This window comes from Natator depressus, chromosome 2 (genome assembly GCF_965152275.1).
Source record: "Natator depressus isolate rNatDep1 chromosome 2, rNatDep2.hap1, whole genome shotgun sequence".
In the NCBI taxonomy this organism is placed as follows: Eukaryota; Metazoa; Chordata; order Testudines; family Cheloniidae; genus Natator; species Natator depressus.
In genome coordinates, this window is record NC_134235.1 from 52989004 (window position 1) to 53061092 (window position 72089).

The 72089-nt window shown below is 42.5% G+C and overlaps 2 protein-coding genes across 2 annotated transcripts in view; one reads left to right on the forward strand and one right to left on the reverse strand.

Moving 5' to 3' along the window:
• Positions 1-2368, reverse strand: part of LOC141981362 (uncharacterized) — a 110067-nt gene extending 107699 nt beyond the window's left edge. The window contains exons 1-2 of the mRNA XM_074943044.1: positions 2318-2368; positions 2090-2164 (exon numbers count right to left, since the gene is read on the reverse strand). Of these exons, the coding sequence (XP_074799145.1) occupies positions 2090-2149 (60 nt within the window). The 5' untranslated portion in view covers positions 2150-2164; positions 2318-2368. The remainder of the gene's footprint in view (positions 1-2089; positions 2165-2317) is intronic.
• Positions 2369-26454: 24086 nt separating this feature from the next.
• Positions 26455-54753, forward strand: LOC141981845 (uncharacterized). The gene is made up of 6 exons (XM_074943480.1): positions 26455-26504; positions 46402-46454; positions 48355-48421; positions 49194-50488; positions 51850-52034; positions 54674-54753. The coding sequence occupies exons 4-6, from the start codon at positions 49242-49244 to the stop codon at positions 54751-54753; spliced, it is 1512 nt and encodes a 503-aa protein (XP_074799581.1). The 5' UTR covers positions 26455-26504; positions 46402-46454; positions 48355-48421; positions 49194-49241.
• Positions 54754-72089: the final 17336 nt, after the last annotated feature.

Here is a 72089-nt window from a genome sequence, read left to right on the forward strand (position 1 = left end):
AACATTTTAATTCTGTTTGTTTTAATGTTATTTTAAGATGCCATGTAGAAAATTTTGTCTTTAAATTAAGACAAAAAGGTACTCTCATTTTAAACTGCGTGCACACAATTTTTAAAACACATACTGCAATTTTATCGGTTTAAGTTTCATATCAATCATTATTGGGTATTCATGAATGACTGTGCTTTATTGGCTTTATGCCACACCTTGATTCTCTATCATGTTCCATCTTGCTTCTTTTAATCTGAATATTTAGTACTCTTTCATGTCTTAATTACAGCAAATTGCACACAGTTGGCACCATTTCTTGAAATTAATCCCAGAGTACTTTGTTTCTGTCAAGCACAGTCAAAGCCTTAGAGAATAATAGTAAATGTTATTGCAGATCTAAATTTAAATGACTGTCTATGTATTTAACTTAAGCCTTTAATTATTCGTGCTGTACTGTTTTTGGTTCAAAATGTTAAACATTCTTCATTGAGAATGTAAAATTGGTTCAGACAGCTTGAAACCTGCAATGTTAGCATGACAACAATTATTTGTATTAACATATTTTTCAGGTGTGTAAAACTTCATACACAGTAGATAATATCCTGTCATAAGTAAAGATTCTTATTTCATTCTATTGCTCCAGTCAATAATAAATAATAAAATCTAAATATAGGGAAGATACTGTTCTCTTTTTTTTTAAACTCATTTCCTTGTTTTTGTATTTTTTGTTTTTTTTCCTGCTGATTGTTAAATGGAATCAACATTGTTTCACTGCTAGTGAATCTTCAAAATGTTTGCCTATAAAACCAGTAAATTAAAAACATCTTCTATAGACTCTCTCAGAAAATTATAAGCCTTTTTTAAAAAAAAATGATTCTTATAAGAGTCAATTTAACAGCTATAAAAGTACAAAAACAGTATCAGGAAGTATCAAGGAAACAATAATGAGTTCAGCTTATTTTATGTTTCAACAGTATGGATATTATGTCACTAATTAAAAAATAAACATTTTTCACTGCATGTATGTTTTCACATAGGAAGCATTCACAGACTAATGTAAAAAGTGTTGGCCTATGTACTTTTGCTTCTATAGGAAAAGTACCATTTGGTAGGTCTGTGACACTGAAAATAACTATGAATGGGATGTGCAGTTAAAAATGGCAAATATATTTCCTAAAATCTCTACAGACATATCAGATGAAATCATACTACTGTATTCTTTTTATTTTTTATCAACATGCATTTTGAAAGAATTGTTTTCCCAAATGCAAACATATCTTCAATTTAGGGACAATCAGAGAAGTATGTACTTACAAAATTTGTGATAAACTATTTTTTCCTCTAGAATTCATAACAAATATATATATGAAGTAATGTATACCCAGCTCCCTCGTATCCTCTTTTGCAATGTGATTTTTCAAGAGAGAGCTGTTTTGCTCATTCTCATAGCAAGAGCATACCTGATCTTTTTGACTACAAAGTTCCCTGGCACCTGTAAGGTCCCTTTCAAGCTGTGTTATCTGCTGTTCTAGCTGAGCAAGTTCCACTTTGTGTTTCTGCTGGGAAGCTATTACATCCAGATGCAATGACTGCAAGGTCTTCCCTAGCTTTTCAGTTTCAAGAACAGATTTTTTTCTGTTGGTCAAGTGCATTAGCAGCTTCAGCTTTTTGTTGCCATATGATCTGCTCACATTCTTCAACTTTGGAAGATTTTTCATTGTATTGATATTTCATTAACTCAAGCTTCTGTTTAAAATTAGAAATTAATGTGCATTATACCAGATGTCCTGATTCAATTAGCTATTACTTAAGAAACATAAATTATAGCCCAGTTTCCACATTTCAAAAGTTTAACATGTTGCCACTTGTGTTTTGTGCACAGTTTTAATTGAATATGAATATTTGAAAAGATTTGTTGGATTTATATATGAGTAAATTCCCATTTGTAATCATAAAAAGCAGCCCAATACTATTCATCGCCTATAGAAAGTTAGATAAAATATTGCTATGCTTTAAATTCAAAGTTAAATTGCTCATAGCATATCAAGTTAAAAACTAACCACTAAGTTTCTAAGCTCGCTACAAGGTATTTATTTACCTTTTGTAAAGACTCAGTATGTGCAGCTACTGCACCAAACTCTTCATTGAGCTGGTCCATGACTAGAGTGGTATTCTGTCAAAACAGATTATAGTAGAAATATGGCATTCTCTTTTTCAGAAACCTTTAAACAGGACAGAACATATTTTCATGCACATATTTGATAAAATGAAGATCAACCATTAATAAAAATAAATAAAAATCACAGTGCAGCATTAAAAAACCCACCTCATTTTGATGACAGTCAACTTTATCCTTGGACTTTTGAATTATTTGTTCATGCTGTTGACTGTATTTCTTGCTGCTTCTTTTTTTTTTTTTAAGATCCTCTTGAGTGGAATGTAGTGCCTTTGTTTGCTGGTCAATCCTGTCTTTGAATGTCTCAGTGTGGTTGTATTTTTCTTTATACCAATGCTGGTAATTCAACATTTCAACTGCAAGGGAGTGAATGGCTTTCCTTTTTCTAATCAACCTGTCTGGCCAACATCACAAGTAATGACATAACCAAATAAAATATTATTGTGTTAAAGAGATTAAAAGCACCCAGGTAACTGTACATAAGAATATCTGTAATTCTTTCAATTATGATATTTTCTTAGTTCCCAACCAAACTATTCAGTTCTAATACATAAATGATACATCTGAGTTAGAGGCTCCTTATGTAAGATATCATTTTTGTTTCTTTAAATATTCAGTGATTTAATATTTCGGTATGGACTTTTTTCGTGTATTGTGTTTGCTTTTTAGAATACATATTAAAGATGTGTTCCTTAGTTTCTCACAGTACTCAATAATTTTTCTGTTTCAGAAATGATGTATTTCAGGACTAAAACAATACATTCTCTAAATATGTAGGTGAGTAAGATAAATACTTTATCTAAACCTTATAGATGTATTACAGAGGTGCTCATTGTAGTTCACACTTAAGGTTGAGTTCCATTTATTATGTATTTTAAAATAATACAGTATCTTCCTGAAACTTACAACACTTGAGTACAGAACAAATTTTCTGATAAATTTGTACATAATTACATTAATTTATGAGTTAAAAATAAGTTAAAACTGGGTCTTTTAAGAAATTTAGCATTGATGTCAGTCGCTTTGTCCTGAATTGATCTTCATAATGGAATAATACAAACTCTTCAAACTTTCCGTATAGTTAGAATTAATTGAAATACTGGGCAAAGGCTATAGTAGAAGAAATGAGGTTGTAATTAAGATAAATAATTAATGTTGTATCTAACAGTTAGGATTACATAGACTACACACGAGGCCACGTCAACAGCTCATTAATTCTAAAGTGGAGCCATTGTGACATCAAAGGTAACTGAACCAATCACCAACTTTCTTCTAATTTTGCATACAATAACTCTCTTGGTTGTAATGAATCAGTGGTATGAGGGAGACTAAACATATATCAAGATTACTTGGACGCACTCTCTAACAGTTCTGTGGTTCCATGCTACCTTAGGCATCAGTGATTGAAAGCTGCAAAGAGTCCTGTGGCACCTTATAGACTAACAGACGTATTGGAGCATAAGCTTTCGTGGGTGAATACCCACTTCGTCGGATACATGTAGTGGAAATTTCCAGAAGCAGGTATAAATATGCAAGCAAGAATCAGGCTAGGGATAACGAGATTAGTTCAATCAGGGAGGATGAGGCCCTCTTCTAGAAGTTGAGGTATGAACACCAAGGGAGGAGAAACTGCTTTTGTAGTTGGCTAGCCATTCACAGTCTTTGTTTAATCCTGAGCTGGTGGTGTCAAATTTGCAAATGAACTGAAGCTCAGCAGTTTCTCTTTGAAGTATGGTCCTGAAGTTTTTTTGCTGCAGGATGGCTACCTTTAAATCTGCTATTGTGTGTCCAGGGATATTGAAGTGTTCTCCTACAGGTTTTTGTATATTGCCATTCCAAATATCTGATTTGTGTCCATTTATCCTTTTTCGTAGGGACTATCCAGTCTGGCCAATGTACATAGCAGAGGGGCATTGCTGGCACATGATGACGTAGATTACATTGGTGGACGTGCAGGTGAATGAACCGGTGATGGTGTGGCTGATCTGGTTAGGTCCTGTGATGGTGTCGCTGGTGTAGATATGTGGGCAGAGTTGGCACTGAGGTTTGTTGCATGGATTGGTTCTTGAGTTAGAGTTACTATGGAGCGGTGTGTAGTTGCCGGTGAGAATATGCTTCAGGCTGGCGGGTTGTCTGTGGGCGAGGACTGGCCTGCCTCCCAAGGCCTGTGAAAGTGAGGGATCGTTGTCCAGGATGGGTTGTAGATCACTGAGATGCGTTGGAGAGGTTTTAGCTGAGGACTGTATGTGAAGGCCAGTGGAGTTCTGTTGGTTTCTTTCTTGGGCTTATCTTGCAGCAGGAGGCTTCTGGGTACACATCTGGCTCTGTTGATCTGTTTCCTTATTTCCTCGTGCGGGTATCGTAGTTTTGAGAATGCTCGGTGAAGATCTTGTAGGTATTGGTCTCTGTCTGAGGGGTTGGAGCAAATGCGGTTGTACCTCAGCGCTTGGCTGTAGACAATGGATCATGTGGTGTGTCCGGAATGGAAACTGGAGGCATGAAGGAAGGCATAGCGGTCGGTGGTTTTTCGTAACCATCATTTATTTGCACCAAGGTGTCTAGGAAGTGGACCTCCCTTGTGGATTGTTCCAGGCTGAGGTTGATGGTGGGGTGGAAGCTGTTGAAATCATGGTGGAATTCTTCCAGGGTTTCCTTCCCATGGGTCCAGATGATGAAGATGTCATCAGTGTAGCATAGGTAGAGAAGGGGAATGAGTGGACGAGAGCTGAGGAAGCCTTGTTCCAGGTCAGGGATAAAAATGTTGGCATATTGTGGGGCCATCCCAGTGCCCATAGCAGTGCCACTGGTCTGGAGATGTATATTGTCACCAAAGTTGAAATAAATTGTGCGTGAGGATAAAGTCACAGAGTTCAGCAACCAGTTGTGCTGTGGCATCATGAGGGATACTGTTCCTGACAGCTTGTATTCCATCTGTGTGTGGGATGTTTGTGTGGAGAGCCTCTACATCCATGGTGGCTAGGATGGTGTTTTCTGGAAGATCACCAATGCATTGTTGTTTTAGCAGGAAATCAGTGGTGTCACGGAGATAGCTGGGAGTGCTGGTGGCATAGGGTCTGAGTAGAGAGTCCACATATCCGGACAGTCCTTCAGTGAGAGTGCAATGCCTGAGATGATGGGGTGTCCAGGGTTTCTGGGTTTGTGGATCTTGGGTAGTAGATAGAATAACCCCGGTCGGGGCTCTAAGGGTATGTTGATTTGTTCCTGTGTTAGTGTCGGGAGTGTCCTGAGTAGATGGTGCAGTTTCTTAGTGTGTTCCTCAGTGGGATCTGAGGAAAGTGGCCTGTACAATTTGGTATTGGAGAGTTGTCTGGCAGCCTCCTTTTGCTGGTCAGACCTGTTCATGATGACAGCAGCAGTGCTCCCAGTGACGAAGCTACCACCCCTTGTTGGACGTGGTTTTATTTTGTCAGCGGGAGAGCTCTCTCACAGGAATAAAGTGCAGCTACGCAACACACCTTACAAGCCACGCCATTGTAAGGTGTGCAGTGTAGACATAGCCTTAGAAATACAGCTAATCTTGATTTACAGACTTCACGTGTATGGGGAATGCACCATATTCCTCAGTATGTGTTTCAATGGTTAATTATTCTCCCTGCTAAAAATGTGGACTTTTCTGCTGAGCTGAGTTGATCTAGCTTCAACTTAACATAAGAATGGCCATACTGGGTCAGACCAATGACCCATCTAGCCCAGTAACCCATCTTCCAACAGTGACCAATGCCAGGTGCTTCAGAGGGAATGAAAAGAACAGGCAATCATCAAATGACCCATCCCCTGTTGTCCACTTTCAGCTTCTGGCAGTCAGAGGCTAGGAACCCCCAGAGCACGAGGTTGCATCCCTGCCCATACTGGCTAATAGCCATTGATGGACCTATCCTCCATGAATTTATCTAGCTCTTTTTTTAACCCTGTTATAGTCTTGGCCTTCACATCATCCTCTGGCAAAGAGTTCCACTGATTGACTATGCATTGCATGAAAAAATACTTCCTTTTGTTTGTTTTAAACCTGCTGCCTATTAATTTCATTTGGTGGCCCCTAGTTCTTGTGTTATGAGAAGGAATAAATAACACTTACTTATTTACTTTCTCCAAACCAGTCATGATTTTATAGACCGCCATCATACCCCCCCTTAGTTGTCTCTTTTCCAAGCTGAAAAGTCCCAGACTTATTCATCTCTCCTCGTATGGAAGCTTATTATCTATCCCTTTCCTAATGATTCCCGACATTCTTTTAGCTGTTTTGACTGCCGCTGCACATTGAGTGGATGTTTTCAGAGAACTATCTACAATGACTCCAAGATCTCTCTCTTGAGTGATAACAGCAAATTTAGATCCCATCATCTTATATGGGATCATAACTGGGATTATGTTTTCCAATGCACGTTACTTTGCATTTCTCACCATTGAATTTCATCTGCTATTTTGTTGCCGAGTCACCCAGTTTTGTGAGGTTCCTTTGTAACTCTTCACAGTTTGCTTTGTCCACTTGTTGGTTGACCCTCCTCAAATAATTTTAATAAATTGGTGTGGCATGATTTCCTTTTACAAAAGCCATGTTGACTCTTCCCCAATAAATCATGTTCATCAATGTGTCTGATAATTCTGTTTTTTGTTATAGTTTCAACCAATTTGCCTGGAAAAAAGTTAGACTTATCAGCCTGTAATTTCCAGGATCACCTCTGGAGAAGCTGATTTAAGTGATAGGTTGCATACCACACTTAGTAGTTCTGCAATCCTTCAGAACTCTTGGGTGAATACCATGTAGGCCTGGTGATTTATTTAATTTATCAGTTTGTTCCAAAACCTCCTCTATTGGCACCAATCATGAACTTCCAATCATTGTACCTCATTATACCTTTTTCTGCTAGATTAAAGAGCCCTCTACTAACAGAAGTCTTTTCCCTATCTAGGTACCTTAGATCAGATCAAGTCACTTCTTAATCTTCTCTTAATTAAGCTATATACATTCAGTTTCTTATGTGTCTCATGGTATGACAGGTTTTCCAGACTTCAGATCATTCAGATAGCTCTTTACTGAACCCTTCCCAATTTGTCAGGTATAGACACCAGAAATTAAATACCATATTCCAGTAAGAGTCTCATCTCTGCTATATACAGAGGTAATAACATCCCTGTACTTCTGTTCAATATTCCCCATGCTTATTTATCCAAGGATCACATTAATCCTCCTGAGTACAGCATCACATTGGGAGCTCACATTCAACTGCTTATCCAACAAGACACAAAAGTCCTTTTCTAAGTAATTTATTTTGAAAATCAGTCCCCTATCCTATAAGTGTGACCTACACCTTGGATAAGATAAAGAATGTATTTAGAGCCATTAAATGCATGTTGTTCAAGTCAGCCCACTTTACTATATGATCTAGATTACACTCTAGAACTAACCTGTCCTTATCATTATTACCACTCCACCAATTTGTGTGTCATCTGCAAACTTTAATAGCACTGAGTTTATATTTTCATCCAGATCGTTGATAGATTGAATAGCATTTGACCAAAATAGATCCATGTGAGATATATTAATGTGAGACCTCACTAGAAATGCCCCCATTATATAATGCTTCCCTTTTAACGCTTACTTTGAGATATATCAGATAGCCAGTTTTTAATCCAGTTAATATGTACTGCACAAATTTTGTATCGTGCTTTTTTTTAAACCAAAATGTGTGTGATACTAAGTCAAATACCTTACTGAAGTCTAAAAATTGTATGTCAAAAGTTAACTTTATCAACAAAACTTGTAATCTCATCTAAAAATAATATCACGTTTGTTCGTTAAGACCCATTTTCCATAAAGCCATATTGACCGGCATTAATTATGCTGTCACCATTTAATTTTGTTATTAGTTGCACCCCGTATCGTTCTTTCCATGATTTTGCCTAGAGGATGGATGTCAAACTAACTGACCTCTAGTTGCCCAGGTCATACTGACACAACATTAACTTTCTTTTAGCCCTCTGGAACTTCCCCACTATACCAAATTTTGTTAAATGTCAGCATCAGTGACTCAGAGAGCTCCTCAGCTGATTCTTTTAAATCTCTTGGGTACAAATTTTCTGAACGTACAGATTTAAACACGTATCTTAGGCTGTTGCCCTGTTTAACATCCTCCTTATTACTACCGTAAATTGTGAATACCTTGGTCACAACTTCAGCTAGTACCCTGCTGTGAGGTCACCAGACTGTTGCTAGCAAACCCAACTACTGGGCTCCATGTACTTTCAAGACAACTAGGTCTGGATGGAGTCTTGTCACTGTTTTTAGCTCTGGGGTCATAGGACACACTCCCAGACTAAGATTTTTTGCCTGCTCGGATGTGGAAAATCTTCATCCAACTGCCCTAAATCCTGGAACTCAGTACCTGAGATCTCCCATCCCCAGTTGCTTACACATGGCTCCCTCAAAGTCCCAGTTGTTTACACATGCTTCTTCAGAGTTTCACCTAGGCTCTGGGCACTCCACACTTCTTATTTAATCCTTCTGGGACAATGTGGCAGGATAGCAAGAAATACAAGCTTAAAGTGATCTTATAAACACAGTCTTTTCTTGTAGAAAAAAGATCTGTTGAGAGGTTCAGATCTTTGGAAACAACTAAAGTCCTAAGATACTCCTTCTTCTAGTCTGAGTTCAACCCTTCTATAACTCTGGAATTCATTTACATGTCAGGCTGGGCAGAGTCTATTTTCCCTCTCTCTCCTGCAAGTCCCTCTTTACATGGTGTGATGATCGGCTTCATGCACAGAGCAGCACCCTGTTCTTAACTAGAGTCTCTGCTTCCTTGCCATGTGCTTCCCTTATTGTATTTGCCCCACCTGTGAGCCTCTATATAGAAAACATATTGTTCTACGGAGATGAGCCAACAGTCCAAACACAATCAACGTCAGTGGCTCCTAATTGCAGTCCTCATGGCTTCTCAGTGATAGTCCATCAATAAGGTGTCAGGCAACTTTCATTGGCAGGGCTGCTGTATGGAATGCCATTCACCAGGCTCTCTTGGGCAAGTTTAGACATATGTTCACTACATAATACAAGATGGAGTTCATAATTTGATATAGATATGTCCCATTCTGTCACAACTTCATTCAGCTTCTTTCCAAATACACAGAAGTGAAATATTTACTGAACATATCTGACTTTTCTGCATTATTATTGACAATATTACTATCCCTATCTGTTAACACTCTCATACCTTTGTTCGGATTTACTTTGTTCCTGATATATTTTAAAAATTTCTTCTTATCATTCTTATATCATGGATATAATTTTTTCACTTATATGTTCAGCTTCCCTTATCAACTGTCTGTGTTTCGTGACTGATAATTTATAGTCACTGCTATCAACTTCCCCCATTTTCTCTTCCTTTCTTAACCAGGATTTTGTTTTAACTGATAAATGCTCCTTTCATGATTGCAGAATTGTAGGATTTGGGCATGTAATAAAGTTTTCTTAAACAACTCCCAAATATCATTCACACTGGTTTGGTTAAGCTTTTCCTCCTAATCAATTTTGTTCATAACTATTTTTAGTGTTCCTCATGTGTAATCACTGCACTAGATTTCAGGGAGTTATAACCATATGTTATGTTTGAAGAGTCTGCATTATTCTTTTATTAAGCTCACTTTGGACAAAAAAAACCCTTTGAGACCCATTTTTAAATTGATTTTAACTAACTTATTTATTCAGAAAATTCATTCTGCACTTAAAGAGTAAGTGCTATGATATTTGGGACGATATACTATATTTTTTCATACATAAAGTGGTGGAGTCCCACTTAAGTTCAAAACTCACCTTAACCTTAACTACAGAATCACAATCAGTGTTTTCCACTGCATGTATCTGATGAAGTGAGCTGTAGCTCACAAAAGCTGATGCTCAAATAAATTTGTGAGTCTCTAAGGTGCCACAAGTACTCCTTTTCTTTTTGCGGATACAGACTAACACGGCTGCTACTCTGAAACCAGTGTTTACATAGTATTTCAAGTCACCATCACATGCTCCACCTTTTTGGTGGGACACAATAAAGCAACATTTTGCCTACAGCTTGAGAACAGAACCAGTCAACTAGGAATCACAGAAGAATGCAGTTTTTGGTATTACAAAAAGCTAGCAAAACAAAACATAAAAAACAGTTAATGTATCTTTAAACTGTAAACACAAACAAATCTAAAGCTACAAAGGATTTAATTATAATTAATCAGGTTTCAATGTATGACAACACCAGAATAAAAATATATGGGAAATTAAACTTTGTGAATGCTATTAGATAAGGAACGGATGATCATTTTCCTGATTTTATTTGTAGGAATTATCTTGGTCATTGTTATCTTCTCTTGTGTAATAGAATCTATGCCTATCAGCCAAGGTGAAAGTCCAGCAAAGCCTGAGTTTTATATAAGGGCAAAATTGTATAAAAAATGAAGAAAAGCAACTAACTGGCTTTTTCAAGCTCAATTCCTGAACTTGGAAGACAAAAAAAAAAAAATCTTCACCTCACAATTTAACTAATAGAATCAAGACCAGCTACAGCTGTGGATTCTATTTCACTGAGGTTTAATATATATGCAATTTCCTTCATTACCTCTTTTGATCTGTTTTGGAGGCCATCTCTCTACAGATTCTGAGGCCATAGCCCTATTGAGACTTCATTTAAAATTGAAATAAATCTTCATATTTGGAGAAGGTTAACACTTTCATACTATCACACCAAGACATTGTAGCCCTAAAAATGTTTCAATAAACAAAACTGTTCATTTTTATTGATAAACTTAAAAAAAATAAGGGAAGTTCTTAAAAAGAAGGTTCTAGTTTAAGAATAAGAACTATACACAGAGCTGAATTTATTACACTGCAACTTTTGTAAGAAATACTAGAGTAGCATGACTACATGTTTCTGTGGCATTCTGGCATTCTCACTCCCCACTCTGAAGAATGTAACAGACTGAAATGTAAATAAATTAGGAAAAAGATATTATGTTTTGAAATTTTGCCTTTATTAAAAGTTTTCAAAAAGCTATTTCAAGGGGCTAGTGTGATACATTGCACCAAAACCTGTTTAAAGATTAAAGTTTATAGAAATTAAAGATAAAAGAGACCTATTAGGTGATATTTTCTCTCTCTACCAGTAAAGGATTATTCCCTACAGAACATATAAATAGGGTGAGAAGATAAAAGGAACTGTGATCCAAGTCAAAAATACAGTAGGTCATAAAAATAGCTTAGAGAAAGACAGTCTGAGGATGGTGAAAGTGTTACCCAGGGTTTTTGGAACCCAAAGCAGTGGTAACTTAATTTTTTCTCTCCAGGGCATGTCAGGAATAAATCAGTGGGGGCATAGCTCCTCTATCTAATAAATGATTGATACAAACAAGAGTGCTTTCACCTAAAACTACTTTTTAATAGGTCTCAAACACACACACACACACACACACACACACACACACACATATGCTGTAGGAGTGGGTTCAGAGCATTCCAAACATCTATATTTACCGCAAAAGTCTGAAATGGTTTTGAGGAATCAACAGCCAGGCTTCCAGGGCACCCCTCCTTCCATCTAGCTACTGGGGAACTTGTGTGTCAGATCCTTGCCCAAAGCTCAGACTGCTCCAAAGCACTCTAACTGAACTTTTTATAACTTTTCTCCAAACAAAGCACATTACTCATAATAGCCCCTAACAGGGCTCAACAATTTCCCTAGCAACAGCCAACAACAGTTCATTATTCTCCTTATCAGCAAAGCATTTCTAATTATAACAACAATGAAACTTACATATCAAAGACACCAAAAACCAAGGTTGGCTGTCCAAAGGTTCCATAAAAATAAAAGGAATTTTAACTCCCGGTCCCCACCTCCGATTCAGATAGCAGAGCCGCAAACATGTGACTGCATGGCCTTGCCTCTCAGGGCGTAAGATTATCCCTACTTATGTGATGTTTGGGCTTCAGCTGTTAGTGGTTGAACATACAAAATGGTTGACTGCAGTACTATCACATTTGGGGGTACATGCTGGAATATCAAATTTGGGGGCTACAAAAGTGTAAAAAGCCAGAATAAAGGGTCACAGAGACTGGGCTAGTAAATGTGATCAAAGGGGTAAAAAAATACCACTTCCTTTTTCAAGATCTAACTCTACAATCCTGTGCATGCCCTTGGAACCATCTAGAACAGTAATGCTCACTGAGGCTGTACAAAGCGTCCTTTGGGGATGCAAATTGAAAAGGTCTCTTCTACCTCTAATTTCTATAATTTCACTTCTTTACTGTGGATATTGATACTATTGATCACAAGGTCCCATACCTTCTTCTGTAAAGTTAAAAAAATTGATCATCTCTGAACTTATTTATAGTTCAGCCAGATATTCAGTTTTTCACACAACAGAAGCAGCGAGATTACCAGAAAACCATAGAAACAGTTATTCTGTCAGGGGACAGGGTTCTCAGTCATACCAGCAAAACAGGGCCTCCAACACCCATCCCCCCATCCCAGAAAAAGCTTTAGGATTCCTCCAGGAACAAAATGGACAGATACTGGCTGGAGCCAAGTGGAGGAGATTCACAAAGGCATCCCTCAACCTGCTCTGGAGAGGAGTCTTTCAACAGCCTCTAGCCCCACACACTGTTGAAAGGAGTCCCTCTGAAGAGCCTCAAATGTGGTTTTGCCTCTTTAAATATAGAGATAACCATCTTTCCAGCTGCCCATTCTCTCAGAATGAGTTACAAGAATGTTTGGGTTAAAAACCCAGCCACTTTATGTCAGATCTTGTTTCACACAATAGAGGGAAAGGAGGGATTACCAACAGTCAACATTTCTTCTGTTGAATAGGTTCAATAGACTCATTCCTTATGCCACAAAATTTCCTGGGTCCCATCAATAAACAAAACAATCCTAGGAGCATCACAAAAAGGAAACAAAAAGTTTAAGGGTCATCATAGATCTCCCTTCCCTGATACCAGTTCTAGCTTCTTTTCTGAAGCTGGGAAAACTTCAGAATCTACCCCACAAAGAATCACCTCAAGAGAATCAAGGAAAGAGTTTCCTTCATGACAAATTTATGGGAAAACTGCCAGCCTTATGAATACCTTTACTTCTCTCCTCACATCCAGATTATTACCAATATCATACCTTTACAGTTAACATTTCTAAAATCCTCTCTGTGCCTGCTCCTAAAATCCTGGTTCACACCACAGTTCTCTCATCTAGATTACTGTAGCCTCCTTGTCTGCCCTCTCTAATCCATCTAAAATAATCTTTTGTTCCTGCCTCTCCAACTGCTTCACATCACTTGAGTCCCTTTATGGGAACTCTGCTTCTTCCGCCATCAATTTAAAACTTTGACTTCACTTTCAAGGCACTGCACAACTGTGCTCCTGCCTACATCTCTGACCCTGTGAAAATATTACCCATACAGTATGGCATTTTCAAAATTGCTCAGAATTTTCCTAAATCTACTCCCATTAATTTCAATGATTACAGAGTTAAACCAACACTCGGTGCTTTTGAAAATCTTACTTATAGTGTCAAGAGTCTAGATGCACAATGGGACTTAGGCAGCCCAACATTCAGCATTACAACACCTAACTTGTAGGTGTGTTGCCCCCCCAGTGCAATTCACAGCCATTTCCTCTGAATTGTATGGGGAGAATCAGATACATAAAAAAGGGATTAACATAAGCCAGCAAGATGAATATGGAGCCAGCTAAACAAGCCAGTAGGAAATGTTGAAGTAGTTGGCTGCCTAACTCCAGGCCAGACAGATGCATCTCCTGACACTTGGGATTCACAGCTGTAAACCCTTTCCTGGAGTTAGGGCTCTAAGCTAGGTCAGCTATTTGTCAAAAATATATTGAGAGTTCCCTGTCCTTTATTACCCGTAGCTCATATAAATAATTATATATTTGGGGGCCAGAGAAAGAAGGAGAGAAAAAGTGAAACCATAACCCTCTTGTTGCTTGTCTGCATCCCAATGGTTAAGGAACTCACCTGGGCTGTGGGAGAGTCAGATTCAAGTCCCTGTGCCAAGGAATATTTAATGATGTATATGGAGTGGAATAGTTTCAGCAGGACAGATTGAGAGAATTCCCCCACAGAATATCCAATAGCCTGTTGGTTAGTGCACTCACCTGGGACGTAAGAAACCTGGGTTCAAGTCCCAAATCCATAGCAAGCTGCATGGACATTCAAACCTGGGTCTGCCACATCACAGGTGAGTGATCTAATGATTGGGCTATTGGGTATAATTGCACGCACACTAGCCAGCCTGCTGCAACAATTCCCAACCAGTTTTCTCTGGCTGTCTTTTGTGGGGAACCCAGTATTGAGCATGCCTACCACAATGGCCTCTGCAAGTGACTTAGGCAGGGATCGCCTAGTTTGAGAATCCCTCCAGGGCCTATGCATGAGCTAAGGCCCTGAGAAGCTCAGTGGCATCAGCACTTAAGGCAGTTTCACACATATCCACCAGCAGTAACTTAGGCAACAGCTTCACAAGGGGGTTGAGGATCTCAGTGGTGCCCAAATGTTGGACTTAGATGGGACATGTGGCTGGTGAGATGAAAGCAACTAGGAATTAGCAATGAAGGGAATTAGCCAGTGGAAAAAGGCAGGGAGGTTTGGTTTGGGGTTTTTTCCACTTTCCTTAACTTGCAGGTAATCTACAATGAAGAACCTGCAAAGGGAGGAAAACAATGTGTTGCCAACACTATGCTAGCTCTTCCTCTGCCTAGACCTATGACTCATTAGGGTCTGACAGCCTGGCATCCTGGTGCTGGAGACTTCCACCCAGGCCTTCACCAGGAATGCAGCCTGCATATCTCCACCGATGAAAGCCAAGCCAGTGAAACCATCTGGTGTGTGAGGTATCTGTTGGTGGAATCCCTCAAGATGCAGGGAAGAGAGCTGAAGAAGGAGATGGCTTGTCTGCATAGCATCCAGTAGCTCAAGGACTTAATTGGCAGGATGCATATGGAAACATCTGGGACAGAGGATACTTGCTGCCTACAGATGACTATAGCAGCACCAGAGGTAGGAGAACCAACTGTCCTATGGAAAGAACATTGACTGCTGTTGGCTTCCTCAAGTAATAGGCAGACCTCCAATTCCCGCCCAGGTCGCCTATTAATCAAAGGGAAGAACCACTATGCTGTATTGGCATCAAAAAGTGAGCAACAGACCCCAATAGCTGAGGAAGAGGAGCCACCTACCGCCCCCAAGCTGAGAGGCTCATGACCACTGCACCCAAGAAGAGGAGTCATAGGATGCTGGTGGTTGGGGATGTCATCTACTGACCTGATAACAGTCTTCCCATATGTTAAGGTTCTTACAAAGAGGATGGTAATCAGTTGTTCTCTGAGTCCACTGAAGGTAGGACAAAAGTAATGGGCTTAATCTGCAGCAAGGGAGATCTAAGTCCGATATTAGGAAAAACTTTCTAATTATAACTGTAGCTAAGCTCTGGAATAGGCTTCTAAAGGAAGTTGTGGAATCCCAGTCTTTGGAGGTTTTTAAGAACAGGTTAAACAAACATCAGTCAGGGATGATCTAGATTTACTTGATCCTGCCTCAGCACAGGGGGCCTTGACGACTTCTCTAGGTCCTTTCTAACCCTACATTTTCATGATTCTATGATTCTGTAAGTGGAATTTAGACACCTATATCCCTTTGTCTATTTAGCCCCAGGTCAATGGGAATCTGATCCAGATACTAGTTCAGCATTAGCTATATAAACCAGTTATTGGGAAATTTTTCTTAATGTGATATTCACAAATGATTATCACTTTTTTACAGATTCCTAAGCCTTTTGCCCAGCCTGTTGTGTACTGATCTCATATACCATTATATAGCAAGTAAACCATATTAAAATACAGGCATAACAGTATACAAAACTATATCAACACTGGTATTTTTCTTCTTTATAATGACAAGATATGATGATATCAAGCTTTCACTTCAGAGCTTAAGGGGAAAAGTTCTTGGGTAACAATGCAAATGACAAGGAAAAATCCACCCAGTATTTCAGCAATTAAATATGAGATGGACCCAGTGTTTAGTCTTCTGTTTTCTTATGTGTGCCTTTTAACTCTGGCATAAATTGATGATAAATTTCTTTAACAGAGACTTTTACCTAGAGCTGTCATTGCTGAGAACTTATTTTCCAATGTATTTGAAGATATGTGTAGTTTCATGGTTAATTTCATATTACAGTATAGTACCTCACTTCTTGATTCCTTCCTCAAGTTTGTATTTGTTTTTCCAGTCCCTGAACTGCATCTAGGCTAGCTTGATATTTCTGTGTGAATATATCAATAGCAGTGGCAGAAGCTTTTGCTTGACTGTCATTTTCCTTCATCTTTTCTTCAAGAGCTCCAATATGCTGTTGTAAACATTCCACTTCCAAGTTCTGCTTTCTGACAGTTTCCTCATATTGCTCAATCTACAGGAAAATAACAACATTAGTAGAGCTTAATTAGCGGAACTGGAAGGTAAGGGAGCGTGCACTAACCAATAAATGTTTCCTGTGGTGCTAATAAGCTTGTTGTTTAAAAAAAAAACCACTTCTCCCAATTAAACAATTTACTACTATGTAGATTTTGCTATTATGTTAGAAGAGACTGTTTATTTGAGACATATTTTAATAATAAATAAATAAGTATATAAATACACAAATGAACTAGATATATGAATTAGATACAAATTTTAAGATTATGGTGATACTATACAGTGAGTGGATATTACATTAAATAAACTGGTAAATCTAGTCATCTGCTAGACACTAGAGATGTCTTAATCGGTTGTTTCTACAACAGATTTATACTGTTAATGATATAACCATGTGGCCTCAGTACTATTATAGTAAAACAGAACTTTCAAGAAGATACACCACTCTTTGGTTACATAGGCATGGAGTGCTATCTGTCTTCGCCCCCTACATTGATTATCCTTAAATTGGGGGGGAGGGGACACGGAGGGGTTGCCTTCAGAAAAGTTAAGAAGTTGCAGTGTTCCCTACACTTTGCACTGGAAGATTAAAAATAATGCAGAAACATCATTAAAGGCAAATACACTTTTTTAAACCATATATCAAATATGTATTATTACCTAAAATGAGAGAGACAAGGTGGGTGAGGTAATATCTTTTATTGGACCATCTTCAGTTGGTGAGGGAGACAAGCTTTTGAGCTTACACAGAGCTCTTCTTCAGGTCTGGGAAACATACTCTCAGTGCTCTGTGTAAGCTTGATAGCTTGTCTTTCTCATCAACAGAAGCGAGTCCAATAAAAGATATGATCTCACCCACTTTGTCTCTCTAATATCCTAGGACCAAGACAGCTACAACAGCACTGCATATGTTATTATCTAAAAATGTCACACTTAGAAAGAGATGGAATGGAAGCAGTATATTTGTGAATGCTAATTACTTGTCCATTACTGAAATTTCTCTATGAGATGCTATAATAAAAAAATAGTGACTTTTTAAACTTAAAAAAATGGTAAAGTGGACTTGAAGATGAAATATAGAAGAAAAGACTATACAGCATTAGTGGAGTTTTAAACTAGCGTCTTTGCAAACATTATTGCTAAGGCTGCGAGTCTGTCATGGAGGTCAGGTAAGTCACAAATTCCGTGACTTTCTGTGACCTCTGTGACTTCTGCAGCAGCCAGTGCAGGCTCAGGGGTTTCCTGAGCTGGGCAGCCTCTGGGCCAGCAGCAGCAATTTGGGTGTGTGGGAGGGGGCTCAGGGCTAGGGGCAGGGAGTTCGAAACTGCAGGGGGGGCACTTACCTTGGGGTGGGAGTCTCCCTGGCTCCCACTGGCATGGTCCTGCAGCTCCTAGGTGGAGTGCCGGGGGCTCTGTGCACTGCCTGTGCCTGCAGGCCCCACCCCCACAGCTCCCATTGGCTGTAGTTCATGGCCAATAGACGCTGCGCAGCCGGCACTTGTGGCAGGAGCAGCATGCAGAGCCTCCTGGCCGCTCTGCTGCCTAGGAGCTGCAGAGACATGCGGTGCCAGGTAGGGAGCCTGCCAGCCTCCCCAGCCTCCACTGCCAGCACCAGCAGGGGGCCCAGTATGTGAGCTGCTACCACCCCGCCTCCAGCACCAGTGGGGGTCCCAGGCCACACATCACTGCCTCCCTCCACCCATCAACACCCATGGGGTCCCATGACACCTCCCCCAGCACCCGCAGTACCCCTAGACCACCCCCCGCCCAAGCACCTATGGCCCCCTGCTCAAGTTTTAGTTAGGGGTATATAGTAAAAGTCATGGACAGGTCACAGGACCTGTCCATGACTTTTACTAAAAATACCTGTGATTAAAACATAGCCTTAATTATTGCTTACAAGTAAATGGAGAATCCCATCAGCATAGCATCTTTCATTAGTGGAAATATAATTAGCACAACTGGGGGCAACTACATGGCCATGTGTATAATCAGTTTAGGGGCCTTCAGAAACCTATTTGGTGCAAGCACACAAGAGAAAAGTTATATCACAATCCATATTTATAGTCTTTTTAGAGTCTTGAACCATAAAATACAAACAACTTAAAACAGAACTAAGAAAAGTATATTTATGAAAGACTGTAAGGGAAAGACCAGAGTGCTTATAACTCATATCTGTGGAAAGTCAGCTATGTAACTTGTGTATTGTAAAGATTCAAAAATTCTAAAGCAACTTTAGATTAGAATCATATCCCAAGAAGGAAAGGAAAGAAAGAGGTTAATACAAGTTTGAGTTTACCCCAGAATTAATTAATCTGTAAATCATTGTTTTGGGTCAATCAGCTCCACAACCACATAAAGGGACTTTAACTGTAGAGCTGACAGTAAGTTAGCAGAACATTTATAGTGACATGGATATATTGAGTGTAAGTGCTGAATTAAGAGCACCTGCAGAGAGAGAGAGATCCTCAGCTGATGTAAACTGTCATAACTCCATGGATTTCAGTTAAGCTATGAAAATCTGAGGATCTGGTCTGATGTCTTCAAATATTACAGTTTTGCTTCCAATTTTTCATATTCATAAGCACCAAACTTTAGGGGAGGAAATTAATTGAAATACTTGACCTAATACTTTTTGTCTGAAAAACATATGTGGTATGAATACAATTAAAAACCCACTTTTAGGATTAAAGACAGGACATTGAATTTGTGTGAAGTGCTTTTAATTTTTAAGGCTTAATCCAAAAGCTATTGAAGTCAATGGAAAAATTCCCACTGATTCCAATGGGTTTTGGATTAAGCCCATAGTGTACATCAAAAATAATTGATTACATTGTTATTCCACAAGATCGCTTCTAATTAACACCCTGAAGTAATGCAGCATTCTATTTGCACATATTCACATTTACTATAAATCCCATGTTCTACTTCTGTTCTACAAATCTTTAATTCAATAATGTGCACATATGATGTTTATAAAAGCTTAATATTGTTCCTTAGATTTAGTCATGCATGTCATACATCCTTTGATTGTGCATTTAAACTAACACGACTTTTTTCAGGTACTGTAACACATACAATTTCTTATTGGAATGTTAAAAAGTTATTACAGATATCTTTTGTTGTTTCTACTGAAAACATGGTTATCTAGAAGAATACTGTACTTTTGTGATATCTTACATAGTGCTTCTTGATTAAATAGTTCATCTTTTTACAACTCATTTCTCAGGCCGTGGGTATTCTTTTTGTGGTCTTGTAGTCTGAGGATATTTTCTTGAGTTCTTCATTCACAGAGTTTATCTCCTGCTATAGAACTTGTTTTGTGATTCCACCGTTCTAAATCAGTATTGTGAAACAGTTTTGCAAAGTCCAGGTCCGACTGTAGCTGCTCTATTGCTCTCACCTGGTTCTGAATTTTTTTTAAAAAGGATAAGGCCATAATATACATTTTTATTGATTTTATAAATTATGACAATTGTGTAGCCCCTTAGAGCATATACTAAACTCTTACAAATACATAAATAATTCAATGACCAATGTCAACATAAATAGAATCCCATCCCACAAATTGAACTATTATGCATACCTTATAGTTAACTCCACATTCCTCAGGCAAACTATGAGAAAATAGATGGGGTTTACACTGTGTTCTGCTGGGACAATTGAGGTAATGAATTTCAGGGCTAGGGGCTCTCCCACTAAAATTCCAAGACATTAAAACCTAGAGCGTGTTATCAAGATCCCCCCCCCCATAAAATGTCAGTTGTCAGGATGGCATGTAGGGAGTGCAAAAGTCTCTCAGGGACCATATAAGGTGTTAGATATCAATCTCAGCAGCTTTAATTGCACCTGCAAGAAACTAGTGAGCTACAGCAGTCTGAGCTCTGACAGTCAAGCTGAGTTATTTCTTTGAAATGCACTGTTAATAGTGAGAAAGAACATGTAGACCAAATTATGTTCTTAGTACACTTCTGCATGCTCCATTGTCCATAGAGTATGTCCTCAGAGTCCATGGGAATGCACAAGTGTAATTTAGGATAGGAACAGGCTCCAGTATTACTCCCATGCATGTTTAGAACTGGGCAAAAAATGGGGGGAAATCCACCGATTTCTGCATTTTCAGTTCTTATATTTTGTAACAGTCCTAATTTTATTTTCCAAATTTTATGAATTATTTTCAAAAATAGAATTTTCCTATTTTAAAACTGGAACATTTTGAAAGTGTAATGTTCAAATTTAGAAAAACACCTACCTTCTAATTAAGCTGAGTTATCAAATGGTGGAAAGTGACAATACCAACAATGGAAAATGTACACTGAAAAAAAAAGCCAACTAGCTAAATTTTTCATTCAGAGATTTGACTGAGATCCTTTCAAGACAGGGTAACTTTTCTTTTAAAAAAAATCAGACAAAAGAAAAGAATAAAACAAAAATACAAAAAACACACCACCTTTGAAATGCTTTCAAAATAAAAAAAAAATTAGAAAAATGGGCAAATAAATTAGTTTGAAAAATTCCAAACACCTCTCCACTGGTGATGATGTATGATAAGGAAAGAAGATTTAGATTTCAGCTTAAATTGGCAGGACTACCAATTTGGGGAAAATAGTCTGCTTACTAATAAATAAGCTAATCAGATGCAGAGCCTTTGAGAAACAAACTATGTGAAATCCCACAATGTAATTTTTACAAGTAGAACTAGAACTGAATTTTAAATCTAAATGCTTAAAGCACAACAGATTTTTAAAGTAACATTCGATGACATTAGTGGGTCCAAAGGAATTTCCCTCCACTATAGCATCTATGATATTCTAACTAGCAAAACTTTTACTCCTCTTGAAAGCAAAGTGGAATGGTTCTTGCTATGAGGAATTTTCAGTCTTTTTCGCTATTACTGATAATTGTAGGCAACTGGCCCTTTATGTGGTGGCAAATGTGTTCAGAGAAGACAAATACAGTATCTTTCAACTAGTTTTTCTTACTGAGGTTCTGGAAATGCTTTGCATAGAAGAGTTCTGGGCTGCAGCCTATGAATGTAAACGTTTACTCCTCATGACTGGTAAAATCAAGTCAGAGGCTACTGAGACCAGTGATAGTTGAGATTAATTCCTCCCTAGGAGATTTCAGAGTTTAACTTCCTTCAAACAAAGTAATTATTTAAAATCTACACAGGAAGCCATCTTTTGTAAAGGAAAAATGCAAATCTGTTCTTAATCATTTTACTCCTTGTCTAGTCCAAGTAATATAAATGCCTGCTTAATAGGATGCATAATGCAGGAAAACAAATTCGTTTTGATGTTAAAAATCTTTCTGTTGAAATTAAAATGTACCTGTTTCTATAAATTTTGTACAGAAAAGTTTGGTCATGTGATGGGCAATTCTATTAAATTACCATTTTCTTATGTAAGAAATCTTCTTGTTCATCCAGCAGTAGCCTAAGCATGCAGTCTTTGGAAGCTATCAGAGTAAGTGTTCTATGTGAAGTTTGTTTTGGAAACATCACATTGCAAAAATCAACTGAGTCCAATTATTGGTGCAATTTCCCTCTTCCCCTGCCGCCAACCCTCCCCCCCCCCCCACCACCACTATTTAATTTACAACAGATAACATCATACAAAAATGTGTACAGTACTCAAAGGAAAATGTAAACATAACACATCTCATTGCAAATGGCAATGTGTTACAGATAATACTGAGGACACTATTAGGGGAATAGAATGCAGGCAGAGATTGAAAAAAAAACACAAGTTGAAGCCAGTCAATTGACGCTATTAGCCTTCCGCTGCCAACAGAGGTAGGGATCACATTTCTGTTCCTTGACAAGAAGTCACTGCTCCCTTTCTAAGCTTACAAGAACCATCCTTGTGTGGCCAGGGCTATGCTTGTTGGAATGTGATTAGGCCCCACACTAGACCAAATGGTACTGATCCAGACAGCACAGTTGGCTGTCTGAACTGCAGATTTCATCTGTGCCTGCACACAGTTGTCATTGTTTTCACCTCTTCCGAACTAGGAACCACTGAGAAGAGTTAATCCTTCTTTCACTGAAAATATGACAGGTTCCACAGTCTTTCTTACAGTGTTTCCTCTGTATAGGTCCTTTGGTGGATCACAGACTTCAGTGGAATGTTTTACTCCCCTATTCCCAAATCACAAGTGATGATCCAAACTCAATTTCTGAAGCATTAAGCTTCACAGACTCCCTCTCCCCCAGGTTCCTTGGCTGCTGACATTACTTCCAAAGGGGTGTTACAGTTTCTGGTCTTTGCTTATCCCTCTTTGGAACATTTGCACCAACTTTTCCAAAGGTTCCCTTTTCCAAGCACTCGTGGTTGTCTTATTTGGCGCTTTCTGGGTCAATGAATTCATGCCTGAATTTTCCTCCCTGGATAGTTTGGGTCAGGATTTCACCAGTAAAATATCTCAAGTGGGCCGGTACGACCATCACTTTCATGTTTTTTTGTTTGTTTGTTTTTAAGACCACTCAGGAGAGTAGGTTGTCCTGTAAATTAATTCATGATTGTGTTCACATGAAAGTCTGTCTGATTAGAGCCTCTAGCTGTTATGTTCCAATCAGTCAGATGTACCTGACCCACTTCTCTTGCATGAGGAAAGGAGTTTTCTGACCGGCTATCAATTTAGTACAGAGTTTATTGGGTGGAACTTGGAATAGATTCACGTAGGATCAGAGCAACCACATCTTAGGCCTTGCTAGGTTTGGGCTGACACAACATCTTATCCCATGACTCTTAACTTTCTAAAAGCTTCCAATTATTCTGCAGGGCCTTTAGTATAGACAAGTGTCTAAAGAGTAGTAATGAGTCTAGGTTACTGTTATTCTGATGTTCTATTTTATATTTTCTCTTTGTCTAAGTCCATAAATTGCAGAGCTGGGTTCCTCCCTCAGAGTGAGTGGGTCTCTGCTAGTGCAGGGGTGGCCAACTTGAGCCTGAGAAAGATCCAGAATTTACAAATGTACATGCCAAAGAGCGATAGTAATACTTCAGCAGCTTCCCATCAGTTCCCCCACCCCGCTCCCAGAGCTTCCCGCCCACTGGCAGCCCCGCTGATCAGCGCCTCCCACTCTCTCCCCACACCTCCTGGTCAGCTGTTTCATGGTGTGCAGGAGGCTCTGGTGGGAGAGGGGAGAAGCGAGGGCATGGCAGGTTCAGGGGTGGGGGCAGGAAGAGCTGGAGTGGGGGCAGGGCCTGTGGCAGAACCAGAGGTTGAGCAGTGAGCACCTTCTGGCACACTGGAAAGTTGGCGCCTGTAGGTCCAGCCCCGGAGTCAGTGCCTATACAAGGAGCCGCATATTAACTTCTGAAGAGCCGCATTTGGCTCCAGAGCCACAGGTTGGCCACCCCTGGGCTAGTGAATTGTTCACAGGTAAGTAGCCAGTAAAAGGACTGGGTCACAGCTGTGTTCCACCAGCATTGTAGGTTTTGTAGCGTGCAGTTGTCAAGCACTACACAGGCACCAAGTCCTATAGCAGCTCAAGCTGTTCCCCTCTAAACTGCTGAGGAAAATTGTAGCAGAAAAACACCAGTACTCAACATGACAACGGGCCAGAATAGACTAGCGAGGCCCTCAGCCTCTACTGCTGCTGATGATGCAGCAACCCTTTTGTACTCATTGAACTGTGACTCCTTTCCTCAGCTTTGGAGAACTAAACTACAACGAACTCAAGCTCTGATCCTCAGGGCACCTCACTGTTTATCTTGGTTCTCCAGATCTTCTAAGGCCTCAGGCTCTCATAACTCAGTGAGCGAGCCTAACTGCCCTCTGAAACAGAGTGGCAAATGCTTTCACAGTCTAGGGGCAAGGAGCTCCTAGATCAGAGGAGTATATCAGCTTGAAAAAAATCATAGAAAACATAGAAAATCATAGATAAGACCCAATGGTGATTTTCTTGCCTGTAAAGAAATTCTAGTTCTTTCTAGGGTAACAGTAATAAATTACTACTCATAATAATTTGTACTTAGACCTAATATTTTATGAGGAACAAAATGTCTTCTGCAAAGACCAGTGTGAACTAGTGCTTTGACCTTTTTAACTGCTGAAAACACTGTTTGGCTATTGAAATTTTACTCAGATATTCCTGATATAAGAATGTCCACCACTATGTTTTTCAATGATAAAAAACAGTGTAAAAAGTACTAAAATAATATCTGTAATGCCCCACTGAATTATATAATACCTGTTCTGTATGAATCTGCTGTTCATGCTCTAGTTGCTGGTTCACTTTCTCAGCTTGATTTAGTCCATCTTCCTGTTCATTGCATTTATCCCACTGCTCACATAGCTCACTCTGAAGACTTTTTACTTTCTTTTTAACTCTACTGACCTCAGCCTCTTGAATGCTCTGCTGTTAAAAATTATTATGTTTAATGAGTAACACATACAGCAATAGGTGTATGTTTTAGTACTCATTCATAGAAACAATGTTCTGAGACTCCTAATTTAACTGATTTTAAAAGAAATTGAAATAAAAAACAGTTACTAACCTGTTCTGCAACTATTGTTCTTTGAGATGTGTTGCATGTGTCCATTCCACTCTTGGTATCAGTGTGCCCAGCACACAGCTGTCAGGAACTTTTCCCCTGAGTGATACCCATTGGATGGCTCAAGCTGCCCCTGCTGCCATGCGCCACTGTGTGCAGGTATAAAGGGAAGAGCTGCTCCAGCCCCCTTCAGTTCCTTCTTGCAGAAACTCTGATGTAAAGGGGTAGGAGTGTGGGTCGTGGAATGGACCTGTGCAACACATCTCAAAGAACTACAGTTACAGAACAGGTTAGTAACCTTTTTTTCCCCCTTCAAGTGATTGGACATGTGCATTCCAGTCTTGGAGACTCACAAGCCATAAGAACAGGAGATGGAATCAGAGTCAATTTCAATAAAGACTGGAAAAAAACTCATCCCACTCTAGCATTGTTTCAGGAGTCTTGAGCTGCAGCATACCGGGAGGCAAATGTATGGACCTAGGACCAGGTTGCTGCTCTACAAATGCCAGCAGTTGGAACTTATGTCAGCAAGGTTTCTGAGGCCAATTGCAACATCATCAAATGAGATGTGACACTGTCAGGCAGGGCAACATTAGCCATATCATAGCACATGCATAACATGGGATACAATCCAGGAAGAAATTCTATGTGTGGAAACTGATTGACCTCTTATTCTGTCTTCCACTGCTATAAACAGCTGGGAGGATTTACAAAAATGCCTGGTTCTGTCCAGGTAAAACTCTAAGACTCTCCTGACATTCAAGGTATGAAAATATACTCCCTCCCTGTTTGTATGTGGCTTTGGGTAAAATACAGGCAAATACATTTTCTGATTTCATGTGCAAATGCAAAATCAACTTTGGGATGAACTTTGGATGAGGACACTGGTAAACCTTGCCCTTAAAAAAGATTGTATATGGAGGCCCCAAGATTAATGCCCGCAACTCCCCTATTCCTCTGACTGAGGTAATAGCCACCAAAAATGCCACCTTTATTGATAGATGCAGTAGATAGCACGTAGCCAATGGCTCAAACAAGGAACTGATAAGCCATAAGTCTTGACAATACTAAGTTTAGATCCCATGGGGGAATTTGGTCTTGCGCCTGAGGGTATCATTTGATTTAGCCTTTTAAAAAGCTTTAAATGACCTTATGGACATATTGCTAGAGGAAAATAGAACAATTGTCCACTTTAGGGTGGAATGCTGAAATAGCTGTTAGATGTACCTTGATGGAATTAGGCGTCAAACCTTGTTTTTTCAGGTATAGTGACTAGTCCAGAATATGTGGAACTGAAGAACTGGTCAGAGATTCTCCATACTGGCAAGGCAAAACAGAAAAACGCTTCCAGTTAGAGAGGTAAGTAGCTCTTGTAGAAGGCTTTCCACTATTTAGTAGGATCTCTTGAACATCCTTCAAGCAGGCCTGCTCTCTAGTATCTAGCCATGGAGCATCCATGTAGTTAAGTGAAGGGATTATAAACTCATAGGCAACCACGATCCTGGGAGATTAACTCCAAGTCAAGTGGAAATGAAGTTGGGAGTTCTCTGACAGCTCCAGGAGAGTGGAAAGCCAGCAACGATGGACCCATGCTAGGGCTACAAGTATGACTCTCGCGTGGTCCTGTCTTATCTTTAGTAATACTCTATGAATGAGTGGGTTTAACTGAACTATCTGCAAGCAAAATATAATGTAATTAAGACATGAAAGGGAATTAGCATCCACAAGCTAATATGGTTACATGGTTAACTTCTAACAAGATATAGGTAAACACATACAAATACAATTAGTATTTACCTCTAATTCTCTAACAATATAGGCTTGCATTTCAAAGCTCTAGTTTACCTACAATAGCCTTGTTAGATATTTATAAAGAGTAGCCCTAATTACCATTAATATACTTTTCTAATATGTCTTTAAATGTTGAATTTGGGTCATCTAGCCTTCTAGTTGCTTAACCCTTTCTAGCTCAGGGTGACACGGATATTGGTGAAAGAGTAGAGGACCCTGTCTGATCACATCAGTAAAAAGGTGTCTCTAATAGAACCTGGGCTGTGACCCTGTAAAGAGCAGAACTGCAGACACTTTCTGTTGGACTTTATCACAAATAGGTGTACTTGGGGAAACCTTCACCACTAGATGTATCTGGCCACATCTGGGCAGAGACCACTCTTGGTGACTCATAAATGATCTACTCAGGTGGTCTGCAAGGTCATTCTGTATCGCTGGCAGGTAGGATGCTTCTAGATCTATCAGATTGTGACGGGTCCGGCACTGCAGCGCCCCTTTGTGGCAGGGGTGGATGGGGTGTCGGGGCCTCACCGCTCTTACTTTCCCATGCCCGTCCTGTAACGGCATTCCAATGTGGCCCAATGGCCGGTTTCCCTGTGCTCGTCCCTTAGTCGTGGAACAGGACCTAACAGCTTGAGTCCATGTGTCGCCCTGAGTATTGGGTGGTGTGGCCCGACGGCCAGGGTCCACGTAAACCGCTCTCCGCGTTGGAGCAGTGCGGCCTAGCGGCCGAAGTCTATACCATCCCCCTCGCAAGCGGGGTGGTGCAGCCGAGCAGCCGGAGTCTATACTATCCCCCTCACAAGTGGGGTAGTGCGGCCTAGCGGCCTGAGTCTAGATAACTCACCCCACACGTCGGGGCAGTGTGGCCCAACGGCCAGAGTCCATATAACTCCCTCTCAGGCGGGGAAGTGTATCCCAATGGTGTGGGGGAGGGGGACCCGGGCCTGCCCTCTCCACCGGGTCCCGACCCAGGGCTCTCCTATTGGTGAGGTTTCCCCACGCGCTTAGCTCGGCGGGGATCCGCCCGCAACACACCAAGAGTCAGTGCAGCTTTAACGCTGCCTGTCTCTAAAATGCCGCTGGGTCACTTCCCACCCTCAATGTCATCTTCTCCACCCCAGGAGGGGGGCGTCCTCCGGTCCATCCCCTCCTGCCGAGACCTCCGTCTGGGATGTCAAGTGTGTCCCAGCTTGGTTGGCCCCTGGATCCGGGAGCTTTGGCTGTCCCTCCTCAGGAGCTGGCGGTGTGCCTCCTCCTCCTCTAGTGGTCAGCCCAGACTGAGCACCTTTGCAGGCTTTTATACCTATTCTCCAGTTGGAGCATGCCCAGCAGGGCTTCCGGGGCGGGGTTTCCTCTCCCAGGAAGGAAGCGTTAACCCCTGTGATACCAGTGCAGGGCTACTCATCCCCGTCACAATCCCCCCCCTCAAAACCATGGTTGGGGCCGGCGGTTCCTGGGACTTTTCTTCCCCCTCCCTTTCCCCGACATGGGAAAAGAAATCCACATTCTCATGAGCCTTCCCTGGCCGGTGTGACACGTGGAAGAAATAGAGTTGGAGAGACAGATACCACCGCATGATCCGTGTATTCGCTTCCTTCATGCTGTTAATCCATCTAAGGGGTACATGATCCGTCACCAAGGAAAAGGTGTTCCCTAACAGGTAGTACCTCAGTACCTCAACTGCCCATTTGGCCACAAGGGCCTCCCGCTCTATGGTGGAATACCGGGTTTCTCGCGGAAACAGCTTACGGCTTAGATACAAGATGGGGTGCTCCTCTCCCGCCTCTTCCTGGGACAACACAGCTCCCAGCCCTACCTCGGAGGAGTTGGTCTGAAGAACAAAGGGCTTTGAGAAATCGGGCTGTCTTAGTATAGGCTCCCAGGTCAGCCATTCACATAGGGCATCGAAGGCCTCCTCACAGGCTTTCGACCACTGGACCTTCTTCAGCTGGGAGCTTCTCGTCAGGTCTGTGAGGGGGGCTGCCAGCGTGGCAAAGTTAGGTACAAACCGTTAGGTTGTATCCGGCCAGCCCTAAGAACTGCTGAAATTGTTTTTTTGTTGTGGGCGTGGGGTAGCTTTTCAAGGCCCCTACCTTATCTACCAAAGGGTGGAGTCTCCCCCGGCCCACCGTATAGCCTAGGTAGGTCACTTCTCGTTGGCCCAAGTGGCATTTGGCCGGGTTTGCGGTGAGACTCGCCTTGCCCAGGGCACGCAACACGTCCGCGAGATGCTGGAGATGTTCCTCCCAGCTGGAACAGTAAATGACGATGTCGTCGATAAATGCTGTGGCGTACGAACTGTGGGGGCTCAGCACTTGATTCAGGAGCTGCTAGAAGGTGGCCAGAGCCCCATGTAACCCAAAAGGCATCATTGTGAATTGGAAGAGGCCGAATGGTGTGGGAAAACTGTCTTTTCTCTGGAGGTGGGTGTCAGCGGGATCTGCCAGTATCCTTTGGTCAGGTCTAGGGTGGAGATGAATTCTGCCTTACCCAATCGTTCCAGCAGCTCGTCCACTCAGGGCATGGGATAGGCATCAAAACGGGAGATCACATTCACCTTGCGAAAGTCAATGTAGAACCTGACTGTGCCATCTGGCTTGGGGACTAGTACTTTTGGGCTCCGCCATTCGCTTCTTGACTCTTTGACCATTCCTAGGGCCAACATCATCTCGAGCTCTTTCCGCATGATCTCCCACATCTTCTTGGGGAGAGGGCGATGACTCTCCCTCACTTTGTGGCAGGAAATGGTGGCGATATGGTGGCTAGTCAACCTGGTCTTCCCTGGCTGGGTTGACAGGACTGTGGGGAAGGCTGATACCAACTATCGTACCTGCTCATGCTGTACCGGGTCGAGTTCCAAGCCTACGGCTGCTGCCCCTGGTTCCACGGGTTCCCCAGCCAATGGCCCCAATTTGGGTTCTGGAGGGTACAGGACAATCATCAGGCCTTCGCCGTCTCTCCAGGCCTTGAGGAGGTTCACACGGTAGACCTGAGTATCCCTCCTTCGTCCTGACAGCCGCACTTCATAGTCGACAGGCCCTATTCATCGGGTCACCTCGAAGGGGCCTTGCCACTTTGCCAACAGCTCGGATTCCGAGGAAGGTAGCAACAAGAGGACGCGGTCCCCCGGCTCAAAACTTCTCATCTTGCCTCCTTTATTATACTGAGCCTCCTGGTTACACTGGGCTTTCACCAGGTTCTCTCGTGCCAAGGCTCCCAACGTGTGTAGCCGTTCCCGTAGTTGGAGGATATATTGAACGGATCTTCTGACCCTCTCTTCCCATGTTTCTTTCAGGAGATCTAGAATTCCCTGGGGTCTCCTCCCATAGAGGAGTTCAAAAGGGGAGAACCCTGTGGATGCCTGTGGTACCTCTCTCACGGCAAAGAGGAGCACTGAGAGTGGCTTATCCCAGCGCTGGGGATCGTCGTCCATGAACTTTCTCAGCATGGCTTTCAGAGTGCCATTAAATCTCTCCACCAACCCATCCGTCTGAGGATGGTAGATAGAGGTCTTTAGTGCATGGATATTCAGCAGACGGCATAATTCTGCCATCAATCTAGAGCTCACGTTAGTCACTTGGTCTGTCAGTATCTCCCACTGCAGGCTGACCTGAGCAAAGATCTGTAGGAGCTCGTTGGCAATGATTGGGGCCGTGGTGGACCGTAATGGTACCACCTCTGGCTACCGGGTTGCATAGTCATCTACGACCAGGATGTACTTGTGGCTTGAGCTGCTCTTTTCCAAGGGTCCCACCAAGTCCAGACCAATCCGCTCGAAAGGAGTTCCCATCACCGGCATCGGCACAAGGGGGGCTTTCGGGACCCACCTTCGGGCTGGCTTTCTGGCACTCGGGACAAGAGGCGCGGTACTCCTGCACTTCCTGATGAATGCCCGGCCAGAAGAACCTCTGGGCCACATGTTGTAGCGTCTTCTCCCTCCCCAGATGCCTGTCCCAAGGTACTGAGTGAGCCAAGTGGAGCAAGTTTCGCCGGAACTGTCTCAGGACCAACAATTGGCGCAGTTCTTCCTTTGTCTGGGGTTTCTGGACCACCCAATAGCGTAGGTCATTATGGATCTCAAAGTGGGGGCCTTGCTGCTGGCGTCCAGGCTGGTCTTCCTCCCCCAGGGCACCCATCGCTTGCTATCAGGCCTGGCTGAAGGTGGTGTCCCCCCTTTGGGCTTCTAGGAAATCAGCATCGATATCCAGCCATCCCTGGCTCTCCCTCACCCGGCTCTCAGCCAGGGCCCGGCCTCCTTCGTCTAGCTTGGGATTCTCCGAGGGCCCCTTCAGGGGGGCGTCTGGAGTGGCTTGGCCTAGTAACCCTGGCCTTTTGGCCCACCCCCACTTTGGCCGCACCAGTCAGTTACCCCATTCTTTCAGGAGTTCAGTGAAACCCGGCCAGTCGTGGCCCAGAATCACAGGGTAAGCTAGCTTTGAAGCCACCCCAACCAGGCACCGCCCTCCCTGTTGCGCCGTCTTGAGCTGCAGCCAGATGGTGGGATAGGGCTTCACATCCCCATGGATACACTGCAGGCATATGGGGTCCCCCGTGGGGCCAGTGGGTTCTACCAGCCCCACCCGGATGACTGTCTGGCTACATCCGGAATCTACCAAGGCTATAGTCGGCATCCCATCCACTCTCACTGGTACAAGAACCTTTACCCTGTTCCCACCTCCGGGCCCATTGACTGGCAGCCCAAACCTGTCCATAATTACAATCCATGTACGGGCATTCCCTCCAGAAATGCCCCATGTGTTCACACTCATAATGCAGATAACACTTCTCCAGGTGGGGTGTCCTGGGAGGTACCCTGTCTTCTCGCTGAGTCATCTTGGCTCTGCATCACCCCTTGCAGCGTGGGTTGGTGGAGTCCCCCCCTCCGCCTTGTGGACCCCCCTTCCCAGAGCTGGGTTCCGTTTGCCTGAGTTCCCCCTTTTGAGCCGGCCTTGTGCTCTCCCTCCGCGGCCAGGTAGTCCTCCATTAGCAAGGTTGCCCCTGCAAGGGTTTTTGGGTGGTGCCGCTGCACCCACTCCTTCCCCCTGGTAGGGAGGGTCTGCAGGAACTGCTCCAGAGCCACCATCTCTGCAACCTGAAGACTTGTCCGGCATTCTGGCTCGAGCCACCTCCAGCAGAGGTCGCGGATCTGTTGGGGCATGACTTGTGGTCTAGCCCCCGGCACATATCATTTTCGATGGAGTCGCTGGCAGTAGGTCTCAGGGCTAATGCTGGTCTGGTCTAAGATGGCTGCCTTGACCTTGGAATAGTTCAGCGTCTCCTGCGGGTCAAGGTTACGATAAGCGGCCTGCGCAGGGCCCGTCAGGTAGGGGGCTAGTATAGTGGCCCAATGTGCGTGGGGCGACTTGACGGCCGTGGCAACCCTCTCAAACGTCACGAGAAAGGCCTCAGGGTCATCTCTGGGCCCCATCTTGGTCAAGCGCACTGGTAGCACTCCAAGGCCCTCCCCGGCCCTGCTCCTAGCCGCGCCAGAGGAAGGACTTGGTGCATGTCCTAACAGCGTGGTCATCTATTGGAATAATAACTCCTGGCTGGCTTGTTGTTGGGCGGTCAGCTCCCTGATCAGCTGCTGCTGTTGTTCCTGCTGCTGCACCGCCTGCAGTTGCTGTTGGGCTGCTAGTTGTTGAAGCAACTGTGTTTGTTGCTGCTGGTTGTCCAGCAGCCACTTCAGTAGCTTTTCTGGTTCCATCTTGAGCATCTGGGTCCTTACGTCAGGCCCTGATTCCTGCCCGCATTCTCCATCAGTTGTGACGGGTCCGGCACCGCAGCGCCTCTTTGTAGCAGGGGTGGATGGGGTGTTGGGGCCTCGCCGCTCTTACTTTCCCACGCCCGTCCTGTAAGGGCATTCCACTGTGGCCCAATGGCCAGTTTCCCTGTGCTCGCCTCTTAGTCGGGGTAGCGGGACCTAACGGCTTGAGTCCATGTGTCGCCCTGAATATCAGGCGGTGTGGCCTGATGGCCACGGTCCACATAAATCGCTCCCCGCGTTGGAGCAGTGTGGCCTAGCGGCCGGAGTGTATATCGTCCCTCTCGCAAGCGGGGTGGTGCAGCCTAGCAGCCGGAGTCTATACAAGTCCCCTTGCAAGCAGGGTGGTGCAGCCTAGTGGCCTGAGTCTAGATAACTCACCCCACACGTCGGGGCATTGTGTCCCAATGGCCAGAGTCCATATAACTCCCTCTCAGGCAGGGAAGTGTATCCCAATGGTCGGGGGAGGGTAGGGGGACCCGGGCCCGCCCTCTCCACTGGGTCCCGACCCAGGGCTCTCCTATTGGTGAGGTTTCCCCACGCGCTTAGCTCGGCGGGGATCCACCCGCAACATGCCGAGCGTCAGTGCAGCTTTAATGCTGCCCATCTCTAAAATGCCCCTGGGTCACTTCCCACCCTCAATGTTGTCTTCTCCACCCCGGGAGTGGGGGGCCCTCCGGTCTGTCCCCTCCTGCCGAGACCTCCGTCTGGGATGTCGAGTGTGTCCCGGCTTGGTTGGCCCCTGGATCTGGGAGCTTTGGCTGTCCCTCCTCAGGAGCTGGTGGTGTTCCGCCTCCTCCTCTAGTGGTCAGCCCAGACTGAGCACCTTTGCAGGCTTTTATACCTATTCTCCAGTTGGAACATGACCAGCAGAGCTTCCAGGGCGGGGTTTCTTCTCCCAGGAAGGAAGGGTTAACCCCTACAATACCAGTGCGGGGCCACTTAGCCCCGTCACACAGATTTGGAATACAGAACTCTCAGAGTAGAGTTGTTTCTTGACTGAATGGAGAAGAGTGAATTCCCCATGTTTGTTGAGGTAAAAATACTGATGTCACTTTGTCTGTGGGGACTAATGGGCTGCTTCCCCTGATCCACAATAGAAATATTTGGCATGCCAGTCAGAGTGCTTTTAGTTCTCTGACATTAACGTGTAAAGCTGAGTCATCTGAGGACCACAGAACCTCTGTGTCTGTAGAGAACCCAGGTGAGCTTGCCATCCCAGATCAGAAGCATCACTAGTGTGGGAGCTGGTTGCAGGCAGGCAAATGGGACGCCTACACATATATTGGCTAGATTTGTCCACTAATCTAGGGAGGTGAGGACCTGGGAGGGCATTCTTACCACATAGTCTAACTGATGTCTGCCTGGTGAGTAGACAGATGCCAGCACTGCAGAGTGCTGAGGTGCAGTCTACCATATTGAACCACGTGGGTGCAAGAGGCCATGTGACCCAGACACCGCAAACAGTTTCATGCTGTTGTGACCGGGTGAGCCTTCAAACCTATAACAATTGATTGGATTGCCTGGAACCTGGACTCCAGAAGAAAGATGCTGGCTTAAGATCAGTCCAGTACAGCATTTAGAAACTCTATCCTCTGGACTGGGGAGAGGAGAGATTTTTCACTGTCGATTAACAGTTCCAGAACATTGAATATAGACTGAATCAGGGCAACAGTCCTCTGTACTTGAAATTTGGACCAGCCTCTGACAAGCCAGTCTTCCAGGTAGGGATAAACCTGAATTCCCGATCTTCAGAGGAACCAGCTACTACTGTCATGACTACTTTACTACTGTAAAGACCCTGGGAGCTGCTTACAGGCTGAAGGTCAATAATGAACTGGTAATGATTTTGATTTACCAGAAATCAGTGGTACTGCCTGTGAGCTTCAGTGATTGACACATGGAAGTAGACATCTTTTAAGTCAAGGGTAGCATACCAGTATTTGGAATCCAGGGAAGAGATAATAGACGCCATGGTGACCATACAACACAGTTTCTTTTTAAAGAATTTGTTGAGTTTACATGTGGTCTAAAATTGGTCTGAACCCCTCTTCCCCCCTTTTTCACTTTTGGAATTAGGATGTATTGGGAATAAATCCCCTTCCCTCTGAGACCACATGGAACCTCCTCTATGGCTTCCAAATCAAGGAGCAATTGTACTTTTGGATAAGTTGTTTCTCATGAGAGTGGTGGCTAAAGAGGGATGGGGAGGAGGGGCAGAAGCAACCTGGACAGTATATCTCACTTCCATAGTATTCAAGGCCCACCAGTCTGAAGTAACTTGGGACCAAGTTCTGTGCAAGTAGGGCCGTGTTTTGTAAAGTTGAGGGAGTTTTGGTTTGGAGAGATGGATACTGGTATGTTGACCTCAGCTGGCCCATCAAAATGACTGTTCTGCCCTTCACAGGGGCCTTGAGCTGGATATGAAGCAGCAGGAGGGGGAGGTCTATGCATATAACCCCTGGATCCTTTTTTTTTTTTTGACAGTTCCTACCTCTGCTGAGACCAATAATGCTTCCTGACTGGGGCATGTATGTATAGACATAAGCACTTCAAGGTGGCTCTCAGGTCCTTAAGTCCATGGAGCTTGCGATTTGTCTGGTCTGACAATAGAGAAGTACCCTCAAATGGCAAGTCCTGGATAGTATTCTGGACTTCTTAGGGAAGACTGCCATAAACCTTTATAGGCTCATTAATTGGCAGAGATACCCTGAAGGAACACACAGATGATAAAATGTTCACCAGGCAACATAAGGCAACTAACCTCCTCGACGCATACATCTAAGTCTGTAGCCACTATCTTTGACAAACACCTGATAAACTTTAAAATCATCATGGGGGGTGAAGTTATCCCAGACTAAATAGCCTCATCTGGGGAGGATAAAGAGGAAGCCAAGATTGGAGGGGGTAGAGTATCTTCTATTGGCTATTACTCTGGAATCTCTTGATGCTTGGTACCAGGCTCAGTAACAGGCTCGGGGGACAGAGTCTCTCAGTGCACAGACTCTATCCTTCTAGATGAGGACACTGAGTATGCATGACGTGAAGCAGATCTTGAAGCTCAGGAAAACCTCCAATGGTTTCAAAATGGCCACTGTAATGAGGCAGGGCCCCATCATCCTGGCTACATTCCCACTAAAGGATCGCAGTGGTAGGTCAAAAGAGAGGGTCTTTGAGGACACTGGTAGGTCCTGCTTCAGTATTGTGAGACAAAAGATCCCACCTCTGAGTCTGATGATGAAGTTTCCCCTTCCTCTGACCATGGTGGGGCTGGATCCAGTCCATGCCAAAGACTGGTTCCAAGAACCTGGCAATGGGCAGAGTGACACCATAATTGGAGGATTCTCCTTTGATGGTACTGAGGGCCTGCCTGTCTGGGAAGCAGGCAAATGTGGTACCAGAGGTTGATTTGCTGGCAGATGAGGCACTGGTGCCAAGGAATCAGACTCCTGGAAGGAAGGAGACACTGGCAAAAAGAGGCAGAGCAGATTTCTTGACTCCATAAACCCTTCTGGGATAGTCAGCACCAAGATGGTCTCTTCTTGCAGTACTGAAGAAATTGACAATGTCACTTCCAGAAATGGGCTCAACAGTGCTTCTTGTGCCACCATTTGCCAACTGAACCAACTTAGGCACTGATTTAGAGGAGGAGTGCTTAAGTTTCAGGTGCATTCTACTTGTCTCTTTCTTCCTCCTCTTGCTAGACTTAGAGGGTGGAGACCTTAGTCTGGCCGGGGCCTTTCTGAAAGTTTTGTATTTCTTCCCCGGTATTGATGAGGTAGAATAATGCTAAAACTGGAAGTGTGCCTCTCACTGAAGCTGCAGCACTCGGCACTGAGTCAGATCAATATGGCTCTGAGCGTTGCCTCAGCACCACCTTCATCAGTAGGAATTTCAGCCTAGCCTCTCTATTATTCTTCATCCTAGGCTTGAACTCCCTGCAAATCTGGCACTGGGCCTTTACATCTGATTTCCCCAAGCACTTCAGGCAGATACTGTGTGGTTCACTCATTAGCATAAGCCTCGAGCAAGAAGCACACAGCTTGAAGCCCGGTGACCAGGACATACCTCAGCACCATGAATAGAAACCCACACACTTTCCCCCCCAAATGGGGAAAACAACAAGTCCATTTTTTTTAATGCAACTAAAATGTATTAACTATCCGAACTATACTGAAGACTAGACTGACTATACACATGCCCGCACACACACACACACACACACATAAACACAGTATTTACAAATGCTGAGTGAGAGAACTGTTCTGGTATTGACAGAACTCCAACAACCATCATGGGCAATAAGAAGGATCTGAGAGGGGTTACAGGTAGCTTTGTCTTTTATATCTGCACACATTGATGCACAACCACAGGGGGAGCTCAAGCTGCCCAATGGGTATCACTGAGGGAAGATGTTTCCAATGGCTATGCACTGGGTGCACTGAACGTTGCACTTATTTAGGGGAAATAGAAAAGCAGGGAATTTCAAATACTATACACACACACAAAGAGAAAAGAGAAAAAGAAAATAATGAATTCCTATTGCAGGGAGAGAACAAATATTAAAGAGAATAACCCCCAGAACCCTGAAGCAAGGAAGGAATAGCACTTTCACCCTTCAAGTACTGGCAGTATGTCCAAAGTACAAATGGTCCCAGAGCAAGGGAAGAAGATAAATTGGACCCTAGTTCTTCCTTATGCAAAAAGATTATAAGGGAGTCTGGGAGTTGAAGGCTGTTCCATGCACAGAGAAGATCTCTCTATGGAGTCTTGTGTCCATATATGGAAAATGAAGTGGCTGTACATATTCTCTTAAAAAAAGACACAAAGGACAGTGGGCAACCAGATGCTCAGATTTCATAGTGATGAGCACAATAAAAAATATCCACACAGAGATAAGTAAAGAAGATGAAGCCTATAAAAAATTGAACAGAAGACAACAAATCTATCTAATCTAAATCAAACCATAGGAAATTGGCTAGTTTCTTTCTAAATGGTGCCCAACAGAGAGGAGGAGAAAACCCCCCAAAAATGCTAATAATTATGCTGTTACATGGACACAGTCTTAAAAGAAAATACATAATGGGGCTGCATGATTAACATATGATAATACAGGTAAAGGGTGGCATCCAGTCCAAAGGGCAAGTAGGAGAAAATTGATCTCACCTGTGGCTAAAATTCATTGATGCCACAGACTTTTAGTACTTCACCAATAACACAATACCACACAGTCCAATAGAAGGGGCAGTAGCTGGCAGTTCAACAACAAGTTTTGATATCTGCACATTTAAACCATGAGGTCAGACATCTGCAAGCACACAGCATCCCATGTAGGTACAGGGATCAACCCACTTAAAGTTTGACTGACATCAGTGGGGCTATTTGCAAGTATAGGGGTCTGCCTGAACAGAGCTCATTGCAGGATCAGGGCCTTAAACAGGAAAGCTTTTGGTATATAACACTCAACAAAGTGTTTCAAACAGAGGACAGGCCAAAAAGAAGTAGGTCAGAGAGCATAATGGAGTTAGAAGAACATGGGAAGGATCCAATTTGTAGTTAACCTAGATAGTTGTATGCTTATATTAATACCCAGAGAAAGCAAACACAAAAATATACTGTATTATTGTACAGAGAGGAAGTTTTTTTAAATGTTTCAAATACTTCTTTTCTCAATGTGCAACAAATATGTGACTCTCAGCAAAGATTCCTTTAACTAATTTTTAGAAGGCAAGGACTGTATTTTCTAGGGGAACTCACAAAAATCCATATTAGCACATGCAAAGTGGATATGTTGGAGCAAATGCAGGGTTTTGTGCGTGCAATAGGTATAGGCACATTTTTTTTGGAGAAGCACCTATTGCACATTAGAAATTTTGGCCACGTACACCAAGTTTCAATGCCTATATTTACTGCTGATCTAAACCCCTCTGGAAAGTCTAAAGCAACCCTAGTTTAACTGCATAATTCAGCTGAAGGGTTCTGCTGACAACACAACCATTAAACAATAGTTCAAGACAATAGAATTTGAGATTAAATCACAACCTGGGTATTCAGTCTGGTAGCAAAATATATAAAACAGGCAGAAAGCACTTGGTTCAAAATTTCACATAAAGTAGATCAACATTTCATAGGTATCTAAAGAAAGGCTGACTCTGCATACCACAGAAAGAAAAGGTCTGTCAAAAATGGGATAGGGAGCCTGCTTCAAAACAACTATGCTTCAGAATAATAACATACCTCATATTGCATATGACGGAGTAAAATTTTCAAAGTCACAAATGGCAATTAGGTGTCTAACTCTCACTGACTCTTATTAGGAGTCAGGTGCTTAACTATGTCTTTGACACTATCTCTCTGCATTTGTTTTTTGTTTTTTTCTTAAATCTAAATACATGTGGTTCCTTAGTTCAACAACTCTTAAGTTTAGTGTTTTAATAGTCATTACAATGTCAGCTTTTAAAGACTGTATTGGTTACCATTACAGAGCAGATAATTTATATAAGAGATTATAGTACTATTATTTCATCCCAGCAGTGATGCTGTTATGGTTGAGAATGAACTTGAATGGTAAGCCCTTCTTTTCAGATGCTGTCATAAATACAAAGGGAAGGGTAAACACCTTTAAATCCCTCCTGGCAGGGGAAAAACCCTTTCACCTGTAAAGGATTAAGAAGCTAAGATAACCTCGCTGGCACCTGACCAAAATGACCAATGAGGAGACAAGATACTTTCAAAGCTGGGGGGGGGGGAACAAAGGGTTCTCGCTGTCTGTGTGATGCTTTTGCTGGGACCAGAGCAGGAATGCAGGTCAGAACTCCTGTAAAGAGTTAATAAGCAATCTAGCTAGAGATGCGTTAGATTCTGTTTTCTTTAAATGGCTGATAAAATAAGTTGTGCTGAATGGAATGGATATTCCTGTTTTTGTGTCTTTTTGTAACTTAAGTTTTTGCCTAGAGGGATTCTCTATGTTTTGAATCTAATTACCCTGTAAGGTATTTACCATCCTGATTTTACAGAGGTAATTCTTTCACTTTTTCTTAAAATTCTTCTTTTAAGAACCTGATTGCTTTTTCATTGTTCTTAAGATCCAAGGGTTTGGGTCTGTGTTCACTCATGCAAATTGGTGAGGATTTTTATCAAGCCTTTCCCAGGAAAGGGGGTGTAGGGCTTGGGGTGATTTTGGGGGGAAAGACGTTTCCAAGTGGGCTCTTTCCCTGTTATTTTTGTTAGACGCTTGGTGGTGGCAGCAATAAGGCCCAGGGACAAAAGGTAAAATAGTTTGTACCTTGGAAAGTTTTAACCTAAGCTGGTAAAAATAAGCTTAGGGGTTTTTTCATGCAGGTCCCCACATCTGTACCTGAGAGTTCAGAGTGGGGAAGGAACCTTGACAGATGCTAATAACTTGTTGAAAAAAATACCCTTTGGGTTGATATTTCTCACGTTTTAAATCCCCCAAACTGTCTATTTATGTGGAAAGTTTAATAAAACTCAGGCCATGGACTTAAGCTGAAAGAGTCCTAATTGCTTTTACCTTTAAAACAATGTTGGAAGAAGCCCTGTGTGTCTGGACTTTATACATTACAAATTTAAATGACCGCTAACGCTGTAAAGTGCACTTCCCCAAATAGGTGTGAAATTTGATTTTCACTATTTATTCTAATGAGAATAGCACACTCAAAATGCACCTTTAAAAAAAGGGCTAAGGAAAGTCGTCTTTTTTTTCAAATCTAAATGTATGCAGTGTTAATACAGAGATTTTACAAGCCAAAAAAGTCAGAAAAGGGAAGAGGTTACTTCCCTAGATCTTTCTACAATTAATGATAACACTGGAGAGAATAATTCTGTTATAACTGATCCTAGGAATAGTAGTATTACTACTAGTGTTACTAGTACTAGTACTATTATAACTAGTGTTACTAGTATTATGCTGGTAGTATTAAAGCTGTTGGGTGGCACTTTTACACTGCAGTACCAGAGATCCTAGAAGCCCCCAGCTGCATACCCATTCTCAGTTTCTGCTTTGCAGCCTTTCAGTTGATCATGGAACCACTTATCTTCTGTTCTCATACTTATTGTTCTCTTAGTGCTGGTTTTAAACTGTTAAATAGGATAAATATATTTTTTATTTTATGTGTCTGCTCAAATTTCATATACATATATTAACAGTTTTCCTGTGAAACTTAATATAAACAATTGTTCTTCTGGTCACTATGAAATCTTCTTTGGACACAAGTACATGGGGCTTTTACAATGTTTCTAGCCTGACATATGAAAAACCCATAATTTGTGTTCAATTCTTTATTTATTTTTCAATATAATCCCCCTTGACATCAATGCACTTGGTCCAGCACAGCTGCATTTTGGCTATGCCCATTTTGTAGAGGTCCTTGTTCTGCATGCATGTTCAGAAGCTCCTCAACTGCTGTGATCACCTCATTATTATAATGAGCTATCAGAAGGCAGAAGAAGAAGTTTCTTTCTTTCAATTAAGTGTGTAAAGCATTTATGAATGGTGCCAATTTGACAGCCATGTAGACTGAAGTTTTATTTATCCACAGAACAAGTACAGCATGAACAGCAGCAATTCAAATATCTCACTACTGGTTTGCCTCAAACTTGAACTGACGGGAAAACCCTTGTGATGGAGATGATACAGTAAATTCATCATTTGTGCACATCCCATTCTTGGCCTTTTTGCTAATATTGTCAAAAAGTATGCAAATCGTGGTGGTGGTTTTTGTGAAACAGACTCCTTTTGGGAACTGGATTGATGCCACATATCATGTAGGCTACTCAACAGCCATCAGACAATAACAACCTTTGAAACATTAACCCAGGCTGGATTCAAACAGGTACCAAGAGGTGAAAAGCTCAATATCATATTTCCAATCCCTGAATCAGCTAGCCTCTTCACAATATTTCTGACCTGTCCCAAACTAGGAAGAATCAGAATTCTAATAAGAAAGTCTCTCCGGACAAAAATTACAGACTGGCATCTCAAACCAAAAAGGAAAAGAGAAACTAAAATACAACAAATTTTGAATTTACATTTTCATATTCAAACTTTTTGATGTTTGCCCATCATGAATGTCAAACTGGTTTCTAATTGATATTAATTTATAAGTGGTTCCTTTTGATTTAAAATATTTTAAAAACCACTACATTACATTACTCCCATCAAACTGTAAATTATAGGCAGAGCTGGAAGCAACATCTACAGTTAAGTTTCAATATCACTTTTCATTTTAAAAGTCTGCTTTAATTATCACTTCGCCAAACTTTAGTAATTCAGACCAAAATTTTCCATGACAAATGAATGCCTCAGGTTGAATTATTTTGGAAAGTTTGAGCAAAAATGGTTCAGCAATTTTTAAGAACAAGGTTAAGGAAAATTACACAGTTTTGCAAATAAAAAATATTTCAACTGATTTGTTAAGAAATTATAGCATGTCCAGGTTTTGAGGCAGAGACTTGATATTTGGCATGGGGGTCTGTGTGGGGTCATAGACTTGCCATTGTGAAACTCCACACAAATCTTTCTGGCCTAAAAGTCTCTGAATATCATCATTTGCACATAGAATCACAGGAACCTCAAGAGGTCATCTAGTCCAGTCCCCTGCATTCATGGCAGGACTAAGAATTATCTAGACCATTCCTGGCAGGTGTTTGTCTAACCTGTTCCTTAAAATCTCCAATGATGGAGATTCCACAACTTTCCCTATGCAATTTATTCCAGTCCTTAACCACTCTGGCAGTTAAGATGTTTTCATAATGTCCAACATAAACCGTCCTTGCTGCAATTTAAGCCCATTACTTCTAGTCCTATCTTCAGAGGTTAAGGAGAACCATTTTTCTCCCTCCTTGTAACAATCTTTTATGTACTTGAAAACGGTTATGTCCCCTCTCAGTCTTCTCTTCTCCAGACTAATTAAACCCATTTTTTTCAATCTTCCCTCATAGGACATGTGTTCTAGATCTTTTGTCATTTTTGTTGGTTTTCTCTGGACTTTCTCCAATTTATTCACATCTTTTCTGAAATGGGGTTCCCAGAACTGAACACAATTCTTCAGTTGAGGCCATATCAGCACAGAGTAGAGAGGAAGAATTACTTCTTCTGTCTTGCTTATAACACTCCTGGTAATACATCCAAGAATGATGTTTGCTTTTTTTGCAAGTGTTACACTGTTGGATTATACTTAGTTTATGATCCACTTTGATCCCCAGATGTTTTTCTGCAGTACTTCTTCCTAGGCAGTCATTTCCTATTTTGTATGTGCGCAATTGATTGTTCCTTCCTAAGTGGAGTACTTTGCATTTGTCCTCATTGAATTTCATCATATTGACTTCAGACCATTTCTCCAGTTTGTCCAAATCATTTTTAATTTTAAGCCTATCGTGCAAAGCACTTGCAACACCTCCCAGCTTGGTATCATCTGCAAATTTTATAAGTGTACTCTGTATGTAATTTTCTAAATCATTGATAAAGATACTGAGCAGCACCAGACCTAGGACAGATCCCTGCAGGACCCCACTTGATATACCCTTCTAGCTTGACTGTGAACCACTGATAACTACTCTCTGGGGATGGTTTTCCAACCAGTTATGCACCCACCTAATAGTAGCTCCATCTAGGTTGCATTTCCCTAGTTTGTTAATGTCAAGGTCTTGTGAGACAGTATCAAAAGTCTTACTAAAGTCAAGATATACCACTTCTACCACTTCCCCCTATCCATAAGGCTTGTTATCCTGTCAAATCAAGCTATTAGGTTGGTTTGACATGATTTGTTCTTCACAAATCAATGCTGACTGTTACTTATCATCTTATTATCTTCTAGGTGTCTGCAAATTGATTACTTAATTATTTGCTCCATTTTCTGTCTGGGTACTGAAGTTAAGCTGACAGGTATTTAATTTCCTCGGTTCTCCTTACTTCCTTTTTTTCATAGCTAGGCACTATATTTTCCCTTTTCTAGTCATCTGGAATCTCTCCTGTCTTCCATGACTTTTCAAAGATAATCACTAATGGCTCAGATATCTCTTCTATCTCTTTGAGAATTCTTTTTGATGTATTTCATCAGGCCCTGGTGACTTGAAGACATCTAATGTCTAAGTAATATTAACTTGTTTTTGAAGGGTTCATGTTTAGTCCATCCACCTGGAAACAGTCAGGGCACACCCTGACCGTTGTGTAGGAGCAACACATTGCTCCATCCAAGGACGAGGACCAGATATGAACCCTGGGAAGTTAATTAAAGGACAGTAATCGTGGGAAGCTTCCTTGGCCTGGCCTCAAGGCCTGAGAATTAGGATTGTAGTAGATAGAGGCTGGAAAATAAGAATATTAATCAAAGTCATGTATTCCTTTGTTGTGTCTTTTTGCGGTGGAAGTAGGTAATGCGCAGGGGGGAGAAATATAATAAAAGGGAAGGTGGAAAGCTGACAGGCGGCAGCCCTTTTCAGCTAACCAGCTTGCTTGCTTGGATAAACCTGTGTTCTGTCTCATCATTGAACCGCCACAACTGGCGCCCAAACGTGGGGCCCTCAGCACTCACCTCGCCCGGCAAGGGTTTCAGACGCGTCACTCATCCGCTTCGCGGATCCCGGTGAGTATTTTTCATTGTGGTAAGTATGGGAAGCTCCCTCTCTGCTTTGCAAGTGCAACACCGCAATGAGCTACAGTATCTGCTGCGTAAGGCTCAGCATGACTGCCCCGCTCGAGAACTCACTCTCCTGCTACAGGAGGTGAGTGCCCAGTGCCCGTGGTACCCTGAAGCCGGAACCCTTAAGCTAGCGGACTGGGAGCGGTTGGGCCAGACATTGCACAAAGAGCCTCGGGCGCCCGTGCAGGCTTTACATGCCTGGCACCTCTGCCGCGATGCGATACAGCGTGTTGCCTCGGACAGGCCCTCCCTCGCGAGGCTGGTGATCTCGCCACGCCCGTCGGCTCCTGCAGCCACCCCCCCTCCTACCGATGCAACACAGTGTGTCGCTTCGGAAGAACCCTCTCCCGCACCAACAGAGGGGCTGCCGATTTCGCCACCGCCGTCGGCTCCTGCAGCCATCCCTCTCCCTGCTTCGCCCCCAGTGCCTTTATTACCACCGCCTCCCTTACCTTCCCCGCCAGAGCCGGTCTGTGATTACCATCCCCCCCTGAAACCCCATGCTTCGGGGCCCCCCAGGGGGTCGTCTGCATCTGCTCAGAGGCTTTCGCTGGTGCAACAAATGGTGCACGCAGCGAAGGCTCGCTCAGATCTTACAGCAGAGGAGCTGGCTGAGCTGGTCTCGGTTTGTCCGGTGACCTGGCAGAACGATGGCCAGGGCAACCCGGTTGGAACCTGGGTCAGTTTGCCTTACTCGGTGATTAGAGAGGTAAAGAAAGCAATTCGCGAGTTCGGTCTGACTAGCACGTTTGTGCGTGGTCTCATTGAAGGGCTAGGTAGTGGATACTCCCTGATCCCTGAAGATTGGAAGGCGCTGTTGCGCATGATGCTGTCACCCAGTCAATATGTTATTTGGATTAGTGAGTATCGGCAGGAGGCGGAACGCCAGGCCCAGATTCATAGAGCGGAAGGTATTATTTTTGAGCACTTGGCAGGGGAGGGACCGTTTGCTACCGTTGAGATGCAAACTCAACTCCCTCAGGCCCTCTTCCCCCTTATTTCCACCTGCGCCCAGCATGCTTTCCGGAAGGTCCCGGATTCAGGCAAGCCTACTAAAAGCTTTGTTAGTATTCGTCAGGGTGCATCAGAGTCCTTTCTGGATTTTACCAACAGATTGCAGGAGGCTATCCTCCGACAGGTGGATAACGCTGCGGCAGCTCAGGAGATCCTGTTAAAAATGGCAGTTGAAAATGCAAATGAGGATTGCCGCCGCGCTCTCCAGACGGCGCAAGCCTCTGGCATTTTAGAGCTCTCAGACATGCTACGGGCGTGCCAAAACATCGGCACACAAGCCCATAAAGCTGGAGTTCTGGCTGCCGCCCTAAAAAGAACCGGAAAAGAGGGGAAGCGTTGTTACCGCTGTGGCAAGGAGGGTCACTTCCAGCGGGAGTGCCGCTCATCAAAGGCACCCGCCCGACCCTCAAAAAAGTGCCCCAAGTGTCAAAAGGGCTATCACTGGGCTAATCAGTGTCGTAGCGGGCCGGGAAACCGCGCGGCGGGTCCCCCCCGAACCCAGGGCCAAACGGGGGTGTTTCCCACTCAGACAACCGTTCCTCTGCCTTAAAATCCATAGACTCTATGAGGGCGGCGACTGCTGGAAGTGCAGGGCTTGATTTAATCATGCAGGAGGACACTGATTTTCGGCTGCCAGGGGAGGTCTGCGCCATACCTACCCAGGTGACGGGACCTCTCCCTGCCGGCTTTGTGGGTCTCGTTCTCCCTCGCTCTCATGCTGGGAAACAGGGCTTTTTTGTCATCCCCGGGGTCATTGATGCCGATTACACCGGCATTATTAAGGTTCAGGTGTGGACTCATCTTCCACAGTCGCTCCCGTGTGGACGATCAATTGCACAATTGATTTTAGTCCCCTATCAGGTGCCAGCTGCCGAGGATCGAACTCGGGGCGGAGGCGGCTTTGGATCAACGTTGTCTCACTCGCCGTCTCACAGCACGTCCTCTCCACTTGTTGCTCTGACAATGTCAGTCCGCCCCTCGAAACCTCAGTTAACACTTCTCTTAAATGATGTTCCTTTCACAGGGCTGGTGGACACTGGAGCTGACGTTACGGTGATTCGTGATCCAGAGTGGCCGGTTAGTTGGCCTACGGTTCCTTCTAAAGAGTTGTGGGGGATCGGGGGTAGTAAACCCGGGCGACAGAGTTTGTCTTGGGTCACAGTCTCTACACCGGGAGGCCGTACCCTTGCTACTATCCGCCCTTTTGTGCTCCCTGTCCACCTCAATATTTGGGGCCGTGATTTACTTACAAAGCTGGACACCACCCTCGATATTAATATCTGATGGCTCAAAATCCTCCCTCACCCACATTGCCCTCCGCATTGCCCTTGGTATGGCAATCCTTAGAGCCCGTCTGGATTGACCAGTGGCCCCTCCCTCTAGAAAAGCTAAAAGCGCTTCAATCGCTTGTGCAGCAGCATTTGCTGGCACAGCGCTTGGAAAGCTCTACTAGTCCCTGGAACACCCCAGTGTTCGTTATTAAGAAAAAATCCGGTGCATGGCGGCTGTTGCATGACTTAAGGGAAATAAATAAATGCATCCAACCTATGGGCCCCTTGCAATATGGATTACCAAATCCAAATTTAATTCCTCAAACCGATCAGCTCTGTGTGTTAGATTTAAAAGATTGTTTTTTCACCATCCCCCTTTGCCCACAAGATCGCGAAAAATTCGCGTTCACGGTGCCACAATATAATAATCAGCAACCCTCTCAAAGGTATCAGTGGAAGGTCTTACCCCAGGGAATGCAAAATAGTCCAACCTTGTGTCAGCTTTTTGTGGATCGGGCCCTCACCCCTTTTCGTGCCCGGTACCCTACGCTAAAGGTCTACCATTATATGGATGACATTTTGCTTAGTGGTCCCCAGGTCACGGAACAACAGATTGAATCTTTGTCTCAAATCCTCGGCCAAAATGGCCTGTTGGTGGCACCAGAAAAAATCCAACGCTCTTATCCCTACCACTACCTCGGCCATAAGGTTTTACAAACCTATGCTGCTCCGGTTCGTCCGGCACTAACTCTACCTCAACCCCTAACCCTTGTTAAATTACAACAGATTTTGGGTCATTTAAATTGGATTCGGCCCTATTTTCGTCTCCCCACCTCAATGCTGCAGCCGTTGTTCGAGCTCCTACGTGGAGCCCGAGCACCGGGTGCAGTTATTGCCATCACTAAAGAGCACATTGCCTGCATTCGACAAATTAATGCAGCATTAAGTCAGCAGTTTGTGGACAGACCCCCTGAGGTCCGTCCCCTACGGCTGATTCTTCTTGCCACCCCTCATACGCCCACTGCGGCTCTGTTTGTACCCCGTACGAATACAGCCGTCTCTATCATAGAGTGGCTGTACCTCTCCTCCACTCCTCCTCGGAATATTTACCCATATCTAGATGCCCTGTCTGATCTTGTTCGTAAAGCCCGCCATCGTGCAGTGCAACTTACTGGCACTGATTTAGTTGATATTGTGTTCCCCTTGTCCCGTAGTGAATTTGATTCCTTGTGCCACACCTCCTTGGCTTGGCAGGTTGCTCTTTGTGATTATGTGGGAGAAATTTCTTATAATCCCCCAAAAGATCCTCGGTTGATAATTACACAAAAGGTGCCTCTAATTGTTCATCGTCTTAGCCGCTCTCAACCCATTGTTTCTGCTGTTACTCTTTTTACTGATGGCTCTCCACATCGAGGTGTCGTCACCTATCAATCAGGTGACCCCCCTCGTTGGCGTTCTCGTTTTACACTGCCTCAGCGTTCCGCGCAGCGTTCAGAACTGGCTGCTGTTATTTTAGCCTTTCAACTTTTCGCTGATTGTCCCTTTAATTTAATTGTGGACACCCATTATGTTTATCAAGTGATTGATCATTTACCCCTTGCCCTCATTACCCCTCAGGTCGATGCGGACCTCCTTCGCCTATTTTTGTCTTTGCAATATCTTATTTCCACTCGTAATTTCCCTTATTTTGTTGCTCATATTCGCAGTCATACCCCTCTGCCTGGGTCACTCACTGAGGGCAATGCACGCGCTGATCGCGCGTTACGTGGTCAGGTAAATTCCCTCTTTTCTGACCCCATTGAAAGCCATGCCTTTTTCCATCAGTCTGCCTCTGTTTTGGCCCGGCAGTTTCACATTCCTGCTGATCATGCACGTTCCATTGTTCGTTCCTGCCCCCACTGTGCCGCTGCTGCTCCTACTTTTTCTTATGCCGTTAACCCCAGAGGTACTGCAGCAAATCAGCTATGGCAAATGGATGTCACTCATGTGCCACAGTTCCGCCCCTATTCCTTTTTACATGTTTCTGTTGATACTTATTCGGGATTTCTGTGGGCAACCCCACAGCGTGGGGAAGCCACTGCTAAAGTTATTCACCATTTGCTAGCCTGTTTTTCTGTTATGGGTCGCCCAAGCCAAATTAAAATGGATAATGCCCCAGCTTACTGCTCCACAGCCCTCTCCACTTTTTGCGCCCAATGGAACGTCCGTCTTAAACACGGGATCCCTTATAATTCCACGGGCCAAGCCATTGTTGAACGTGCCAATCGCACGCTCAAAACCTTGCTTGATAAGCAATTAAAACAAGGGGAGCTGCGTCTCCGAACCTTAGGAGACATTCAACAACAAATGCATATCCTTTTGTTTACTTTAAATAATTTAACGCTGAACGCAGATCAGCAGACCCCCGCGGATCGCCATTTTCACAAATCTGAGGTACTGGAAAGACCGCGTGTCTTTTACCGTCAGCTGCCCGATCCGCAGTGGCTGGGCCCAGTACCTCTAATCACTTGGGGTCGGGGATATGCTGCTGTGTCTCTCCCTGCAGGACCGTTGTGGGTTCCAGCCCGGTGTGTGCGACCAGCACTGAAACAGCATGGCGTGGCGCCAGGGGCTGTCGAACCCCATACCGGAGTTTCAGCTGACCCTAGAGGAGAACGTGGTGCCTCCCGGGTCGACAACGGCGGGACGGAAACGGAAGAGGCGTAGCGTCCCAAGCCAGCCCGTGACATGGGGAGCAGTAAAAGCATTGGTCGCGGCGGCTCAACGAAGACTGGCAGCAAATCAACAGCCAGAGACTCCTGAGACTTTGTTTGTGGCGATTCTCGCCCAAATCACTGCTAATTCTGTGCTGATTGTATGCCTTTTGTGCCTGCTATTTCCTGTAGGGGTTGGCTCGGGAGTGCTTCCCCCGTTACGGGCCCGAATGACATATAACATATGGGAAAGATTGGCTTCAATAGCAAATGTTACCCACTTTTGTTTGTCTGATTCTGTAGCAGCCGGAGAATTGTTAGGTACATGCCTTATACCAGTATGTCATCACCCTGAGGAAATAGGGAATGAGACAATGCTCGCTGCTTACGCGAATCTCTCTTCCCAGTACTCTGGCATGGCTAATTGGGGCCCGGCCAACTATACCTTGCCTCACACGGCTATATCCCTCCACACACCGTACCCGGCCGGGGCCAACAATGTCACCTGTGCGCGTGTGGCTAATTGCACTAGTACAAAGGTGCCCTTGGGCTGTCGGCAAATTCCTCAACCCCTCTTAAATTGTTCCCACGCTGTAAATGTTTCATACAATTATGGCCATATCATCCTACCATCAGGGTGGTTTTTTACCTGTGGCTCACGCACCTTTAGTTATATTCCTGCAAATTTAAGTGATGGCACCCTTTGCTGTCTTAGTAGAATGACGCTTATATTGCCTTTTGCCAGCCAAAGGCACAGTAAAAGAAGTGTACCCCTTTCAGATAATTGTGTTGCAGATGTTGAGCTTTTTAGTCGCGCTGAGTATACTGCTTTAGCGGCCTCCATTGTTGGGGTCCCCGGGCTTGCCACTTATACAGCCAGAACCTTAAATACCCTGGCGTGCTTTGCAGCGAAGGCAATTAATACAACATCCAAGGCAATTGCCCTACTTAATGCAGAGCAACATGAATTAAGGGATGCAATCTTGGATAACAGAGCAGCCATTGATTTTCTGCTCTTAAAACATCACCTAGGCTGTTCCACGTTTCGGCATATGTGTTGTTTTAATTTAACTGATAATAGTCGTTCCATAGAATCTAGACTGGCCGAATTGGCCAAACTTACGGCACACATACGTCAAGATGTGGGGTTTGAGGGCTTTTGGAATTGGCTTACAGGTTGGCTGCCATCTCTAGGATGGCTGCGACAACTTTTCGGTTATGCTGTGTTTGTGATCATTGGGCTTATTTTTTGCTGCTGCTGTGTACAATGTATTCCCTCTTTGCTAAGGCTTTGTAGAGATTCGCCCTGGCAAGCTCCCCGAGTTATGTCCTTGTCAGTCTGGGAGTTAAATTGCTTGCAAAAGCAAATTGACGGCTACCATGAGATGGCCGAGTATAATTAAACAAAAATCGGGGGAATGAAGGGTTCATGTTTAGTCCATCCACCTGGAAACAGTCAGGGCACACCCTGACCGTTGTGTAGGAGCAACACATTGCTCCATCCAAGGACGAGGACCAGATATGAACCCTGGGAAGTTAATTAAAGGACAGTAATCGTGGGAAGCTTCCTTGGCCTGGCCTCAAGGCCTGAGAATTAGGATTGTAGTAGATAGAGGCTGGAAAATAAGAATATTAATCAAAGTCATGTATTCCTTTGTTGTGTCTTTTTGCGGTGGAAGTAGGTAATGCGCAGGGGGGAGAAATATAATAAAAGGGAAGGTGGAAAGCTGACAGGCGGCAGCCCTTTTCAGCTAACCAGCTTGCTTGCTTGGATAAACCTGTGTTCTGTCTCATCATTGAACCGCCACATGTTTTGCCCTATTTTAGCCTCTGATCCTACCTCATTTTCACTGGCATTCCCTGTGTTAGACGTCCAATCACGACTAACTTTTTTAGTGAAAACTGAAACAAAAAAGTAATTTAGCACTTCTTCCATTTCCACATTTTCTGTTATTGTCCCGTTCCCCCCACCCCACCCGACCTCATTGAGTTTTGGGCCTACCCTGTCTTTGGTCTTCCTCTTGCTTCTAACATGCTTAGCCTTGTTCAAGTTTCAGGGAACATTCCATCTGTACTGAGCATGATCTCCCTCCCGCAACAAGTCCTACATGCTAACTGCATTAAGCATGCTCCATACCCCCAGAGGACCCCGAGTATGCTCTAGCCCAAGGCTGCATGAGTTTCTCTGAAATTGCTAATGGAAGATGGGGGCTACTGTGGTGCCAAACACCAACACTATGATCAAGAATATTGTCTGTCCTGTTCTTTCAATGCTTCTCCTTGTTGGCACCCAGGTATCATGAAGGAGAAGGATGAAGCTGTCTGACATGAATACAGAGAGGTGAGGAATAGAGGGAAGAACAGGGCAAGTAGGGGGTGACCATATCAAGCAGCCAATTATATATAATTTTTCTAAATGAGTTTCTAAAAATTATGGATGATAATTTTCTAACACGGAAGGTATTGTACCTAACACAAAGTAATTCAAATTTGGACTTTGTTATAAAGGATTATTGTCTGTAATACAGGCCATACCTACAGAATGGGAGACTCCATTCTGGAAAGCAGTAACTCTGAAAAGGATTCAGGGGTCATAACAGACAAGCAACTCAAGATGAGCTCCCAGTGTGATGCTGTGGCAAAAAGGGCTTATGAGATTCTTAGCTGCATAAACTGGGGAGTAATGAGTATGAGTAGGTTGATTTTATCTGTATATGGCATTGGTGAGACTGATACTAAAATGCTATGCCCAGTTCTGGTGTCCACATTTACAAAAAAGATGTTGAAAAATTAAGAGAGGGTACAAGAAAAGAGGCATGAAAATTATTTGAGGGATGGAAAAATGCCTCAGTGAGAGACTTAAGTGGAAATCAGAAAACAGCAGCTTGCGAGATGCTTACTTTGGGAGCAACCAGTTTCCAAGCAAGTTGAGCAGAGAAGGATTTATATATACACATTATTCACTTTCTTTAGAGCTCCATTTTTTAGACTTTTAAGCTTATAGGGGCATGGATTGTCTCTTACTAAATATTAGTACAGTGCCTAATAACACAGTGAGGTCCAGATTTTGACAGGGGCTTCTGGGTGCTATTACTATATAATAGATATTTTAATCATATTTTTAAAAACATGCAAACAAGGTAAACTAAAAATGCATTTTTGTAGAATATATAAAATAGTGTATAAAAATGTATGGTTTTCCTAAATATAAAAATATAAAACATAAGGTTTTCAGAAGACAATAATATTTTCTGCTAGCAATTAATTAAGTTGTAAAAGGATTTAAAAACATATTGCACTTTGGAGAAAAATGCAGTTACTTTCCTAGAAAACATTACATTGGAGTAAAATGTAACCATTACCTTGATAATAATTGTTGATGTATCAACTATCAAAATATATAACTACTTACTTACAGCTTCATCCACTAGGACACACTCTTTGTTGAGTCAAGAATGATGCTGGAGCTGAGTGAATATGAATATGACATTGTCTAGCTTTACTGGAAGAAGGACAGGAGACACTGGATGCAGTTTAATTAGGCAGCAACTTTATTATTAACTGTCTGGGAGTATCCAGTAGATAAAAGCGTACAGTGCAGGAAACCCCATGATCGTTTCAGTATCTAACTGGAGGACTTCCGTCAGCCCCACCCCTTTTCCATCCTGGTCCCCAGACAACCTTACAATCCCCCCACCCTTGAATGAGGGTTAAGGTGGGCTATAAAGGAGGTGGGGTTGGCTCCCTGCAGTGCCACTCATAGGAGCCCTGAACTCCCTCTGTTTCTGCTCCTTTAAATCCGTTACCAAATCATTTACCTGATCACTGCATCCCTTCCCTACAGAGTACATACACTGGACATCCACCACAAGGAGGCACGAATAATTATCTTGGCTGCCTCTCTTGCATATCTAGCCAGGTTCCCAGACATCTCCTAAAGCCGCCTTTAATATTGGCCAAAAACTTGTCAGCCCCCAAGATGAACCCCATCCTCCCTGAATAATTCTGGTGCCCCATATACTAAATGCCTATGCAAAATTACCAATCCCCCTTGGACCTCCATGAATTTGGCCACTTCCCTATTTACTCATCTCCTAGACTTGTTGACCCAAGGTGGCTTCACAACTCCCTGCCACACACACCCCGTGTTTAATTTTCCCTGGTTTGCTCTCATGGGCCTCCACAGCCTACAGAGGAGGCATCAGCTGGTCCCATAACATGCCCCTTCTTCCATGCCAGCTCAGGACTGCTTCATCACCAAGCCCCAGCTGCAAACCCTGACATACCCTGAAAACTCACCTATGCGCCCAGTAAACAATATTGTGTCTGCAGTTCCACACCACCATCTGCCTGGCCCATCTTCCTGCATCTGGAATGAAAACACAGTGGAAAATTAACAGGGGTTCCCTACCTGGGATCTCACGTACTTTGTGTATGCTTCCAAATGGGTATCGGGACTAGGGCAATTCAAGCAATTGAATGAGTGGGAACCAAATTCATGGGCTGGGAGCCCTAGCCTCATTGATCCCTGTCTCAACGTTGTAATGAACTGGTATGTTGTGAGGGGACTCCTGTCACCATATTTAAAGAAGGTCCCAAACCTCCCCAGACTTATTGCCATGTATGCCGGAGCTTTTCATGGCAGCAAGAAAAGGTTCCAGCAGCTCCCTGTGGTGGGGAGAGGCTCCAAGGGAGAGCAGCTGCCAGAGCCTTTTCCAACTGCCAGTCTTTCCCCGTGGCAGGGGAAGGCTCTGCAGCAGGGAGCTGGTGGAGTCTTTCTCCACTGCCTCCCCCCTGACCAGAGCCATTCCCCACTTCTAGGGGGATAAGCTGTGTACATGCTCTACATGCCACCATTAGAAATGTGCAGTACCTTTAAACACATGCTTAACTGCTGTGATGGATTGGGGCCAGGGTGGTCAGCATCTTATAGGATCAAGCTCATAGCACCAAAATTATGCTAGATGCTTTACACATAAGTGAGAAGACAATGTCCCTGCCCTGAAGAGTTTAACATCTATGTATGAATTTAAGTGAGAGGAATGTGTTTGATTAAATTCTAAACATTCCCTGAGAATACCTGTGAGTACATTTTCTTTAACATATCTTTGTCTTTTTCCTAAGTTAGTTTAGTGCTTTTAGATATTGTTTGAATAGACCCATAAATATGTGAGGGTTTTTTCTTTGTTTTCTTTTTTGTTTTTTAAGTCATTCCTGTGCACACCTGCTGAGTTTAATTGCACTACTGCTGGTGCTGATTGTAAGTAGAGACAGGGGGGTTTGACTGATTGGCTGTCATTACCTTCAGTTTTATTGTCTTTTTCCCTTTCAGTATTAGTCTTACAAGTTAAAAGGGACTGTGAGTCTGAAGGATTAGGGACCTCAGTGGAGGAGGAATCTTATGATCTGTGAGCAGAATAAGATGTGGTGTTTCCTGGATGAAGACATCTGAAGACGGTAACGTGCACCTCTAGAGCATGGCTGATGATGTGACAGCCAAATTTCCACACTATACAGCTTTCAGGAGAATGAAAGGTTTATAGGTGAGATATTTAAAGAGATCACCACGCCCAGAGCATGTGGGTCTGGAATGTATAAAGTAGAAGATAGTGCAGCAGATAGGACATGGATTACTGTGAGCAAAAGAGAATAAAGAAGTCGTGACCATTCAAAAGGGAAGGCAAGCCATGCAGTGAAACTGTGAAGCAGGTTCTCAATTCTACAAGAGCCTAAAGATTACAAAGAAGGGAGGGTTATATATAGATATACAGCATCAAGGCATCATGCAACAACCCCTACTCACAAAAATGGTAGCAATGGACACAGAAAAGGGACAGTTGGTAATCTGATAATTGTTGGGGACATGCTACTTTGAAATACAGAAGGATGGGCATGCAGTTGGGACTCAAAGACATATTTTACAAGGTGTCAAGAAAGGTGAAAGGACTTCAGAGGTGGACACATTCCCAGAAGGAGCAGAAGAAAAGCCCATAATTTTACCTTATGTCAGAGACCATTGAGTAGGTAGAAGCTGAAATAAGGCTTGAGGAATTGAGAAGACAGATGGAGATTTTATAGAGAACAAACAGTAATACAGGGATTCAATAAGCCTTTCTAAAAGGCCAGAGAAATTAGTGGCCCAATCATATAACCATCATTCAGGCATAACAGATTTCATAGGTTTTTGCCTCCAAAAGGCTCACAGCATCAGGATGTAGGATTTTTCTTCTTTTGAATTAAGAGTATTAAATGGGAACCTTAAATAGGCATGCCAGTTCTAAGTGATAAACTAAAGATTTGGACCATGGCTTTAATATTTTATCAGCGTGGCATAAGAGTCTACAATACAAGTGAAGTCCCAAAGAAATCGGAATAGCTTAAAAGTCAGTACCTGGATATTATATTTGGGATTTATAATATGTGATAATCTCACGTGTGTGTAAGGGGCAAAGCTTGGGCAAGGTTATCATGGATGAAAGTGATAATCTTTGATAATTAAGTAACTTGTCTACATTTCTAAATTCTAACTTTAGAATTATTGATGGAACTGCCAGACAGCGCCATAATTCCATTGGTACATATGCTTAATTGGTACACTAATAAAGATCTGCCTTTTAGGATGCATACTTCCATCTTCATACCAAAGTCACCTGCCCAAAATATTATAGATCTAGTTTGCCCTTGTTAGAAGATCTCAAATGATTTATTATCTCTTGAAAATTGTAACATCTCATGTTGAATTCACTCTTTTAAAAATGTTAAACTCTATCATCCAACCATTTTTATTTTGCTTTCTGTAATTTCTTATTTTATTTCCTATTTTTACTAATAAATTTACAATAGCTGTCCAGTCTGTACTTTAGCTAAGGAACAGAAACACAAAGAACACTCAGAAATGTGATCTAGATAATTGATAAATTAAAATTACTTGTGTGTTTATTTCATATTTTTATCACACTATCAACGTGGTATGAAGTTGAACTCCTAAAGTACAAACTTTTGTAGCCAACTATACAATCCCATAAGGCACTCTCTCCCCTCCTGAGCAAATTGCTCTAATATAATCTTGAAGTGAACTTTTCAGGTTCTCTTTATATGTATGCACTTTAGTGGTTTACTTTGATGATCAGTGAATTCTAGGCAGTTTGAAATCTAAATTTACCATCTTCAAGGTTTTACAGTTTTATCTTTTGGTCCCAACATTAATATAATCCATATCCCAAAGGAAGGGGTTTCCCATACACACACACAAAATTTCTATTTCAGGTGAGGTCTGAAAAGTCCTATTCCATTCTGGAAGAGAAATCCCTTAAGAATTCCATATGCTTTCTAATTAATAACAAAATATTGGAATTTCAAACTGACCCACAGATGCATTTTAGTCTATTCTTTAATAAGTTATTTTTAATAGCAACTTCATTGATGTGATCTGTGTTTGATAGTATTTTTGTAGTGGGGTTATTTGGAAAATCGAGATAAAAAGAAATGATTTATATTATTTATATTTGAAATAAAAAGCTTCTCAGTTTTAAACAATTACAAAATGGAACTGATAGTTGCATTTACTTATAATTACTGGAAAAAGCTGACACATACAATAGATGTATGCTCTGTCATATTGTGTTAGTTCAAGGATTTGGACAGAAAGGATTTGGACATAATGGAGATGAAAGAAGGACGTACAGTGCTTGTTAGTATTAAAAAGCTGAAAAACTGTATGGGCCATGAAAGGAATATCAACAATAAAGAAATTGGATGGAAGTTGTTTAAGGCTAAATATATACGTTGTTTAAGACTGTTTAAAGCTTTTGGTCCAGATTCTGTACCTTTTACTCAGGTTTCATAGAGTTTAAGGCCAGAAGGGACTATTAGATCATCTACTCTGACATCCTGTATTTCATAGGCCATTAAACTTCTCCCAGTTATCCCTGTATTAAGCCCAAAGACTTTATTTAGACAAAAAACATTTCAGTCCTCAGGAGACTCCAGTGTGTGTCCCAGGCAGAGAACAAGAGAAACCAAGGTGTCACTAATGCCTAAGGTCCCTCTCATGCAGGGAACTGAGTAGGTGTGATATCCCCAGATGATCACAGCAGGTGAACAATGCTCATGATGCAAAGCAAGGCACACACACACCAAAAAAAAAAAAAAAAGCCAACCTGACTTGAGGGAAAATTCCTCCCTGACCACAAATCTGGTAATCAGTATGACCATGAGCCTGGGAGCAAGATGCACCAGCATCTAGGAAGATGATTTTTTATATATATCAGAGCACTGGTCTACCCCATCCAGTGTCCCATCTCCAGTTATTGCCAATCTCTGACGCTTCAGAACAAGGTGATCAACCCTCTTCCCCTCCCCTAACCCCCTGCTGCCCCAGAATACATCTAGCCAGTTGTGCATGGAGGGGGGGGGGGGAGGGGGAATCTTCCTGACCCCTTCAGGTGACTGCCTGTGGTCTCGAAACATGAGATTTGATTATAGTAATTATATTAATGCGGTGTTATGAGCATGTTGACGGCAATTTAGGCTTATTCTGTTCTCCCTAGGGTCCAGGAAGGAAGGGGATGGTGCACACATTCCAAGGCCAGAAGGGTCCACTATGATCATCCAGCCTGACCCACCCTGCATTCATAGGCTGCATTCATAGAATTTTCCCCAGAACCTGGATTGAAGCATATAATTTAAATAGATATCTACTCTCATTTTAAAGAGGCCAAGAGATGGTGAATCTACTACCTCCACTGGCAAGCTGTTCCAATATTTAATTATCCTCACAGCTAGGAAATTGTATCTTATTTCAGTGTTGAATTTCTCTAACTTCAACATTCAGCTATTAGATTTTTTATGCTTTTGTCATCAAGGCTGATAACCCCCCCCCCATTAGCAGATATCTTTTCCGTGTGTGAATATCTATGCACAGTGATCAAGTCACCTCTCAACCTTCTCTTCAACAAGCTTAATAAATTGAGCTCCTTAAGCCACACAGTAAGGTTTGTTTTCCAGCCCCTGGATAATTTTTGTGGTCCTCCTTTGATCTCTCTCCAGTATTTCCACAGCCTTCCTGAAGTGTGGCCTCCACAACTAGACACAAAAAGAAACAGAGTACTTGTGGCAGCTTAGAGACTAATAAATTTATTTGAGCATAAGCTTTCGTGAGCTACAGCTCACTTCATCGGATGCATTCAGTGCATTTAGTCCCTAAGGTGCCACAAGTACTCCTTTTCTTGTTGTGAATACAGACTAACACGGCTGCTACTCTGACAACTAGACACAGTATTCTGGTAGCAGTCTTACCAATACTGTGTACAAATGCAAGATCACTTCCCTACTCCTAGGAGATACCCTACTTCTACTAGATATTCCTCTTTTTATACATACAAGGATCGCATAGCCCTTTTTGCCACAGCATGGCTTTGAGAGTTTATGTTGAGGGATTATCAACAATGGCCACTAAATCTTTATCTGAGTCACTGCTTTCCAAGACAGAGTCTGCTATCCTGTAGATATAATCTGTGTTCTCAGTTCCTAAGTGTATTACCATGCATTTGACTGCATTAAAATGTATTTTGTTGGTTTATGACCGTTTAACCAGGCAATTTCAGATCACTCTGTAACAGTAACCTATCCTCATTATTTACTACTTCACCAATCTTTATGTCATCTTCAAACTTTAACACAAATATTGTTTATTACAGTCTTGATTTTTTGATAAAAATACTGACTAGCATTGGTTAAGAACCAATTGCTAGGGAACCCCACTAGAAACAGCCCCACTCTCTGATATCTCCCCATTAACAACTACATTTTGAGATCTGTCAGTTAGCCAGTTTTTAATCTTTCTAATGTGTGCTCCGTTAATTCTATATAATGAATGCTTTTTAATCAAATTCTAAGGTGGTACTAAGTCAAATGCCTTAGCAAAATCCAATTATACCATATAACACAGTTGTCTTTATCAGAGACCTGTAGTCCTGTCAAAAAAAAATTTTTAAAAATGACAGATTAGTTTGACAAGACCTACCTTCCATAAAATCATGCTGATTGGCATTAATTATATTTTTAGCCTCTAATTCTTTGTTGATAGTGTCCTGAATTAAACGTTCAATTGTTTTACCCATGACTGATGTCAGGCTAGCCAGTCTATAGTTATCGAGGTCATCCTTTTGACTCTTTTTAAATATTGGATCTACACTGGCAGTACTCCACTCCTTTGGAATTTCCCCAGTTTTCCAAGATTTGATAAAAATTAACATGAGTGTTTTCAGAGCACTCTTTGGTTAGTTCCTTTAAGGCTCATGGAAATAACCAATCCAGGCCTGTTGATTTAAAATATATAGTTTTAGCAGATGCTGCTTCACATCTTTTTTAGTTACATATGGTAAGCTTCCCGTTCCATCAACAATATCATATGGGATGAATACATCCTCCTGCTTCATTCAAAATACAGAACCAAAATATCTATTGAATATCTTTGCCTTTTCTACATCACTATTTACACTTTTGCCACCTGCATCTAGCAATGTATGCAGGCCTGATCTATAGTTTTTCTTGTTCCTAGTTGTCATGGCTGGGTTGATGACAGCTAGATATATTAGTCAGAGCCAGAGTCTGCAGTCATGAGACAGGGGTCAAGAATTGGCTTGGAGGACGGAAACAAGAGATAAATTGGAGAACAGAATGAGTCAGGAACCAAAACTAGGCTGGGTCAGATGGAGGAGACAAATGGAGATCAGAACTGCAAGTCAGGCTGGGTTCACAGCTAAACTGGGTATTAAGAACTACAAGTCAGATGCTAGGAGTCAAGCCAGGTAATTATGCCACAGGTCCAGGAAGCACAAGGTGCACAAAACACACCAGAGTGTAGCCCAGTTGTTCAGACAGCTTCCTGTTCCTGCTGCTGTCTTAAGTAAGACCAGTGCGATAATCAGCTACTCTGGCACTCTACCAAGTGGACCTCAGAGGTGTAGTCTCAGACTAGGGCTGGAATTTAATGGGCCCCAGCAAGCTGCTGCATGGGGGATTAGTGTGTGGCTGCTCCCGTGAACCCTGTGGTCCAAGGTTCAAGACCCATAGGTCATGATGATAGTATGTTTGAAAAAATTGCCTTCTTATTATCTTTAAGCCTATTGGCCATTGATATTTCATTGAGTCCTTTGGCTTTCCTTATCAACCACCTTGATTTTTTAACTTATTATGTACAATCATTGCCACTTACTACCTGTTTTTTCCATATATATATAGAGAGAGAGAGAGAATGTTTTATCACAGCTTCTGCATCTCTCTTTAACCAGGATGCTGCTTTTGCAGCATAACTTTATTTGTCTATCCGGTTCTGCCTTTTTGAGAATCCAGTAGGATATTCTTGAACAATCTTCAGTTTTCGTTAACACTTCTCATTTAAATATATGTTCCCGGTCAGATATGCTCACAATTGATTTAAGCTTTGGAAAACTAGCACTAGTATCTGATAATTTTTAGGTCAGCAATTAACGTTTCCTTGGACATCAGAATGAGGTCCAATGTTAAGTTACCACACAGTGGGGGCAGGGATTTCTGTGTTAAGAAATTATTATTTATTTTGTGTAGAAACTCTAAGGAAGTTTTGTTACTGGCTGCAGTAATGCATAGTCCCATTGGTTAAATGAAACTACTCACACAAGTTCTACTCAAATTATGGGTTACAGATCCAGGTCTTAGAGAGTTAAAATATGTATTGTTTAATGCTAAAGATTTACATTTTTGAGGGGGGTGTTTTTATAGTGAGGTTTAACCATAAAAATACTGTCCATAGCCATAAATGGTCATTTACACATAAAATATGTCTTTATGCCACATGATGAATCTAGATTACAATAAAAAGAATGCTTACAAAACCCCCAAATATTTTGGATGCATATGCTCCATACTTAGCTCCTGTTGAGCAGTTCTATGTTTCTCCAAGACCACAGCTAATTCTAGTCCTAACTTTTTGTTTTCTTCAGGAAGTTTGCTAATATCCTGAGACTGGTGTTTGATATGCTCAGTCAACTCAATATATTCATTCTTCAGTTTCTCCAAAACTTTCTACCTGCAAAGATCAGTAGAAACTAAGAGTTATGAACACCTCGGAAATGGAGGTTGTTCATAACTCTGAAATGTTCGTAACTCTAAACAAAACATTATGGTTGTTCTTTCAAGGTTTACAACTGAACATTGATTTAATGCAGCTTTGAAACTTTACTATGAAGAATAAAAATGTTGCTTTTAACCATCTTAATTTAAATGAAACAGGCACAAGTTTCCTCACCTTGTCAAATCTTTCTTTTTTAAACTGTTTCTTTGAGGTGTGCTGTTGACCGGTCAGTTCGTAACTCCGGTGTTTATAACTCTGAGCTTCTACTGTAACTAGACGTTGACCGGAAGGACACACTGGTTTTTTTATTGCCTCATTAATCTCATCTTCATATTTGAAACAAGAAAAATAAGAGAAAAGAGCTAATATATAAAAATAACCCGTAACAGAAACTTTGTTCTAATCTTCTCATTTTCAGCGAAGGGATAGAAAAAAAAACTTTTTATTTCTCAAATTACTCTGAAAGAAAAATATTATTGTTGGGTAATGGTGCTTCCAGGTTTCTGAAAAAAGGAGAGATGAAAAAACACTAAATACTGGGTATGAAGGAATTCCTATTCTAATGGAGACTGGTGCCATTTGAAAGTGCTATGGTTAAAAGTGGACCACATTACACTGTTTCAACCATGTTAAAATCTAGGTATATTTTACCATGTTATAATAAACCCTTACAGACATACATGGTAGGACTGAGCCCAGCCCAAATGAGAAAATAGTCTGACAGGCATGTCCCATAAAGATATATCTCAGTCACTTCCAAAGAAAGAACACATGACAAAAGTTTATCCAAAAATGCATTTCATCTTACCTTAGTCATTAATAAAACAGGGATCTCAATGAGTCCATATGACCTACCAACACTTTTCCTGGCTCCAATGTGTCCTCTCCTCCCATATTGCTCTGCCTTCCTCGACCCTCCACTGCTCCACTTTCCAGCTCAGCAAAACAGCAAAGTGAAAGTAAAAAATAAATTAAAAAACCTCTGAAGGATGGCACAGTTAGGCCTTCTTAATTTCACTTCACTGCCACCCACCCTGCTTTTTGACACAAGAGGGAAGAGTAAAATGATCAAATTCCAGCCTACTAGCAAGTTTGTTACTTTAATTTGCTCCACTCAAATGGTGCATAGAGCAGAGAGTGGGATGGATGAAGCCTACCCACCTACATCACTAGTGTCAGAAATAAGCAGAGGAAAATAAAGAGGGAAGTAACCAGGATACAGATGTAGATAAAGCCAAGGGACAAAGAAGTGATGAGGACAGATAAGAATGGAGAAGAGGAAAAGCAGCCTGGGGGCAAGAAAAGAATGAATTAAGATGAAAAGTAAGCTCAGCCAGTGAGCAAGAGGCTGAGGGGAAGAGAAATAGCCAGAGAGAAAGAGTAACAAAGAACAGACACAGAAATAAGCATGAGAAGGAAAAAATGAAAAGGGAAGGGGGAAGAAACAAAGGAAAGGACAGGAAAGTGAAGAGACAGAAAAGACTGGAAGAAAAAAGGAAAGTGAGAGAAGTCTAAACAAAGAGTTAGAAAAGTAAAAAAGGAGAAGAGCAGGCAGAAAAGGGGGAATTAGTAAATGATAATTATGGTGATCTTTGCTCTGGGTGTCTTGGAGATTGTTTTAGGAGATGGGAAAAAACAGATATTGCAGATAAGAAAGAAAGACCGGAGGAGCACATGGGATTCATGTGGTGAGGGCTATAAAGTGGAGAAGCATACAGTATGTATGGTACAATAAAGCACGAACTATTGGATTCATTTTTCAAAAAGACAAAAGGAGATGTTTTCATGGGAGCACTGTTAGTTTAGTAAAAATGGTTACATACTTGCACTGTAACTGTTGTGCTTCCAGGTTGCAGGTGCAGACATATCTTCCACTCAGATGTCCATGTGCCCAGCTCTCTGAAGCTGGAGAAATTTGCTTAGCAGTACCTGTCAGGCTGGTTCTTGCACCCTTTGGCCCCTTGTGTCACCTCCCATGGCAGTAACTCATGAGAGAACCCCCTTAAAGGGAAGATGTATGGTAGTAGGAAGGGGGTACGGACAGAAATTGGATGGCATAACCTGATACTGTCAGGCCACTGTCAGAAGACAGGATATTGGGCTAGATGGACCTTTGGTCTGACCCAGTATGGCCATTCTTATGATCCCCCAGTGCTTAGGACACATTTTACCATGATTATTGTTTCCCAAGCACCACAGAAGTGAAGCAGCCTGTCCCTGATCAGCAGCAATATGGTCAGAAAGTTCCTAATTGGAGTGGTGTTCTTGATATGCAAGTTAAATTGGCTGCTTGCCTGAAGCTGGCAGAGGATGGACTGCCTAGTTAAAACTGGACCCAGAAAGCCTTCTCCTCTGTGATTTATGCCCCTTCTCAATACCTAGCAGGGTAGAACAACTGCCAGAAATATTGCTGCGAGTAGACATCTCTTTATAGGTGAGGCATAAACCCCCAATGAAAGAAAAATAACAGAAGAGTCCCTAAAAAATGTAGTGTGATTGGTTTTCTCAGAAAATAAAAACCAACTATCAAAAGGTAAGACCTCTTTGTTCTGTTGAACCCCAGGAGCTATGCTGGAGTTCAGCAACTACAGGGTCCTTCCCATTGTTACAGTTGAGGTCATAATTCTGGAAGAAGTGTCCTACATGGCCAGTGCTGATTGCAACAATGTCTTGGTAATCAGAAGACTTTCTGCAATGAACCCCTTAAACTCTTCCCTGGAAGATTCTGTCAAATTATCAGAAAATTTGGACAAAGCCTCCCAATTTATAAAGTAATATTTAGATAATCATAGACTAATAGGACTGAGAGGGACCTTGAGAGGTCTTCTAGTCCAGTCCCCTGCACTCAAGGCAGGACTAAGTATTATCTGGGCCATCCCTGACAGGTGACTGTTTAACCTGCTCTTAAAAACCTCCAATGACAGAGGTTCCACAATGTCCCTAGGCAATTTATTCCAGTCGTTAACTACCCTGCAAATAGGAAGTTTTTTGTAATGTCCAACCTAAACCTCCCTTGCTGTCCATTGTTAACCTCTGAGGATAGGACAAGAAGCAATCTCTTGTAACAATCTTTTAAGTACTTAAAAACTGTTATCATGTCCACCCCTCAGTCTTCTCTTCTCCAGACTAAAAAACCCCAATTTTTTCAATCTTTCTTCATACGTTATGCTTTCTAGATTTTAATAATTTTTGTTGCTTTTCTCTGGACATTCTCCAATTTATTCACATCTTTTCTGAAATGGGGTGCCCAGAACTGGACACAATTCTCCAGTTGAGGCCATATCAGCACAGAGTAGAGAAGAAGAATTACTTCTTCTGTCTTGCTTATAACATTCCTGCCAGTACATCCAAGAATGATGTTTGCTTTTTTGCAACAGTGTTACACTTTTTGGGTTATATTTAGTTTATGATCCACTATGATCCCCAAATATCCTTCTGTAGTACTCCTTCCTAGGTAGTCATTTCCCATTTTTCTATTTGCGCAACTGATTGTTCCTTCCTAAGTGAAGTACTTTGCATTTGTCCTTACTGAATTTCATCCTATTGACTTCAGGCCATTTCTCCAGTTTGTCCAGATCATTTTTAATTTTAATCCTATCATCCAAAGCCCTTGCAATACCTCCCAGCTTGGTATCATCTGCAAACTTTATAAGTGTTCTCACTATGTCATTTTCTAAATCATTGATGAAGATACTGACCAGAACCAAACCTAGGACAGATCCCTGCAGGACCCTACTTAATATACCCTTCTAATTTGACTGTGAACCACTGATAACTACTCTCTAGGGATGGTTTTCCAACCAGTTATGCACCCACCTTATAGTAGCTCCATCTAGGTTATATTTCGCTTTTCTGTTAATGACAAGGTCTTGTCAGACAGTATCAAAAGCCTTACTAAAGACAAAATATACCACATCTACTGTTTTCCCCCATCCACATGTCTTGTTACCCTGTCAAAGAAAACTATTTGCTTGGTTTGACATGATTTGTTCTTGACAAATCCATGCTGACTGCTACTTAGACCCAAATAATAGTGCCTAACGATTCACAATGAGCATTTGTAATGACGTGGTTGAATACATTTTTCTTCTCATCAAATCTAACCTCAGACTCTTTATCTTTAGACACACATTTATATCTCCCCTGCTGTAGTCTCTTGTCTGCCACTGTCACAAGTGAGTCAGGAGCTGGATAGGAGTAGAAGCACCCCAAAACTGACAGAGGGGCATAATATGGTTTATCAGTACTCTTCACTGTTGTCAGTAGGGGAGCTGTAGTATACCACAAAGTCTTTGTCTATTCCAAAAGTGCTTCATTTGTATTGAAAGCTATCTGCCATGGAGCTGAGGACTAGAGAATGTCCACCAACTTATGGGTATTCTCCTGAACATACTAAGCCATTCACCTCAGGAAATCTTGATATGACTTAAAATCCTCAGGCACAGGAGAGGAGGAATCTGGCACCATGTAGTTATGCAGTGAGGAAGAAAAGGAAGAGAGTGGCACCAATGGGATCTCCTGAATTAACACTTGCTCCTGCAACAATGGTTCAGGATGAATTAGCTCAGAGAGAGTTACCTCCGTTTGTATCTACAGCATAGGTGGGTCAAGAGAGGAGACTACCAAGGGGATCAGTGACCTCATCCTGGACTGAGACAAGGATTGGGACCTTGCAGATAGACGAACATCCCAAGAGTTTCAAGAAGGCCACTGAAGATAAGGATATGGCATTGATGGGCAATAGAACCAGGGCCAAGAACACACGTCCCTCCTGCGGGAACAATGCTGATCCCGATACCTATGATGATTCCCCAGAGGTCTTGACAACTTTAGAAAATGGTGCCTCGAAGGCAAGGGAAAGGAGAAAGGTGTCCCCAACCTCGATGTTGAGGAACTTTCCAAGTAGTTTGTTTGCATCAAAGGAGCTATTCCAGAGGAGCCAGAAAATATCCAGCCTCCTCAAAGGCCAATACACAGATTGCATCTGTACTTATGATGGTAAATTAGCTGATGTCTTGAGCACTGATAGGTGCATCGCACTCACATTCAACACTGGAAAAAACATCACTATGGAAGTCAAGGCCAGTATCAATACTGTAGATGCAGTCTGCACTGAAGTTATCATTGGTACCAAAGAGAGTATGTGTGCTGATGAGCCCTTCAGTACTCAGAAGGAAGTTGATCTCAACTCTGCACCTTGAGTGGCACAGAAGATGGTGCTGACAATAGTGACACATCTGCAAACTATCCAAGCTGAAAACATAAAAGAAGCCACTGCTGCTGAATGCTCTTGCATTAATGGAGAGTCAGGAACAGAAAGGCGGAGCAAGTCTGATGCTGCCTGATACACCAATGGCACGGAAATAGTTGGTGCCAACTCTGATTTCACCAGTACCGGACTCAACAGATGCCCCATGGATAGTACCAGAGGCAATGGTATGGTGTGCAGTTGATCAAGTCCCAGTACCAGAAAGTGGATAGATGTCCCAGGTCTATCCAGTGGACTAGAGGAATCACAGTGACAGTTTGGATTCCTCTTAGAATTGGAGAAGGAATCTCTCAGAACTCTGATCCATTCTGGGAATCCTTTTCCTCAGAGAACAATCTGTCTGTCTCTTGGGAGAGGAATCATAATCTGTGGGAAAATGGTCTGTGCCAGCTCCAAAGCACTCTGAGGAGCTGGACAATCTGCAGATGCCCCCAGTGCTGAAGCAGGCCTCACTGTCTGCTCCTCAAGGTGTTTTTGAACAATTTACAGATGGAGCACTTTTCTTTAATGTGTCCTTTCCCAAGGCACAATAAACACTGAGTATGGGACCTCTCTATTAGGGATAGCCACCCTACATGATGAGCCGTGTGTTAAAACCTGGTGAAGGCATAACACAAGGCTAAATCCTACTTAAATGTTATTGTTCATCATTCAGGTTTGAAGATAACCATGATATCACTGATTGATTTGGTTTCTATGAACATATGAGTGGCTGGTCAGGCCTACTTCAGCTTTGAACTGTCTGTGGCAAACTGAAAAAGAAATGCTGCTCGGGGTTATTTGATTAACAGCAGACATGATGCTGTTGCAAGATTTAGACTTCTGGCACAACTGCTCTGCCTCAGCAATTCTCCTCTGCTCATAGACTGTAGCTCCAGTATTGATGAGACTTCACCAGGTAGAACAATCATGAGCGAGATAGTCCCAAAACTTTGGGTCAATGTTGAAATGCCTCAAGGATAACTTGATGGAGTCTTTGAAATGTTTCTTCTGGCCTCTCTGAGAGCACTTTCCCTCCTTTGGCTCGCCATAAAAGATCTACTTTGGCAGTCATTCATCTGACATTCTAGTGATATGGCCTGTCCATCTCATCTGTGATTTCATCAACAGAGTATGGATGCTGGGAGAGCCTGCCCATATGAGAATTTCAATATCTGGAACCTTGTCTTGCCAGGTTTCGCAGGCATACATCAGAGTTGGCAACATGATGACTTTGTAGACCTTCAGTTTTGTTTGTTGACTAATGCCTCTGTACTCCCACACATTTGCACTTAGTCTGCCAAAGACTACACTTGGTTTGGTAATTCTTGGTTGGTAATTGGTTTAATCATTGATGTGAACTGCACATGACAGTGTACTGCCGAGGCAGGTGAACAACAGTACTTAACTAACTACTGCTAATTAACTAAATCCTTAGTGTACTACTATAATTCACTATATACACAAAGAATGGTGACAGAAAAATGTAAGGTAAGATACCACACAGAATGCTCTGACTCAAGCCACAGGTGGTCAGAAAGAACTGAGAGGGGTCGGGGCAGCACTGCTCTTGAATAATCAAAGTGGGGCTACAAGGGGCCAAAGGGTATCATCCCTTTGGGTACTGCTAAGCAAAGTGCTCTGGCTTCGGTGCGTGCACAGCTGAGTGGAATAGATATCTGCACCCACTTGAAGAAGAATCAAAGTATATGGTACATACACCTAAATTCAGCCATTACGCTAGTCCTGAGCACAAGAAAATGACAGTCATACAGTTTTCAAGGTCCATTCAAAGTGCATGTGTGTTCCTACTATGACTTTAGCACTAGAACCATTGCCTTTTCCAGCCTCTGCTCCTGAAAGGAAACAACAGTTACACCACGTCATTCCTTCTATTCTTGTAGAAAGGGTAAAGGGACACCATTCCACACATCCCCTTTGTCTCTGAGAGATGACAATCTTCAAACATATGTGCATACATATTATTGTTTACTTTAAATGGGGACTGAACACCCACATGCATATAACAAGCACCTTCACGGAGTACTAATACTTAGATCCAGAAAGGCTTTTGGAAGAGTTTGATGCAATCCCAATGAAGCTAGAATGAAGGCATATAGAAAAGCAGAGTTTCCAGTGCTTCCATTGTGTCCAGAATATGTGCACCTCTAAGGGAGCATCAGTGCTCAGCTCAGAAGTGCAGGTCTGGTAGCACAGCAATTCTAACTCAAGTACTAATAACAGAGCTTAACAAGGTACAGGCAAGCTAACTGGGTATCAACACAAGGGGTTGACTTCCTCTTCCCTTCCCTTTCCTGCTGTACATACACTCAGGGGAAGGGTTATAAGAAAGGTTGCTAAAGAGGCGGATGGGAAGGCAAGATTGTGGGAAGGCAGTTGCTCCCTTATGTTGCTGATCTCCAAATTTGGAAAGTTTTTGTTTACTCATTTTTCTGCTTATGTTACTGTGTCCTCATTTGTATTTATAAAGATTTTCTCCTGCTGAGCAGACCTTACTGCCATTTGCTGTCTTTTGTTCTGCCCAATCATCCCACTAGTTTGCACAGAACTACTGTGAAAATAGTTCCTTTTACAATTCCATATCAATCTCACATTGTGTAGAACAAATGAGATAATTACTTATCCGTATATTTTTGGCTGAAGACATAAATCAAAGCAGATTCTCACTCTTGAGTTTGTACAGCTGTGTTTGCGCTCATGGTTCTTAGCCCCTGTACTCAGCAGGGGTTTTTTGTGCTACCCCTGCTGAAGTATTTATGGAGGCCTGCTCCCCCAACAGTCCATGCTCAACTCCTTTTGCAATGGAGGCAGAGATAGTGTGATAATTGTCAATTAAAAATAAATGAACTGGAAGTTACAGACTCCTCACATTCAAGGGGAAGAGGGTCTAAAAGTGGTTAGCTGCAGAAATGTATATTATAAAAAACAACAATTACAGGTAAGTAAGATTTTCTCCAAAAAGAAACCACATCAGCAGATTCCTACTCTGGGAAATAAAACATGTCTCTATTTAAAAACAAAAAACAAAAACAAAACAAAAACCCCAATCTTTTCGGACAATGTATAATAATTACCATGGTCAACATACCTTGAACTGCAAGAATGGTTTTTGTGGTACAAGGAAGTATTTCCTGTAAGTGGGTATGTTTGTCAAATCAAAGAAAACAGACAAGCTATAAATAAATATATCTCTATCCCAAAAATATATGTTGTCTTACACTGTTAAGTAAGACTTAGGTTCTGTCTTGAAACCATTTCTAAGCAATACTGTTTGGTAAACGTATAGAGAGAAGAAAATGTAGCTGCCTTGCAAATTTCCTGGACGAACATAGATAGAAGACTAGCTACCACAGGAAGAATGACTGATTGACAAATAAAACCATCACTACCTGTGAAAGGAATTTAGGATGTTTCCAGAGTTTCACCTTATCTTTAAATAATACAGTGTAAGGCTAAGCTATATCAGCTCACTCGTGGTGTGATCTGAAGTCACTGCCACAAGTAGAATGTAGAATGTAAGAAACCTGACCTCAGAGATATCAAGTCTTAAAAGGATCCTTAGCTTTTGCTTAGCTTTTAATTTTAATTCATTACCATCACATAACACAGGGTAAAGAGAAGTGCAATAAAATGGACTATGTTATTTTTCTCCAAAGGTTCCCATCTCATCAGATTCTCACATTGTGTCCTGTAAGGTTTCAACTTCAATGGAGAATTAACACTCCTCATCTATGACGCCCAAAGTCAGAAGACACAAAGATTCATATATCCTAACAGTCTTTTACTGACTGAAATATATGGTCTGAAAACCTATGAGGGATGGCAGTGGCTGATTCAGTCATGTTGAAAGTCTGACCACCCTAGATGACAGAGTGTTAAGTGCCATCAAGGGAGCAATTCCAAAATGATTCCCTATATCTGTGCCAATGGCTTCTAAGAAGGTAGAAATTAATAGGTGTGGTGATTCTAAGCTGGTGTTTCAAGTCAATGTTGCTGCTTGGAAAGAATCCACCAGAATTTACCTCCGTATACAGCATTAGTGAGACCAATCCTGGAACACTGTGCCCTATTCTGGTGTCCACATTTTAGAAACAATACTGAAAAATTGGAAAGGTGACTTTACTAAAGGGTATACATACCTTCACAGGGAAATAATAGGTACCAAAGGGATCTTTAATCTATTAGAGAAAGGCATAACAAAAATCAATGGTCGGAAGTTAAACTCAGATAAACTGAAATGATTCCACCATGATTTCAACAATTTCCATCCCACCATCAACCTCAGCCCGGACCAGTCCACACAAGAGATCCACTTCCTGGACACTGTGGTGCTAATAAGCGCTGGTCACATAAACACCACCCTATACCGGAAACCTACTGACTGCTATGCCTACCTACATGCCTCCAGCTTTCATCCACACCACACCACAAAATCCATTGTCTACAGCCAAGCTCTGCGATACAACCGCTTTTGCTCCAACCCCTCAGACAGAGACAAACACCTACAAGATCTCTATCAAGCATTCTTACAACTACAATACCCACCTGCTGAAGTGAAGAAACAGATTGACAGAGCCAGAAGAGTACCCAGAAGTTACCTACTACAGGACAGGCCCAACAAAGAAAATAACAGAACGCCACTAGCCATCACCTTCAGCCCCCAACTAAAACCTCTCCAATGCATCATCAAAGATCTACATCCTATCCTGAAGGACGACCCATCACTCTCACAGATCTTGGGAGACAGGCCACTCCTTGCTTACAGACAGCCCCCAAACCTGAAGCAAATACTCACCAACAACCACACATCACACAACAGAACCACTAACCAAGGAAACTATCCTCTCAACAAAGCCCGTTGCCAACTGTGTCCACTTATCTATTCAGGGGACACCATCACAGGGCCTAATTACATCAGTCACACTATCAGAGGCTCGTTCACCTGCACATCTACCAATGTGATATATGCCATCATGGGCCAGCAATACCCTTCTGCCATGTATATTGGCCAAACTGGACAGTCTCTATGTAAAAGAATAAAGGGACACAAATCAGACGTCAAGAATTATAACATTCAAAAACCAGTTGGAGAACACTTCAATCTCTTTGGTCACTTGATTACGGACCTAAAAGTGGCAATTCTTCAACAAGAAAACTTCAAAAACAGTGCTGGAGAGCTTATTCCTTCACTCTCCCACTTCCCTGGTCCTTCTCGCATGAACAGAGAGCAACAATACCCAAAGTCCGAAGGTGCAAACAATTCGATGTTTATTGGGGTGAACTTCCAGCAAGCTTAAATACAAGTTCCTTTTTCCTTATTTTCAAATCCCAACTTACTTCCTGTTTGCCCCTAATTTATATAGT

What these genes read in the sequence shown, in the direction of transcription:
- LOC141981845 (XM_074943480.1), top strand. Translation starts at nt 49,242, where the DNA reads ATGGCGTGGCGCCAGGGGCTGTCGAACCCCATACCGGAGTTTCAGCTG. An exon ending in CACATACGTCAAGATGTGGG is followed by an intron (nt 50,489 to 51,849) that starts GTTTGAGGGCTT and finishes TTTGTTATAAAG; the next exon opens with GATTATTGTCTGTAATACAG. An exon ending in CTGGGGAGTAATGAGTATGA is followed by an intron (nt 52,035 to 54,673) that starts GTAGGTTGATTT and finishes TTTCCCTTTCAG; the next exon opens with TATTAGTCTTACAAGTTAAA.